Source organism: Chrysochloris asiatica, unplaced genomic scaffold (genome assembly GCF_000296735.1).
Source record: "Chrysochloris asiatica unplaced genomic scaffold, ChrAsi1.0 scaffold00130, whole genome shotgun sequence".
NCBI classification, from domain to species: Eukaryota; Metazoa; Chordata; class Mammalia; order Afrosoricida; family Chrysochloridae; genus Chrysochloris; species Chrysochloris asiatica.
Genome location: NW_006408648.1, coordinates 7,929,128 through 7,992,387, shown reverse-complemented (window position 1 = coordinate 7,992,387; position 63,260 = coordinate 7,929,128). Strand labels below are relative to the sequence as shown.

Sequence of the window (63,260 nt, the reverse complement as noted above, 5' to 3'; positions counted from 1 at the left end):
CAATAAAGCACAGGTAAACATCTTTCTGGTATTCTCTTCTTTCAGCCGAGATCCATCGGACATCAGCAATGATATCCCTCATTCCACATGTTATTCTGACTCTAGCTTGAACCTCTTGAAGTTCTCTGTCAATGTATGCTTGCAGCCGTGTCTGTATTACCTTTAGTAAAACCTTACTAGCATGGGTATCAAAGAGATTGTCCGATGATTTCCACATTCCATTGGCTCACCTCTCTTTGCACTAAGCATTAATGAGCCAAAATACACAGGTACTGGTCATTTTGAATCAGACAATCATATGGTCTACTATGTCAGGAATGACAACTTGAAGAGAAATGACATCACATTCATCATTAAAAAGAACATTTCAAAATCTATCCTGAAGTACAACATCCTCAGAAATAGATTCATATGTATACAAGGAAGACCAGTTAATTCTATTATTATTCAAATTTATGTACCAATTAATGCCAATTAATGAAGAAATTGAAGATTTTAAACAACTTCTGCAGTCTGAAATTGATCAAACATACATTCAAGCTGCATTGATATTTGCTGGTGATTGAAATGCAAAAATTGGAAACAGTATAAATTACATTTTAACATGAAAACAAAAATTCTCACAACTAGACTGTCATAGGTGGAATTTTGTCCCCTCAAAATATGTGCCAGCTTGGCTGGGTCATGATTCTCAGTGGTTTGACAGTTATGTGATGATGTAATGTGGCCATCATGTGATGATTCCCCATGATATGATAAATAGATGAAAGGATTATGAGCAGGCGATAATACCCTTAATCCCTTCACAACTCTGATCCAATATAAGGGAGATTTCTAGAGGTATGTTCTGCAACACCTTTTATTTTACAGGACATCAAAGGAGAGAGCAGTAGTACAGATAGGACCTGTTACCACTAAGAAAGAAGAACCAGGAATGAAGTGTGTCCTTTGGATCTAGAGTCCTGCACTGTGAAGCTCTTAGGTCCAGGGGAAGACTGATGTCAAGATACATGGAGATCTCCAAGGACTCCTGGGTCTACAGATGCTGAAAGGAAATGAAGTCCTTTCTCTAGATCTGACAGAAAGAGAAAGCCTTCTCCTCGATCTGGCACTCTTAATTTGGACTTCAAGCCTCCAAAATTGTGAGAGAATATATTTCTGTTTGTTAAAGCCATTCACTTGTGGTATTTTTGCTATATAGCAGCACTAGATAGCTAAGATATGGACCAATATGCAATGTCATAATAAAAGGAGAAAAGACTGAAATTGACAAGGATTTCGTTTTCATTGAATCTGCAACAACAGCTGTATAAACAGCAGTTAAGAAAGGATGTATTGTAGATGTTACTGATTTGCAATCGTCAAAAAAAAAAAAAAAGGGGAGTGATTAATCTTACAGTCCAGAAACAGAGGACCCTAGGACCATCAAGAGAGGAACACACAAATAGAATGTGGGACCTTATCCAGAGAAGCAGCAGCACCAGAGATGGAGGTAGAGATGGGGGCATGGAGGACTCTAGATTCATCAACTAAGAAGAGAAGGACTAAGAACTGGTGGCCAGGAGCAGACTTGCAGAATGTGCCCTTTGGAGATGTAATTTATTATATATGCCTGAGTGGGGTTTTTTGTTTGTGTGTCTTTTAAAAAAAAAAAGCTAAAGTGGATAAAGAGAAATACTTTTAACTGATGGTATATGGAGGGGATTATAATCAATGTAATGAAACAAGTTATGTGAATTGTTGAATGTGAAACTGATGATGTGCCCTGTAAACTTTCATTCACTCAATCCACAATAAAAACCTTAAATTAAAAAAAAAAAAAAAAAAAAAAGAAAGGATGTATTGGATTGGGCGACTCTGCCTCAAAAGATCTCTTTTAAAGTGTTTAAAAGCAAAGACATCATCTTGAGGACTAACATGTGTCTGGCTCAAGCCATGGTATTTTCAACCTCCTCATAAAAATGGGAAAGCTGGAAAATGAGTAAAGAAGACCAAAGAAGAATTGATGCCTTTGAATTATGGTAATGGTGAAGAATAATGAATATACCATGGACTGCCAGAAGAACATCTGTCTTGGAAGAAGTACAGCCAGAATGCTCCTTAGGAGCAAGGATGGTGAGACTTTGTGTTAACATTCTTTAGAAATGTTATCTAGACGGACCAGTCGCTGGAGAAAGACACCATGCTTAGTACAGTAGAGGGTCAGTGAAAATGAGAAAGACCCTCAATGGCTGCAACAATGGGCTCAAACATAGCAACTATCGTGTGGATGGCGAGAGATTGGGCAGTGTTTCATTCTGTTGTACATAGGGTCACTACGAGTCAGAACTGGCTCAGTGAAACCTAACAACAACTGTACAGAAAAAATGCTTGATGAAGATAAAGTAGAAGATAACTAGTTTACTGGGGAGTGCTCTTTTTTATTTTTTTTTCACTTTTTTTTGTGAAACGTTGTCTATTTTCTTTAACTCCATGCCATCACAACATCAACACTCTTTTAAAGAAAGCCTCCAATTCTCCCTCTCTAATTTGATTAAAATCTGAATATATTTGTACTCTCATGGTAAGGTGTGCCATCTTTCTCACGACCAACTTCACCCATAGTAAATCAGAGGAACAACCATCACTGAGGGATTTGCCTTCCTCACTTTGACTGAACTCAGTCTTCTGAGCTTCCTGATATAAGTTCTAGGATTTCACTGGCTAGTATTGCTAAATAAATAACCAATTGCATCACTCAGGGGCCCAGCAAGAACCAGATGGTACATTCAAGCAAGAATAACTCAGGGGGGACTTATAAAGGGGTGGACAACCTAAAGGCAAACCATAAAGGATAGTGCAATTACACAGGAGTTGATAACAGAGACAATACCCTGGTAGCACCTTGATTAAGCACTTGGTTGTTAACTAAAAGGTCAGTGGTTCGAATCCACCAGCTGCTCTGTGGAAGAAAGTTGTGGCAGCCTGCTTCCATAAAGATTATAGCCTTGCAAACCCTATGGGGTAGTTCCACTCTGCCCGGCAGGATCCTTATGAGCTGGAATCTGCTTGACAAGAGGGTAACAATAGAGCTGTTACCCATTCCTAGGCCCAGAGAGGAGGAAGCAGCAGAATGTATAATTCCTGTAAGAATCAAGAGAGAGGTTTATGTAGAAAGGGCCTCTTTGAGATGAGTGTGACCTTTGGCTGACTTACGCAGCCAGTTTGAGACAAATCCATAGGGAGGAGTCAGGATAGTAAACACCATGACCTCACTTTCCTTCTCATCTGCTAGGGATTTTTCTTGGCCAAGTGCAACTGGAAACCTGAGGGCGAGGTAGCTAATTGAGATTCGTTCCCTAGAGCATGTGGACCAGGGTTCAGATTGGATTGGAGAGTAGGGGAATAAATGGAAGGTTGCTGGCCCACTCAGTAAAACACAAGTGGGCCATCTACGATCAATGATGAACAAAAATGACCAGTTCTATGAGTCAAGGATTATAGTTTATACAATTCCTTGCAACTGAGATCCTTAAAAAAAAGAAAAAATCATTTGATCCCTGATAACTTATTTTGAGTCTCTGGAAAAGCCTTAAAGTTTTGCTTTATGCCTCAATTTTCAAAATTTTAATTACTTTAGAAAACAAAACTCCTCACCACTGGACCAGTAAACAGCATCCATATAAATGGAGAAAAGATTGGAGTTGTCAAAAGATTTCACTTTTCTTGGATCAACCACCAACACTCACGGAAGCAGCAGTCAAGAAACCACACGATTTATTGTATTGGGCAAATCTGCTGCACAAGAGCTCGTTAAAGTGTTTAAGAGCAAAGATGTCAGCTTGAGGATGCAGGTGTGCCTGGCGCAAGCCATGATATTTTCAATAACCTCATATGTATGCACACGTTGGACCATGAATAAGAAAGATTGTAGAAGAATTGATGCATTTGAGTTGTGGTGTTGGAGGAGAATACTGAAAGTACCATGGGTTGCCAAAAGAACAAACAGATCTGTGTTGGAAGAAGTGCAGCCAGAGTGCTCCTTGGAAGCCAGGATGGTCAGACTTCATCTCTCATACTTTGGACATATTATCAGGAGGAACTAGTAGCTAGAGAAGGATATTATGTTTGGTAAACTGGAAGGTTGGAGAAAAAGAGGAAGACCCCCAGAGAGATAGACTGGCACAGTGGCAGCAGCAATGAGCTCAGGCATAGCACCAGTTGTGAGGTTGGCGTAGGACCAGGCAGTGTTTAGTTCTGATGTGCATAGGGTTGCTATGAGTCAGTACTGACTCAATGGCACCAAACAACAACATAATTCCAATCATTTCAGTTTAGTATAAAAGATTTTGCCCGTAAGAATTCCAGCCACTAGTATTTGCCATAGAACTATCAGACCAAACCACTAGTCTTTCTAGAATTACTGAGAGCCAGTTACCCCTGTCAGAAAAGACAGTGGGGGCCTACTGGGGCCTCATCCCCAGGGGATCTCAGCCAGGTTGTAGGAGGAGGGACAGTTCTATAAACATACAGTCCCACAGCTGGGCACTGTGGGAACTGGGAGGGGGAAAACCAGGGCCCCAGGTGGTGGGTAGAGCAAGGGGGCATCTGTTCTAGACGGGAAACTGGGATGGGCAAGGAAGACTTCCTGGATGAGGAAGCACTACACAGAGCCTTGAAGGGTATCAGGAATTCACTAGATTCCAGAAGGTGGAGTTGGTTGCTCCAGGTCTGAAAGTGAGAGAGGACTCAGTATTAGGAAACTGTTGTAACATGAGAGGATCAACTCAGAGGCCCAAGGATGGGATGTCAGAAAGGAGGGCAGGGAAGGCTGATGGGAGAAACCAGAATCAGAACTCTGTTGGTGACAGGAAAAGGAGGACTTAAGCAGGATGGTGATATGGGCAGGTGTGGATTTTGGGGAAAACACTCCAGTTGTGCCAGGGTGGAGGGAGGCAAGAACACAGCAGAGAGACCTAAGGGGTGCGGAGGTCTGTCCCAGTTGGAGGGCAGCTTTAGTTTAGGAACTGCTGGGTGTCTAGGCCGGATCGGCTGTCGAGTTCCTGTAACACCTAAAGGCTAGTGGTAGTGTGGGCAAGCTTCTGAGTCCAGCAAACCCAAGTTCTAGTCCCAGCTCTGCCATTTAGCAGTTGTGTAAAAGAAAAGTCTTTTCGCTCCTTAGGGCCTCCACTTACCCAATTATAAAATGGAGAGAAACACATCATCAGAAGGCTGTGTGAAAAATAGGGATGACGGAATGTGTGTAACAAGTGGCAGGTCTTGTAGCCACTGGTGTGTCTTCCTTGTGTCCCTGTGAGGGGCTGGCTCTTTGTTAGAGTAGGACAGGGGGAACAGTAGCTTTGTATTCAATGACAGCAGGCACGGGGCTGGGAACTTTGTGTGCACTGCTTCATTAAACCTCCACAAAAGCCATGTGAAGTAAATGCTGCTCCTATTCCTATTTTATAGAAACAGAAACTGGAGTAAAGAGGTGAAGTGAAGCAAGCTGTGCTGCACAGGAAATACTGCTATTAAACTCTTTCACAATATTCAGGGGTCCTGGTTACACTGTGGTTAAGCATTTGGCTGCTAACAAAAGGTCAGTGGTTCGAACCCTTCAGCCACCCTGAGGGAGAAAGATGTGACAGTATTAATTCAAAAAAGATTTACAGTCTTGGAAAAAAAAATTTTTCAATTACTTTTACTTACATTAGGCCAATTTCTGATGCTATTTATCTTTGAATCTGAATATTTTCCTGTTTGAATATTCTGTCATGTGGCAATTGGAGTTGTCCTTCACTTCCCACCTATGAGAAAGAGCCACTTGGTGCTCAATCTGAGTGTATCAGTGACCTGACGCAGACAATCATTCTAGGAGTTCTGGTAACTGGCTATGTAGACGTTAGTCTCGGAGTAGACATTAGTATTTCCTCTCTGCTGCAGCTTGGAAGTAGGTAGGTGGGGTCATATCAGGACAAGAGCAGACTTTCCTATAGAAACCAAAGCTCATCACTGGACCAGAAATCCAACTGCCCTTCCTGTCCTTCTCAGCTCTGGACCATACTGAAAGGAGCCTAGTAAACAGCATTTGGATCCTAGTAATGGAATGAACTACTTAGAAAAGCTACAGTCCTCTGAAGTCACTGCCATGGACAGGCGTAGGGCTCTGTCCTAACCTCTACCTTTCAATTAGCCATTCTGCAAGACTGGGTCCTAAGAATAGGTAGACTGGATGGTCAGCTACATGGTGTGACTTGAGGGGCTTCAAAGGGCTTGCCTGAACCCTAACTTATTTCTGATTCTATCTGAAGGTTTCAATAGTTGAGTCATTCCTTTATGCTAAAATTTTGATTCAAAAAGTCCTTGTGTTAAAATATATATGTTCAACATTCTGTTTTGAGAACATCACACCTTATGAGTGTTGGTAGGAAGCAGAGCCTACCTTCTTGTATGAGTATAGGTAGTTCATCAACAGCTGTAGATAGCATTTGCTGTTTCACACTCTCTTGTAGCCAGGGTCAGCTAACCAGGTACCTCTGCTCCAGGCTGTGCTCCATGGGCTAGTGACACAGACAGCAGAATTGGGAGAGCATTCCACAGTGGGTGCTAGCAGGGGCAAGGGCCCTGTCTTTTTTTTTTTTTCCTTTTTAAAATGTTTTATTGTGAATTATGTGATAGTTTACATGTGAGAACATTAGTTTTACATTCATCCTATCGTAGATCCTTTCATTGCCATGGTTACAATCCCCTCCATGAATCATCAACCAATCAAAGGGTATACCATGCAAGCCTGTCCCCTGGTTGTCAGCACACAGTCCCTCTCCCTCTCTGAGTCTAAAGTCCCCAACCGCTCCAACTCTCCACATCATCGACTCTGCCTCTATCTCTGGTGTCACTGCTCCTCTGGGTAGGGTTCCGCTCTCCACCCTTGATGGTCCCAGGGACCTCCACTCCTAGACTGCAAAGTTAATCACTCCCTTCCTTGCTACAAAAAGTCTACCTTTACATTTCCAATCTTCACAATCAGTCCTGATAACAGTTACTCACTACTGTATCACAAGAGACCTATCCCCATTTCCTTTCATCAGCCCCACCCAGACAGATTGGATACTACTCAGTGGAGATTCTACCTTCCTCCACACCCTCTGGATCTAATTTAAGGGCCCTATATTGAGTTGTCAGTGGCAGCAATGCCAACTGTGGCATCCAGTACTAAGTATCTGCAGCCATGTTGGCTGTGGCATGATTTAGTTTACTATCCCAACTTCCTCATAGCCTTCCCTATTCCTGCTGTTCTTCAGCCTTCCCAGAGAAGCTGCAAGCATCCCAGTATCCTTTTACGAAGTCTTCATCCTGCTTAAATCAGACAGTCATCTTCAGTTGCAATCAGCTGAGAAAACTGATTCAAGGGGTGGGTGACACATTAACTCAAGAGAAGTCATAAACACATCAGCCACAGATTGACTCATTTGTCTAATTAGCTAGTTGTCACTTTGGGAAACAGCAGGAGCCCATGGAAAGAATTTTTGTTGGACAGGAAGGAAATCAAGAAAGTCTGGTCTTATGGGGACTGGTTGGTGGACAGGGGCTTTAAGAACACCTGAGGGATATCCAAGGTGCTGGGCTGGCACAGTGATGGCTGGAAAAAGACACGTTGGTGGGAAGGAATGGGGACAAACAAGCGCGGTATCCGATATGGACTGACACTAACGTTGTGGAATGTCAGCCTCACTGAAAGGCCCTGTGTATGCCCTGCTAGAGCGTCCAAGAGAAAACGTCTGTTTTGTCAAAGATCACTGAATTTTCCTTTTATTTGGCCAAACATTTCAGCTGACATGTAATCTACATGATAGCAGTAATCTGTTCGTGAGATTTCTATTCTCCTTTCTTTCCACATCACTGCATGTTGTCCTGTTATGACTTAACAAGCAAGTATAAACAGTACAAGACAGTGTAAACTCTAAACTATCTACAGGGCAGGAGCTGCGTCTTAGTTATCTTCTCCCCAGAGAGGAGGAGCATAGAAATCATTCCTTATTTTTTGAAGTAAGAGAGGGAGAAAGGAAACTAGGAATGAGGTGCACACAGATGCTGAATGTCTGCTAAGAAGTGTGGTCTTTTGTGAGGAGTAGGGATGGTCCACAAGTGAGCAGAATTTGCTCCTGTCTGCAATCCTCCTTACTTTCTCTCAGGACAAGGCCTGTGCCTTGTCACTGAATGATAAACTCAGGGTCCCAGTTCTTGTTCTCTTAACTTTTCCATAAAAGAGTCATGTCTATCTCCCAGAGACTCTGAGTGTGAATTCGGGGTACCTAGAGAGTGCAGCGGCATTCCTAACCAACCCAAACAGGACGCAAGAGCTCTCATCCCATGCAGATTCCCCAGCTTCCCTTGGAAATTCACTTCCTTGGTGAATCCCAGGGGGGCACTGGCTCTCACCATCCATAGAAAGAGATCATTGACCTTTCTCACCAGCTCCATAGATGTCACCCAGAGAATGGCACTGAAAAATAATAGAGGAAACTACCAAAGAACATTTTTTAAAAAAGAAAACCAACAAAACCACAAACTGCATTTGATTAAAAAAATATTTGAGACACGTTGTCTTTTATTTTCAGTGAATGTTCTACTTAATAAATATGTTACCAGGATGATGATGAACGATAATGATGAAGAACAAGGGGGAACAGGTTAATCCATTAACCCCAGTTCATCAGACTTGGCCTCCACATGGGATCTTGACATCTAGCAGCGGAAATGTCCTTACAAGTGTGGGTCAAATTTCTAACTTTGGCAAGCAGCCGGAGCTAGTATATGGAGGACCAGTGGCAACGGCTCTTGATTACCTGAAGCAGAGGCTTCTTAAACGTCAGGAAGATGATGGTACAGGCCACCAGCAGGGTGAGACAACTGGGGAGAATGAGCACGAGGTACAGCAGGCCCATGTCCACTTGCTCCCATTTACACTCCTGAGGCACCTCTCTGGGCAGGTCCATCATGCGGATGACCTTGGAGGACAGGTTGCAAGTGACCATAGCTAAATCAGGGATACACAGCGTCTGCAGGCGCTGCAGGGCCCCCCAGCCCTCCACCCCACAGCAGTCATATGGATTCTGACTGAGGTAGATGGTCCGCAGGCTCCTTGTGAGCTGCTCAGACACAGTCCTCTGGGGAAGGGCTGTGAGGGAGTTTCTTCGGAGGTCCAGGGTCTGCAAGGACAGACTGCCCCCAAACCTAGGGAAACTAGTCAAACAATTTCCTGACAGATCCAAGTCCCTCAGATTCCTAAATGCAGAGAAGTCCAACTCAGTGAAGTTGGAAGTGAGACCCACGTTCCTGAGGGACAGGGCCTGTAACGTGGGGGCAATGTCCCGGAGAGGGGTGATGCTTCCATTCAGAATCCCCCAATTGCTGGACAGGTCTAGGTGAACGAGGGACGTTCCTTGGAATGAGCAGTCTTGCAGGGTCCCTAGCCCACAGCCCTCCAGAGAGAGGCTCCTCAAAGATGCCATATTCCTAAAATCTACACAGCCGGGGGTGCCCACCTGGTCTGAGTGAACTGGTAGGGGGCAAAGTGAGATCTGATTATGGCTCATGTCAATTGTAGTGATTTGACTAGCATTAGCCAGAAGACCAGTGGGGACACCCAGGAGCTGGTTGGAGCTCAGGTTGAATACCCGGAGGCTCTGTAGGCAGCTGGTGAGCCCCGGAGCCCACTGTAGCTCCGACAGCTGGTTCTGGCTCAGGTCCAGTTCAGTGAGTGCTCCTGGGGGCTCGTGCTCCTGGATGTGAAGCGTCATCAGGCAATTCTGATTGAGGTTCAGGTGGGAGAGGGAAGGCATTTTCTTCAGGAAGCCATCTGGCAAGTATTGGAACTGGTTTTGGCTCATATCTAGGAAGCGGAGATCTGAGAGGTCGCTGGAAGCAAACTCTTCCCAGAGGTTGACAGTGGTGATGTTGGTTACGTTGCCATCCACAAGGAGGAACTGGGCCACCATCTCCTGCGGCGATGAGGTGTTGTACAGGTCTTTGTAGAATCCCATGTTGTTGTCCCGTAGCAGAAGTGTGTGCAACTTGCTGCACTGTGGTAGGAGTGGGAAAAACAGCAGCTGATTGTGAGAGAGGTCCAGCATCTCCAGCTCAAAGGCAGCCTCTTCCGCTGACGCCAGAAACCACTCCAGGGCATTATAGCTGACGTTGAGGAACTGTAGCTGCTTGAGGCTGAAGTCCACAATGCAAGGAAGGTTATTATAGGCCAGGTTGAGACGTCTGAGCTTGGTCAAACTATCAAAAGCACCACCCTCAATCTCAAAAATGTAGTTCCTCTGCAAATCCAGCTCCTGGAGGTGGTCCAGGCCCTCAAAGATGGACTCATCGAGTCTCATGATAGTGTTCCTCGCCAGGGACACAGACTCCAACGATGAGAGGTTTTGGAGCATGAGAGCCACCATGTCTTCTGTCAGGGAGTTCTCTGACAAGTCCAGCCTCTGCAAATTCTGTAAGGAGTGGAAAGCAGCTGCCGTCTCCTTATAGTTCTCTGAGAGAGCGTTGTCAGCGAGAGCCAGGCTGCGCAGGTGGGCTTGCTGCTGGAAGGCGCCACGGCTGATGTGTTCCAGGCGGCAACTGTGTAGACTGAGGTTCTCCAGGTGAGGGTAGAGCTGGAGGGAATGGTTCCACAAGGTCCTGAGAGGGTTGGCATTCAGTATGAGTGTCTTGGAATAGGGGGAGAGATCGCTGGGCACTGAAGCAAGGTGCTGCTCTCGGCAGTCGGCAACTCCACCCACCTAGGTCCAAAAACACACCAGTTAGCAGGAAGGAGGCAGAGTTTATACACAGAAACTTAGTTCATTTCTAGGATTATCCCTGCAACTGTTGGAAGTGACTCTAGATTTTTAAAATAGGATAGGAAAACAAAGAAAGAGAATTTTTCTTTGTTCTTTATATTTGCTGTTGCTAAGTGTCATTGAGTTGTTTCTGACTCATAGCAATCCTGTATAGGGTTCCAGAGGAATAGCTGGTGGGTTTGAACCTCTAGTTAGCAGTCTAGTGCTTATGCTACAGTGCCACACTTTCTTTATGTTTTTATTTACCACTTGGAGTCCTGATGTGGTGCTGTGGGTTAATGTGCTAGACTGCAAAGTTAGTTTGAACCACAAGGCTGGTAGTTCAAGCTCACCAGTCGCTCCTTGGAAACCCTATACAGGGTTGCTATGGGTCAAAACCGACTCGACAACACTTACCAACAACAACAATATACCACTTCGAGTCCTGATGTAGTGCTGTGGGATGAAGCATTGGACCACAAGGTCAGTTTGAACCACCAGGTTGGTGGTTCAAACTCACCAGCCGCTCCTTGGAAACCCTATAAAGGGTTGTTATGAGTCAGAACCAACTCGGCACTCAACAACAAATTCACTACTTAAATAAGTAACTAGGAGCTGAGTTCCAGATGTCACATAGTGTCAGAGAAGGATCTGGCACCTGATCATCAGGTGCTGAGAGGTGACAACTGTACTTGTAGTTTTGTCTTACACAATGAGAAGGACTGAAAACCAGGCCTCTACCTGGATTTGAATCCACCTCTGCCACTTATTTCCTATGTGACCTTGAGAAAAATATTACCAACTTCCAAGAATTGTTGTGAGGTTAAACAAGAGAATCATGCAAAGAACTTAACCCAGTACCTGGTACACATCAGCACTTGATAAATAGGCATTCTCACATTGTTACAAGGGGCTCTGATGGTGTAGTGGGGGAAGGATGTAGCAGCCAGCCTCCATGAAGACTACAGCCTTGGAAATCCTATGGGGCCGTTCTGCTCTGCCCAACAGGGTGGCTATGAGTTGGAATCGACTCCACAGCAGTGCATTTAGTTCTGGTTTATAACAATTGGATTGCTATCCCTAGAACACTTGTTTCCTGAACAACAGAGGCATTGCCCTGAAGCCCTCAGGGCAGTCGCATCTTCATTTCACTGGAAGTAAAGGAGTTCTGGTAGCATAGTGGTTACGAATCAGGCTGCTATCCTCAGGGACAGCAGTTTGAAACTACTAGCTGTTCTGTGGGAGAAAGAGGAGGCTTTCTGCTTCCACAAAGATTTACAGCCTCGGAAACCCTGTAAAGGGCCTCCATGATGTGGAACCGACTCCACGGCACATACCAACAACAACAACAACAACAAATTTTATCTGGGAGGTTTCCCTTCATCTGTAGTGATAAATATTATAATTTACAGAGACCTTAGAGGTCAACGTTACCTCAAATTTTACAAAATTGTATAGTAAAGTGAGAGGCAATGAGGAGAAGTTTCAATGGCAGAGCCGGGACCAGAGCCCAGAGCTGCCAATGTCTGACTCAGTGCTCTTCAGGAATGCTGTGCTACTGTGATTGTGCAGGTAAGAAGGCAGGTGGTGGGGGGTGGGTGGGGGAGGTGACCCTGTCCTCACTGCAGAAATCACATGGACCTCAGAAAACTTTAACTCAACTGTGTTCTGTAAGGTTGGCAAACAACAACTGGCTGCTGGATGTCAGTTTGTGTCCAGGAAACAAAATGTGAGCGGTAGGATGGGAGAGCCATGGCATGATTTTCTGCTGGTTGGTCAGTAAGAAAAAGCCAGTGATTGCCTGAAATTGTGGTCCCAATCCCAAGGGCCAAGTGGAGTAGTGGAACAGAGGAAACAGATCCTGTTATAAAGGAAGAAGCACAGGTTTGGAGGATGTCAACAGATTGAATTGATCCCCCCAAATATGTGTTGTATACTAAAAGAAAAAGTGAGAATGGAAAAGAGAGGAAGTTATTGGCTAAAAGGTAAATGTGTTAATTTGAGTGAAGGGGAAGACAATATACAATAAGAGGGAGATCAAGAAAAAATGATGGAGTCAGGGGAAGAGTTAATGCAACAGAGGTAAATACTGTCATGTATTTTGTTGTTGATGTTTAGTATTGCTGAATCGGTTCCAACTCATAATGACCCTGCATAAGGTTTCCAAGGAGTGGCTGGTGAGTTTGAACTACCGACCTTGAGGTTCAAACTGACCTTGAGGTCGAGTGCTTATTATAGAGCTAGATACAATCCTGCAATAACAGTGATCTACTAGAGATGCGGACTTCTGGTGTGATGCTGTAGGATCAGCACTGAACTGTGAACCACAACATCAGCAGTTCAAACCCACCAGCTGCTCCTTGGAAACCCTATAAAAGGTCACTATGAGTCAGAACCAACTAGACAGCACTTAACAACAACAACGCGTAGATAAATGGATAGACACAAAGGCTGAGCAGGTTTGTGTGAGAGAGAGTAGGAATATACCCACAAATATACAGGTTTGACAGAGGATATTTGTGCATGGGTACCTTTGCTGCAAATATAGTCATGAATGTGGTGGGGCATAGAGGGGGAAATATTATGAAAACTTCTTAGACATAACTGAACACCTTCCGGGAATGAGTTGGTGGGCCTGGGAGCTGAAGAACACAGTCTCGGGGGACACCAAGGTCAATTGGTATAACATAGTCAACAAAGACAATGTTCTACATCCTACTTTGATAACTAAGGTCTTAAGAGATCCTGGATGATCATTTAATATGCAAGCATTGGGTTGCTAACCACAAAGTTGGTGATTCAAACCCACCAGGTGCTCTGAGGAAAAAAGAAGAGGTTATCTGCTCCTGTAAAGATTTAGTGTCAGAAACCCCAAGGAAAAGTTCTCTTCTGTCCTATAGTATTACTACGAGTCAGAATGAACTCAGTGACATGGGTTTTGTCTGGAGGAAAAAGTGATGAAAATCAAAGATGCCTGGAAACAATGAGTCCAGTGGACTAATGGACCAAGTGAACATCAGTCTCCATGACCCTCAGACCTGAAGCACTAGATGGGGCCTGGTTACCACTACCTACTACTTTGAAAAGGATCAAATCAGGAGATTCTGAATAGAACAGAAGAAAAATATGGAACAAAATTCAGAATCATAAAAAAAATCAAACAGGCTTACTGGTTATTAAAGAGATTGGCAGAATCCCCAGTATTATAGCCCTTAGTCATTCTCCTGATCTGGAAATGATCAAATGTGGATGACTCATCTCAGCCAAACAACAGACAAGTTTATAAATGGAACAATAAAACTAGTGAGGTATGCACACCTTAGAATAATCAAACATTTGAGCTCAAAAGAGTAAATATATCCAAAGACAAAGTAGTTAAGAAGGTTAAGAAAGAAAGAGGACTAGAAATGGGAAACATAGGGAGAAAGTGGAATAAGTGATGTTATATTGTGGGGGTTACAATCAATGACATGAATCAAATGTGAATGGAAAATTGATCTGCTCTGTTAATCTTCATCCAATTCACAATAAAAAGTTAAAAATGTGTGTATTGTAAATTCTAATCCCTATATTTGTGACCATAATTCCATTTAGAAATAGGATTTTCTTGCTTATGTTAATGAGATCATATCAGTGTAGGTATGTCTTAAACCAGTCACTTTTGAGATTTGAGAGGAGCAGCTTCGGCAAAACAGAGGAGAGGATACACTCCACATGAAGACTGCCAAAGAATTGAGGAATAACAGTTGAAAAGAGACAAGAACCTTCCCCCAGAATTGACAGAGATAGAAAGCCTTCCCCCACAGACAAAACCTGAATTTGTACTTCCAGGTTTTCTCCTCTCGTAAACATTTACAGCTTCGAAGATGCAACACCGGGTCGCTATGAGTTGGAACTGACTCAGTGGCACTTAACAATAACAACAATGGCCTCTTTAACTGTGGGAGAATAACTTTATGTTTGTTAGGGCCACCCACTTGTGGTATTTCTGTTATTGCAGCACTGGATGACTAAGACAAAGGGTGGACAGACTCAAGTCTGAATTTGACTCTGCCACTTTGGACCCTGGGCAAGGAATTAACTTCTGTAGTATTTTGATATTTGTAAATTTATGGAGGTTTGTTTTGTGGCCTAAGATATGGTCTGTTCTGGAGAATGTTCCATGTGCACTGGAAAACAATGTGTATTGTGCTGTTGTTGGGTTGAATGCTCTGTACACATCTATGAGGTCCAGTTGGCCGATTGTGTTGTTTAGTTTCTCTGTGTCTTTGCCAAGTTTCTTTCTGGTTGTTCTATCCATTTTTGAAAGCAGTGTATTAAAATCACCCACTATTATTATAGATTCATCTATTTCTTTCTTCAAATCTATTAGAGTTTACTTTATATATTTTGGAGCTCTTTCATTGGGAGCATAGATGTTTATTACAGTTATGTCATCTTGTTCAATTGTCCCTTTAATCATGAGATAATGTCCATCTTTATCTATTATGCTGGTTTTTGCCTTAAAGTTTATTTTATCAAGGAATTAACTTCTGGAGTCTCAAGTTCTCCACCAGATTATTAAAATAAAACCTTTTGATAATTAAAAACTGGCATAGCATAAAAGTTTAGAAAATTAAGTTCTTCAGTAATCTCAGCCTAATGCCTAGATTTACGTATTTTTCTGAACTTTTAAAGAAGATACTATTTTTTTCTTCGTGCAACAAAAATGAGACCATACTTATAAACTGTTCAGTAATCTATGTTGTTAACAATGTGTTGTTGTTATTGTTATGTGCCATGGAGTCGGTTCTGACTCATAGTGACTCTGTATAGGGTTTCTGAGGCTGTAAATCTTTACGGGAGTAGAAATTCTCATCTTTCTTCCATGGAACAGCTGGTAGTTTCAAACTGCTGACCTTGCGGCTCGCAGCCCGATTCGTAAGCACTACACTACCAGAGTTCCTTTAAAATAAACATATTACATATTGTTTTATTATATATTACTTTATAATATATAATATTCAAATCAGTTCAGTCATATTCATGTAGCTGTTGGTTGTGGGCTGTAGAGTCGATTCTGACTCATCATGACCCAATAGAAAAGCATTGCCCCATGAGGTTTCCAAGGCTGAAATCTTTATGGGAACAGATCACCAAGTCTTTTCTCCCACAGGTGGTAGCTGAGTGCTGAACCACTGTTCCACCAGGGTTCCTAATAGTCTTCTTAGCAGTTGTTCACTGCATGCCTCCTATAGCAGTTAAGAGCAAGAGTTCATGGGACAGGCAGTCTGGGGACCAATCTTGGCTCTGTGTTTTTATGAAATGCGTGACCTTGAACTGATTATCTCAACCACTCAGGTTCTTTATTATTCCATGTGTTAAATGGAAATTATACTTATAATTTTCTTATAGGGTTTTTTTGTTTTTAAGTTTTTATTGTGAATTGAGTGATAGTTTACATGGGAGAACATCAGTTTTATATTCATCCTATCATATTTCATTTCATTGTAATGATTACAGTCCCCTCCATGCATCGTCATTCAACAGTATTAGCTTCTATTACCTCTGTTTGTTTGTCTCATAGGGTTTAAACAATTTTTTTTTTTTTTCAAGAATTCAATGTGATTGTTCATGTAAAACACCTAAAACTTGGCACATTAAATGCTTAATAAATGATAGCGTAGTAAATTACAAACTGAGCTGCTAACCGCAAAGTCAGCAGTTCGAATCTATCAGTTGCTCCTCAGGAGAGAAATGAGACTTTCTGCTCCTGTAAAGATTTAAAGCCTTGGAAACCCTCCATAGGGCTGCTGTAAGTTAGAATCAACCCCATGGCATAGAACCACTACCACTACCACCATAATTATTTAAAACTTAAAAAATACTGCCATCGAGTTGATTCTGACTCATAGTCACCCTATATACAGTTTCCAAGATTGTACGTTTTTATGCGAAGCTTGGTGGCTCTGTAAGATAAACACTAGGCTTCAAACCACAAGGTCAGCAGTTTGAACCCACCAGCCACTTCATGGGAGAAAGATGAGGCTTTCTGTTCCCATAAAGATTTGCAGCCTTAGGAACCCTATACAGGGTCATGATGAGTCGGAACCGACTCGACACTTAACAACAAATGTCTATGAGAGCAGACAACCTTATCTTGTTCCTGCAGAGTGACTGGTGGGTTTGAACCACTTACCTGCAGCCCACTGCTTATCCCATACTGCCACCAGGGCTCCTTAGCTATAATTATTAGCATGATCTAATTAGTCTCCTATTGTGGAGCATTTGAGCTGTTTCTAATCTCCAATGAATGAACTTATCAAGTTCCTTTTACACATTCCTCCCTCCAAAATTTTTACTTGAATTGTATTATAATCATGAATTAATTTGGGGAAAAATTGACACCTTAATAAACTTGAATCTGCCCATTAAGAAAAAAGGTCTATTTCTTTATTTGAGGAGGTATTGGTTTCCCCTCTCCATAGGAACTCTAAGGAAAACTGTGGCCAGGGGCTTATTCAAAGTGTAAGACCCTGCTCCATTACAGACTCCAGTCATGCGCTCATGCCTCCATGAGTCCTGGCAGCCCCACTGAGTTGCTGCAAAGGGACCATGTGGACTTCAGAGTCCAAGAGTACATTGTTGTTGTTGTTGTTGTTGAGTGGCGTTGAGTCAGTTCCGACTCATAGAGACCCTGTATAGGGTTTCCAAGGAGTGGCTGGTGGGCTTGAACTGCCAACCTTGCAGTTAAACTGACCTTGCAAACCAGCACTCATCCTACAGTGCCACACCAGGACTCCAAGAGTACATTACTATGTCCATTTTATTATAACATTGCATGGCCAAGGCAAGGATGGGCACAGAAGGCCCAAGACTTTTTAACTCTCATCCCTCAATTCAAAAGCATAGCAAACCAGTTGTCATCAAGTAACTTCCCCAAGTGTGTCAGAGTAGAACATGGGGTTTCCAATGGCTGATTTTTCAGAAGTAGATTGCCAGGTCTTTCTTCTGAAGCACCTCTGGTGGGCTCAAACCTTTCAGTTGAAGACTGAGAGTTCAAAAAAGCCCTAGCCAGTTTGGCCTCAGATTCCATGCTCATAACCCCCATACCATACTCCTAACACCTCAACTATACAGGAGTATGCTATGTAAACTATATTGGTTAAAGCCCTTTACAAATGGTTAAGAACCACGACAGCTCATTTTTTAAAGATTCATCAGCTCTAAGAACACATTCTTGAATGCATTAGCCCAGACATCCAATTCATCTTCCCTGTGCCTAGTATGCAATAGGGTTCAAGGGATGTTTATTAAATGTATGTTTCTCAAATATCAAAGACTCTTGATATCATTGAATTCTAGATGTTTTTAGAAGTATGGTCAATTGATATGATCCCAGGCTATTTCCACATAGACTGAAAGCCCTAGAGAGGTAACTGTAAAAGCTCAGACACCCGCTTTCTGGATCTCCTGGAGCTGAAGTATGATCAGGGATGTTGTTCTGAGTGTAGCAAGGGCTGCTTGCTCTCAGTTTCGCTAAGCACTAGCTGTTGATTCATACACAAACTCTGAGGCAGGGCTCCTCCCACTGAAATGTGCCTTACCCACAGATTCTGATACTATTGCTGCTGCTGTGTGCCATGGAGTCGGTTCGAACTCACAGAGAATCTCTACAGGGTTTCTGAAGATGTAAATCTTCACGGGAGCAGAAAGACTCATCTTTCTCACGAGGAGTGGCTGGTGAATTTGAACTGCTGATCTTGCGGTTAGCAGCCCAGAGTGTACCCCACTATGCTATCAGGGCTCTTTGTGGAGCACAGTCATCCAGATTTTTAACCAAGTGTTCTTGTTCTAGGCGGCTGAGCTAGTCCTATCTCTGGAGCTTTCTGTTTCCTGCAGGTATGAATAAGGCGAGGCGGGCACTACTCAGCCTTTCCCAGGCATCGTCTTGAACAACCTTTGGTTAACCCAGCTTGTACACAGCATTGTGCCTGGTAGATGTAGAATTATTTAGACTCATTTTCTGCTCTGCTTGATTGACAATCTCTCATCTTTCCAAACTGACCAAACCTTGCCATGACACGAGCAACATACAACTCAAGGTTCCTGAGGAAAACTCACCGACTTGCAGCCCCCGTGAGAAGCTGCTGTGGCCATTCCACTTCTGTTCCTCCATCCCACTGCCAAGAAATGAAAACCCAGGCAGAGCCAAAGGGGCAGTAACTCCATCTCAAGTGCAGCACTGTAGTCAGAGGGCAGAGAAGAAGTAAATAAATAAGGGCATTCCAGCAGGCTGCTTTGTATTCTCCCAGTAAAAACAGCCAGTTCCCAGTTATCTCTGGTCAAGGAGGCCCACAGACACCTAGGGGTGGAAACCCAGAGATTATTCAAATACTTCAGTTGAGCCAATATTTTCAACCTTTCACTCAAACTGCCAGTCTCCTTTTGGTTTTGCCTCTACCATTTGATGGCAAGATGGCAAACAATGACACTCCCAAGAGTCCAGCCACAGAAGAGAGAAGCAATATAGTTGAGTAAGCAGGTCTCAAGTCACCTGGGGTTTCCTGTACTTTGTAATTCTGTTGAAACTTTCCTCCCAATGGCTTGTATCTGCCTGGTGCATAGCATGAGCTCAGTAAATGTTTGTTGAATGGATAGATCCATGAATAAATGAATGGTGGGCTGAGACTGAAATGTTACATGGCTCAGCAGCGTTCTTCTTGCTGACATAAGACAAGGAAAAGAGTAGAGCTCATTGGTTCCTTCATTTGAATATAATTCTTTAAAAAAGAGTTATTTTGCCTGAACAAGGGGAAGAGGAATGAGGGGAAACAGAAAAAACAACCTTCAGATATAATGAGAATGATTGACAAAGTATGGTTATCAGCCCTCTTGCCTGGTGAGTGAACACAGAACAAGAGTGATGGTGGTGGTTATGGTGGTGGTGGTGGCGGTGTGCCATGGAGTCAGTTCTGATTCACAGTGGCCCTGCATAGGGTTTCTGAGTGATAGGGATGCTTAAAGATACTCGTATACTGACAGAACTTTAGAACCAGAAGGAAGTCTAGTTTTCACAGATGCACATTCAAGTACAAAGGCCCAGAGAAGACACATGGCATTTTAAAGTTCCCAGAAACGATTAGTAAAAGCAGTTTTCAGGACCCCCTCCCTGAGCTCTAAGATGAACTACCAGGAAAAGTTGTATAAGTTCCCTCTTTGTTGATGGGAATTGACTATATATACCTTTCTGTTGGAAGAGGAGATTACGGTAACAATCCCTTCAAACTCTGCAATGTTTAGAATCAGAAAGGAGTGACTGGCCCCAGCAGTCTATCCGCCCATCCTCTCTGTAACATGGAAGAACCAACAGAACCTGCTGTGTCCCCTTCTCCTGGGCCAGCGGCACCAGAACTCATTGTAACCTCCTCACCTACTCACCCAGAGCTGCAGCAAACAGACCTCCCTGCCTGACACATCTAGGCCATCTTGGGCCTCTTCCTTTTTCATCTTCTTCATAAAAGTTTACACATTTAGAAGGCTAATCTTAACTTCCTGGACAGATTTGAATACTCAACAGTGAAAATAGACTAATTTAGACTAGAAAAGCTAAGTGAAACCAGGTAGATCAACTTTAACCTTCACTGCAAGGCAGGTCAGCTAACCTTACCACAGAGAGAACCTCAAACGCAGAATTCATCAGCACTAGCTGGACCCTGGGAATCCCCTTCCCAGATCTTCCTTCTGCTTCTGCACCTGTGCAGGAATGGACATGCCCAGGGCACAGATGGCAAAAGCAGAGCCATATGGACTCTTGTGCTCAGAATCCGCCTCCTAACACCCCTCCCCACTATGCACAACCGAAACTGTGGGATCACTGCCCACTTTGAGGGAAGGTTCTCTGATTTAACCAATTACAAGACAGCCAAAAACATTTGAATTTCAGATTAATAACAAGTAACCTTTTAGTATAAACCTGTCCCCAATTTCACTGAGCATCCTTTATTTTATCTAGGAGAGACAGGGAGACTGAAAGTCCCTCTCTCCTTCTCTTATCTCCCCTGTCAGGTTTGGGATGATGTCTACTTCTGTGACCCTTTGAGGACAGCCAGCCCCATATATTCAAATACCACATCTAGAGAAGTCATTTCTTTAAAGAGAATGTAGAATGCTAGGTTGGCTTACTGTTAAGTATGTCCAGGAGTGTAATTTTCATTTCTGGATCACTAAGCGTAGTTTTGCTGATTAAAAACACATCCTCTCTTTGCACCTAAACACAGTCAACCAGCCCAGAAATGTTTTTACAGTGCCCTCTGAGCAACTTCTTTTCCCTGGAGACAGCAAAGTATCATGAGAAGATTATGGGACTTGGAATGAGACAGTTCAGACTTTGAATTCTGGCTCCATTATCTGTTGAAACTTAGATTATTCTTCTATAAAATGGAAATAATAATAACTATTCAGAGCTTTTATGAGGATCAAATGCCATAATACATGTGAAAGTGCTTCATTAAGTTAATAACATAATTATTAGTTATGAGTTATGAGCTGATTGAGTGATCTGTATTCCTGTGTATAATCTCCAAGGTAATTCAACTACTAAGGAAAGCAGATAAAAGAATAGTTTGGTTGGAAGCAAGAATTACTGTTGTTGCCAGGTACCATTGAGTTGGCTCAACCCACAGTGACCCTATGCACTGCTAAGTCCTGTACCATCCTCACAACTATGTTTGAGACCATTGTTGCTGGCTCTATGTCAATACATTTCATTGGGGGTCTTCCTCTTTTTCTCTGACCCTCCATTTTACCAGGGACTGGTCCCTCCTGATAACACATCTAAAGAATGTTAAGACAAAGTCTCATCATCCTCTCTTCTTAGGAGCATTTGGCTGTACTTCTTTCAAGACAGATTTGTTCATTCTTCTGGCAGTCCATAGTATATTCATTATTCTTCGCTATCACGATAATTCAAATGCATCAATTCTTCTACACTCTCCCTAATTCGTTGTCCAACTTGCACATGCAGATGAGGAGATTGAAAATACCATGGCTTGGGTCAGGTGCACTTTAGTCCTCAAACTGACATCTTTGCTCTTGAACACTTCAAAGAGCTCTTTTGCAACAGATTTGCCTAATGCAATATGTCATTTGATTTCTTGACTGCTACTTCCATGAGTGTTGAAGTCTTTGGCAACTTCTTTTCTCTATTTATCATGATATTATTTATTGGTACAATTGTGAGGATTTATTTATTTATTTTTTATTTTTTTTATTACTTTGAGGTACAATTCTTACTGAAGGCTGTACTCTTTGATCTTCATCAGTAAGTATTTCAAGTCCTCTTCACTTCCAGCAAGCAAGGTGTGTCATCTGTATGAAGACTCAGGATGTTAATGAGTCTTCTTTCAATCCTGATACCATGTTCTTCTGCATATAATATAGCTTTTCGGATTATTTGCTCAGCATACAGATTGAATAAATATGGTGAAAGGATACAATCTGGGCACATACTTTTCCTGATTTTAAACCATTCAGTATCCCCTTGTTATGTTCTAATTACTGCCTCTTGGTCTATGTACAGGTTCCTCTTGAGAAGAATTAAGTGTTCTGGAATGCCCACTCTTCCCAATGTTACACATAGTTTGTTATGATCCACACTGTCTAAACCTTTCGCAAATTAATAAAGCACAAGTCAACATCTTTCTGGTATTCTCTGCTTTCAGTCAAGATCCATCTCATGTTAGCAATAATGATTCCAGGTCCTCTTCTGAATTCAGCTTGAATTTCTGACAGTTTCCTGTTGATGTACTGTTGCAACCATTTTTTAATTATCTTCATCAAATTTTTAGTTACATGTGATATTAATGATATTTCTGCTCAATGATTTCTGCATTCTCTTGGGTCATCTCTCTTTGGAATGCGCACAAATATGAATCTCTTTAAATCGGTTGGTCAGGTAGCTATCTTTCAAATTTCTTGGCATAAACGAGTGAATGCTTCCAGTGCTTCACTAGTGTGTTGAACAATTTCAATTTGTAGTCCATCAATTCCTGGAACCTTGTTTTCCTCCAATGCCTCCACTGCAGCTTAAACTTCTCCCTTCAATGCCAGAAATTCTTGATCATATGCTACCTTTTGAATTGACAATTTCTTTTGGATATCATGCCTAAAAGATGAATTATTACCAACTTAATATGTAAAAGGCATACAGGAATTTTGGGTTAAAATTCTACATTAATAAATTCAATGACCACACCAAAGTCTGCTATAGGATATGCTGATTTAGAACAAGGCCAGGAAAGGAGGACTATGTGGGTTGTGGTGTGTTTGTCTTTAGATCCATACTTCAACTTTTCCTGTTCTGCTCTGTACTTAAGAGGTTGACTTCTGAAGGCTCTGTTTTCTAGGTTCCAAATGTCTTCTGCCTTCTACCTGGTTTGTTCAATGGGAGATGCAAATGGTAGATTAGAAGGCAGGAGGAAAGAGTGAGGGTATTTTTCTTTCTGCCATGGATAGAGACTTCCTTGGACTGCTACTGACTTCCTTCAAGGGCTTTTTAGAGAAGAACCAGCTAAGACGTTTGATTATGACTAGAGGTGACTTAAATAGTTAGAAGATAAAAACGAGTACAAATGTGACTCTCAGAAGATTCTATTTTCACATGAGGTAGGATTTATAACCTTACTATTTACAAGTTACTTGTATGACATGTAGAATCTTGTCACCTAATAGCATTTGGGTCAACAGTATCTTGTTCTTTAAAGTTTTTCATTCAACCATGGTCCCTAGGCACTGAAAGTAACACCACCTCCTCATCTTATTCTCCCCTACGTCCCAAGAAAGGTAGCAGCTTCCAGAAGTAGTGCATCTCTGGGTTGACTATATATTCTTTGGTTGAGTATACAGCCTCTTCCATCATGCAGAGCCACTTTTCTGCATTCAATGTCTTGTGTTTTAAATCATCTGGGTGTTTCTGTTTCCTGGTAGGGCTCTCTCTGATGCAATGTTTGGAAAATGGTCTTGGACAGTACTAAACAAAAAGATACAGAATGACTCTGAAAACAAATAAAGACTTTAAAAATAATAACCATTATAATAGAGAAACACTCTCCCTGGAGTGTGTAGACGAAGCATGCTCCCTCAGAGACATAGCACTGTAGACAGCACACAATAAACAGTTTGGAAGTCATATGTCACCAACAAATCCATGAGCCTTTGCTCATGTGCACACGACTATTTCCTCTGCATTCACACTCAACCTCACCTGGGTGAGGAACACAGTGTCTCCAGGTATAAGACTGTACCTAAGCTTGAGGGTGCAAACCGTTTCTCTTTACTTCTATGTCTGTCACCTTCTGAAATACACATATTTTTAAATGTTGCTCATTTTATTACACTCTTGGCAGAGAAATGAAAGTGAGTGGAAAACAATTATGATGGAAGGCAACACATGGTTGTTGTTGTTGTTGTTATGTGCCGTGGAGTCAGAACCGACTCATAGCGACCCTGTACAGGGTTTCCGAGGGTGTAAATCTTTACGGGAGTAGAAAGCCTCATCTTTCTCCCGCGGAGCAGCTGGTAGTTTCGAACTGCTGACCTTGCGGTTCACAGCCCGAGTCGTAACCACTACGCTACCAGAGAAGAGCATTAATAATTTAAATGAGCTAATCTGGAACTTCTCCTCATGATCATTAAAGGCTTGGATGAATGGTTTACTTTTCATGGACTGTGGCCCACTAAGGGAGTCACACAATTAATACAAATGAAGTGAAAATCAACCTGCATTCCAAGCACTGTTCAAATAAGTACTATGTCTCCTGGTCTGCGTGACTCTTGGGAAAAAATCTTGTATAAAACCTGAGATCCTAATATGGGAAGCAGATGGCATAAACAGACTCTCCTTGTATCTGTCTTCCTTAAAACAGATGACAAAAAGTGTCGCTTTCCAGTGTGGAAATTGAAAAGCTCCATGCTCTTGCACATGTTGTTGTTGTTGTGTGCCATAGAGTCTGTTCCAACTCATAGCTACCTACAGGGTTGCTGAGGCTGTAAATCTTTACAGGAGCAGAAAGCCTCATCTTTCTTCCGTGGAGTGACTGGTGGGTTTGAACTGCTGACCTTGTGATTAGCAATCCAGGGCCTATACTACAGTGCCACCAGTGCTCTTAGCCATCTTGTTGTATATAGTGACTATATAACTCCTGCATTCTTTTATCCAGCTAACAATTTCTATAAGGTCTCTCTGTATCTCTTATTAAGTTGCATTTATCAGGATCATGGCTAAAGCCAGAGACTCTGAGCTTCTAGTTGATGAAAAACTTGAAAGAACAAGATACTGTTGACTCAAGTTATTAGGTGACAAGATTCTGTGTCTGTCATACAAGTGACTTGGAAATAGCAAGGTTATAAATCCTACCTCATGTCAAAACAGAATCTTCTGAGAGTCACATTTGTACTTTTTTTTTTTATCTTCTAACTGTTCTGATCATCTTTAGTCATAATCAAGTCTTTGCTGGTTCTTTTCTAAGAAGCCCTTGAAGTATTAGGACCTCACATACTTAATGCTATCCCACCCCACTATGTAACCATTAATCTGGAAGCTGTACTTTCTTATTAGAAGTCTTACATGGAAACATTCTTTATGACCCTGTATCAAAAAGAACTAGTATTCCTTTTGAGGCAGAATGGCAGAATGAGCTTTTGATCTGTTTTTTTCTCCCTTCTGACCTGATTGCAATAAACAAGTGGTGAAAACAGATTCATTTCATAAAAATGAAAAAACAAAAACAAACCAAGAGTCAAGATTGTATTCTGAAACAACAGAACACTAACAGTGACAAAGAAGAATACATCTGAGCAGACAAAGGTCCTCTTTGTTTTAGAAGTAGTGCTTGTTTCCTTGTTCTGCTTCCACCAAAATTAAAATAGGAAGAAAATCCTGTTTCCTTACCCAATTTAAGGTAAAAGATTGGCCAGATGGCCCTAAGGACTGTGTGCAAAAACAAAAGGGATAGGAGCTTTTGCCCCTTTTGGGAAGGGCATGCCTGATTCTGCCAGCAGAGGCTTGACTTGCTAGGGAAATGCTTCCTCATCCACCCGCATGGCCACACTAGTTTAGGGCTCAGGATGTCTGCATGAAGACTGCCTGCCACATGTGGGCCAAGGAAGAGAGTCAGGGCAGGGACAGGAGATTCTGGTTTTTGCAATGAACAGGGAATAAAGGATTAGTGAAACATTTTGACTGGTCTCTGCCTCTTGGAGACTTGTCATTCCTAATTTATTAACACAAGAATCAGTAGAGCTCAGGAAGAGTACCGTAGTATCCCTATTTCTGTGAGACCCTCTGACTCTTGATATTATATGCCATTGAGTCAGTTCCAACTTAGCAACCCTGTCTAAAGTTTTCAAGGAGCTGCTGGTGGTTTTGAATCACTGGCTTATGGTTAGCAGTCCAGTGCTTATCATAGAATGTCATACCAGTATTCCCTCAGACTCTTAAGCACACACATATCATAAACTTGTTAAGTGACAGGTTTCCATGAAAACCCATTCCTTATGGGTAAGTTTCAAAGACCAGGCCATTATATGAAAATTGATGTTACATAAAAATGGAGAATGACTATATCAGATAAAAAATGGAGAACGACTATACCATTACATATTTGCGAAGTGACATTTTTACATAAGTGCCAAACCACTGAGAATCATGGCTCAGCCAAGGGGACACACAGCCTTCACCATCACAGCCAGCATTACTCTCCCCTAGTACCTTTACACTGGTTACTGTCACGTGCTTTGTTACTGTGCAAAATAGAAAGCAGGGGTTTTATTTTTTCTTTTAACTGTAGTTGTAAATGTTGATAAGTAAGGAGTAGGTGTACTACTTTTTTCAAATGCATATGGATTTTTCTGTGTTCATTATTTTGTTTAACACATTTTTAAGGGTTCCTGAATCTTGAGTATTTTTCCATCATTATGTAATATATGGACTATTAAAGCAAAAATACCATCAGGTAAGGGCCAATCTATGAGCATTTTTGACCGTAAAGGGTCTAACACTCCTAATGGAGCCCTGGTGTAGCGCTGTAGGATAAACACTGGACCATAAGTTGGTTTGAACCAAAAGGTCGGCGGATCAAACTCACCAACTGCTCCTTGGAAACCTATATGGGTTTCTATGAGTCAGAACTGACTCTATGGCACTTAACAACAACAACATTCCTAATATTCCACTAGTTGTCTGTCAGTTGGTTGTACTGTGGTGGCTTGTGTGCTGCTGTGACACTGGAAGCTATGCCACTGGGATTGTAAATATCAGCAGGGTCACCCATGATGGACAGGTTTCAGGGGAGTTTCCAGACTAAAACAGACTAGGAAGAAGGAGCGGCAGACCACTTCTGGATGCTTAGCCACTGAAAACCTTATGAATAGCAGCTGAACATGGTCACATATAGTGCCAGAAAATGAGATCCTCAGTTTGGGAGGACTGAAAACACAACTGGAGGAGAGCTGCCTTCTCAAAGGAGAGTTGAGCCTAATGACGTGGGTGGAATTAAGCTTTTGGGACCTTCATTTGCTAATGTGGCATAGCTCAAAATGAAAAGAAACAGCTGTAAACATACATTAATTATCAGAACGTGGAATGTACAAAATATGAATCTAGGAAAATAGGAAGGTACCAAAAATGAAGTGGAACAGATAAAGATCAATATCCTAGGTATTTGTGAGCTGAAATGGACATTTAGAATCAATCATATGGGTGACCGTGCTGGGAATGACAAATTTAAGAGGAATGGTGTCACATTCATGGTTAAAAAAAGAACATTTCAAGATCTATCTTGAAGTAAAATGCTGTCTGTGATAGGATAATATACATATTACTATCATTCAAATTTATGCAACAACCATTAAGCCAGTGATGATGCAATCAAGATGCATTGATAGTTGCTGGTGATTAGAATGAAAAAGTTGGAAATGATGAGGAAGGATCAGTAGTTGCAAAACATTGCTTGGTGATAGAAACAATGCTAGAGATCACATGATAGAATTTTGCAAGCCCAACTACTTATTCGTAGCAAATACATTTTTCAACAACATGAAAGGCGACTAGAGACATGGATTTCATTAGACGGACTACACATTCTGAAGGAAGACGTCAAAGCAGCATTGAAAGCATTGATAGAACAAACAACAACAACAAAAAACAAGGCCCCAGGAATTGATGGAATACAAATTCAAATGTTTCAATAAACTGATGCAGCAGTAGGGGTGCTCACTTACCTTTGTCAAGAAATTTGGAGGACAATTACATGGCCAACTGATGGAAAGAGATCCATATTTATGTTCATTCCTGTTGCAGACCGTGTAAGACTAGTCAGAGGTTCGAGGCCCTCTAGGGCCGAGTGTAACAAATGAGGCCACTGGCAGTTAATGGCAAATTGCTTTCATATTATTATTCAGGTATATATATTAAATTAATACACTGGAGCCTTTGAAAATCCACAGATAAATGTGATATTTTCCTAAAGCCAAGACTAAAGGTTGCAAGGTTAAACCTTTCTCCAAAGGATTAACTAAAAATATCTTAGCTACTTCTCGGTTCTTTGTTCTATAGACAAAGAACCCATCCTCCCTAATCCCTTTTCCAGGTGTAGCCCATTCACCTGGGCGTCTCCTACAGAACTCTCAACTTCCCCCAACTGACCTCAGGGGCTATAGATATGTTAATTGGGCCTGAGACTCCAAATTGCTGGCCGGGGATTCGAACCAGTGAAGTACAATGTAAAGTTACCTGAATGTCTGGAAAATTACTGATGTTAGCTGTATCCTGTTTTAGTCCCTCCCAGCTTGGTGTGAAACTCCTCCCCTAAATAAAACAGAGGCCCGAGCCTCCCCAGGTGTGCATTACTGGTTGGCAGGCATGGAGTAAAGATTGCGGTGCATTACGGGTTGGAAGGCATCCATTAAAGATTGCAGGGCAGTGAGTCGCTGCCTGCAGAGGCCATGATGCCTGTAGTCCCAAGCCTGCCCACCAGTGATGTATCCACCCTGGCTTTGGGGTGCCTCATTGTCTCCCTTCTTCTGTTTCTCTGTGTATTCTTTCGCTATCCCTATCGCCGCTGGATCTCCCCTCATCGTGAACCAAAAACTCGTGACAACTATGTCGGGGCCAGACCCCGGCACATTCCAAAGGAAGGTGACACAACAGAATGTGGAAATCATCAAATAATATTATTAATAGCACATATAAGTAAAATTTTACTGAAGATAATTTAAACATGGTTGCAGCTGTACATCTATAGGGAACCACCAGAAATTTAAGCTGGATTCAGAAGTGGACATGGAACAAAGGATATCATTACTAATGTCAGATGAATCTTGGCTAAAAGCAGAGAATACCAGAAAAACTTGTGCTTTATTGACCATGCAAAGGCATTTGATTATGTGGATGATAACAAGTTATGGATAACGTGAAGAATGGGAATTCCAGAACACTTAATTGTGCTCATGAGGAACCTGTACATAGACTAAGAGGCAGTTGTTTGAACAGATCAAGGGGATACTGAATGATTTAAAATCAGGAAAGGTGTTTGTCAGGGTTGAATCCTTTCACCATATTTATTCAGTTTGTATGCTGAGCAAATAATACAAGAAGCACGATTATTATATGAAGAAGACTGTGGCCATCAGGATTGGAGGAAAACTCATTGGCAACCTGAGATATGCAGATGGCACAATCTTGTTTGCTGGAAGTGAAGAGGACTTAACATATTTATTGATGAAGATTAAAGACTACAGACTTCAGTATGGATTGCACCTCAGTGTAAAGAAACCAAAAATCCTCACAACTGAACTAATAAATAACATCGTTATGAATGGAGAAAAGAACGAAGTTGTCAGAGACTTCCGTTTGCTTGGCTCCACAGTCGAGCTCCTGAAGCAACAGTCAAGAAATCAAATGACGTATTGCATTAGGCAAATCTGTTGCACAAGACCTCTCTAAAGCATTAAAGAGTAAAGAGACCAGTTTGAGGACAGTGGTGCACAAGACTCAAGCTATGATATTTTCAGTAGCCTCATATGCATGTGAAAATTGGACCATGAATAAGGAAGACCACAGAAGAATCAATGCATTTGAGTTATGTGTTGGAGAAGAATATTGAAAGTATCAAGGACTGCCAGAAGGCCAAATCTGTACTAGAGGAAGTACAGTCAGAATGCTCCTTAGAAACCAGATGGCCGTTAGCAAGTATTAAGATGGGTACTATATATAGATTAGCAGGCAACTGAGATTTTTCTCTTCCAAAATAATCAGATAATGGAAAACATTTTAAATAAAAAGGTCTTTTTGAAAAAGTATGTAGTTGTCAGATGTGTGTTGTATTAAAAGCCCAATGCCATAAAGCCAATTCCAACTCCTAGTAATTCTACAGGACAGAGTAGGACTACCCCATAGGGTTTCCAAGGCTGTAATCTTTATAGAAGTACCCTGCCACATCTTTCTCCCATGGAGCAGCTGGTGGGTTTGAACTGTCAACCAATTGGCAGTCAATCACTTTAACCACTGTATCACCAGGGCTCCATATTGTATTGCTGTTGTTATATGCTGTTCAGTCAGTTCCGAGTTGTAGTCACCCTGTATAGGATTTTTGAAGAGAGGTTGGTGGGTTTGAACCACCAACCTTGTGGTTAGCAGTCCAGTGCTTATCCTACAGAACCACAAATATTGATATATTACTCTGGGGAAGGCATTCTCCAGAGAGTATGCACAAATACAGTATAAAAAATGTGCTGATTACAGCCAGGAACATAAAGGGCTGATGGTACTGAACAGAGGGCTTAATGAGAAAGGGAGGCTGCCTTTGTCGAAAACAAAAGAGCAAATCCCACCTGGGATCCTGAAAGAAGAGGAAGGACAGCTGGTCACAGACCACAGAGAACAGATAACAAAGAACAGAAACCCCAGCCTGTGACCACTTCAAACAATTCCTGTACCAAGAAGCATTTGAAAGCCTCAGGTAAGCAGCTTTGATTCTTTGTGTAAAATTAGAGTGACCTCAAACTTTTCCAAATGTTTAAGCATCACAACTCCCATGATGAAAGCCCAAGACATCAGATGGGGTACGTTGAGGAGGACACTTTCCAAAATATTTACCCTGAGTCCACTCATGAGGAAACCGAGCCACACTGTAAGATGTTTTACAGGAAACTGACTTACATTCTTGAAAAAAGTAAAAAGAAAAACAATTAACCTCAAGTGGATTTTTACTCATGGGGGCGGGAGGTGTCCCACATGTACCAGAGTGCAACTGTGATCCCGAGGGTATTCAATGAATGATTTTTTTTTGGAAGCAGATGGCTAGGCTTTCTAAGATGCCTCTGGATGGACTCAAACCTACAACCTTTTGATTAGCAGTCAAGGTCATAAAAAAAAAAAAAGGTGAGACTTGGGAGCTGGGAAAAGGGAGGAGGAGTACTTGGGGATAAGTAAGGTTCTCTCTCTTCACTGAGACCGAGGTGGAAATTTTCCAACCTCCTTTCTCCTCCCTTTTGGCTTTTCATATGGTCACCAGTGTGTGGTGCACTTTGAGCACTCCCAGCTCAGACTTCATTTCCTCAGGTCCACAAATGAGTCAGCTGGCTTTCCTATATGGTCAGGGGTCAGCCCTTTAGAACAAACAGAGGTCAGTGCACTCTGTCCTGTTCCATGGCCACAAGATGCATCTTGGCCACAGGTCTTAAAAACGAAAATCCATCACCACTGGGAACATAACATCTTACTCTTGCATGGGTGGGGGCTGGGACGTCGCCTTCATATATGAACACCCACATAATCTTGGCAGAGAGGCATCAGCTATAAACTTTTCCTTTCAACATCACAGGTTTGTTCTCTCTGAGCACTTCTCAGGACAGAAAGGAGGAGGACTATCTGACACCATCCTTCTGAGTGTCATTGTTGTTTAGTGCTGTCAAGTTGATTCTGGCTCACAATGACCCTGTATAGGGTTTGAACTGCTGATCTTGTGGTTTAAAGTCCAGTGGTGATCATACAGCGCCACACCAGGAGTCCATCCTTCTGGATAAGAGGAAGCCAATGAGTCTTGTGTGGAGGGAAGGACCCTGAATATAAGAGACCTGGACCCAAGTCTGGTCCCTTGGCTCTGGTGGTGGCCATGTCATTGTTGTTAGGTGCCATCAAGTCGGTACCAACTCATAGCGACCTTATGCACAGCAGAACAAACACTGGTTGATCCTAGGCCAACCTGGGTCATGGGTGACAAGATATCTATCTTGTCTACATTACAGGGTATGTCAGGAGTGTATAAGAGAATGTGTGTGAATGTAAAGGATTGTTGTAGCGTTAATTCATAAGAGGCTTAGGGAGGGGACTCCCCACCAATTCTTTTAAGACCTGTAGCTATACACCCCCTAGAGGGCAGAGATTTTCTATAGTGAGACAGTGTATGTGTCAGAATAGAAAAAAGTGTTTAAATAATTTGGAAGAGCTACATCACTGGGGAGGAGAGACCAGTCCCTGGAGAAGGACATAGTGCTTGGAAAAGTAGAGAGTCATCAAAAAAGGAAGACCCCAATGAGATGGATTGGCACAGTGGCAGCAACAAGGGGCTCAAGTGTACTTTCAATAGTATTCTCCAACACCATAACTCAAATGCTTCTCTGGTCTTCCTTATTCATTGTCCAACTTTCATATGCATATGAGGCTATTAAAAATACCATGGCTTGGGTTAGGTTCTCCTTAATCCTCAAACTGATAGCTTTGCTCTTTAACACTTTAAAGTGTTAAAGGTCTTGTGCAGCAGATTTGCTTACTGTACTAAGTAACTGTAATGTTGTTGTTAGCTGCCATCGAGTTGGTACCGATTCATAGTGATCTTATGCACAGCAGAATGAAACACTGTCAGATCCTGGGTAACTGTAATAGCTAATGCTTATTGAGTGCTCATCTTGGGATGTCGTTAAGTGAAGTGCTGTCGAGTCAGTTCTGACTCATAGCCATGCCAGATGAGTGGCTGGTGGATTTGAGACACTGACTTTATGATTAGCAGTCCAGTGCTTATCCTGTAGTGCCACACCAGAACTTCCATTTTGGAGTAAAATAAAATAATTCTTATTGTTTAAAAAACCTAGCAGATGAATGTTGTTATCTTCATTTTATATATGGCAAATCTAGGTACACAAAAGTTAAGTCATCTTTAGGCCATGTAGCTTGTGTGTTAGATCTGGAATTCAAACCCAGGTTTGTGAGTCCAGAATCAATTCAACTTTAATTCTATAAGGTCCACTCACCCCCAGATACTCATTGCTGTTGTTGTTAAGTGCAGCCGAGTTGGTTCCGACCAACCCTGTATAGAGTTCCCAAAGAACAGCTGGCAAGACACTTATTACCCCTGTCTAAGTCCTTGATTTCCACACAGTTTCCTTTGTGGGAAAGGCCCTTTCTCTGGTCTTCTCCACTTGCCAAACTCCTAGTAACTTAACTTTTCCTTAACATTTTATTGTAAGTAAAACCTATGAAAACTGGAACCTATGTAAAGAAGAAACCTGCCAGAGAAGGAAAATGCAAAGATTTTTTTCCATGAAAATGAACAACAGAAAAGTGGTAAGACTGCACCATGTTATAGATGGAAAACTCACCCACTTAACCTGGCTTCAATGGCTGGATGATCAGAGTTCAACTAAAAGAAGAAAGAAGAGGAAAAACAGAGTAATCTGATACAATTTGATGAACTTGGCCTACACCTATGGATGCAGTAGCTCAAAAGAAAGAACAAATCTTTACAGTGAGGATCATTCCCACCCCCTCCATCCACAGAGTAGACAGGGATGGGCAACTTGGACATTGGCTACTCAAAGTGGGAGGGCTACAAAGGCAAGAAGTGACTGGCTTACAAGCTTTCAAGAGGGAACCTAGATCCAGAGGGTGTGGAGGAGGGTAGAATCTCCACTGAGTAGTATCCAATCTGTCTAGGCAGGGCTGATGAAAGGAAATGCAGATAGGTCTCTTGTGATACAATAGTGAATAATTGTTATCAGGACTGCTTGTGAGGGTTGGAAATGTAAAGGTAGACATTTTGTAGCAAGGAGGGGAGTGATTGACTTTGGAGTTTAGGAACAGAAGTCCCTGGGACCATCAAGGGAGAAGAGCGGAGAGCGGGACCCTACTCAGAGAAGCAGTGACACCAGAGATGGAGGCAGAGACGATGATGTGGTGAGATGGAGCAGCTGGGGACTTTAGACCCAGAGAGGGAGAGGGGCTGTGTGCTGACGACCAGGGGACAGGCTTGCAGGGTATACCCTTTAGTTGGTTGATGATGCATGGAGGGGATTGTAACAATGGCAATGAAATAATATATGATAGGATGAATGTAAAACTAATGTTCTCCCATGTAAATGATCACATAATTCACAATAAACCATTAAAAAAAAAAAAGGAGAACTCGAAAGACCCAGAAAAACAAAGCAGTACTGTTGAGTCCTGGTTCCCACAGGTTTCTCTGTAAATAGTTTTGAGCAGCAAAATTTAAAGCATTTAACAGTGATCACTGATACACTCACCACTTAGATTCCACTCCTTTATCACACATCTATCCATCTTATTTTTTGATGCGTTTCAAAATAAATTACATCAGGGTTATGCTTGCTTCATAACATGAATTGGGAATTTTTCCATCCTTTTCTATACTCTGGAATAGTTTGAATAGAATTGGCATAGTCTCTCTCTCTCTTTTTTTTTTAATGCTTTATTGTGAATTATGTGATAGTTTACATGGGAGGACATCAGCTTCACATCAATCCTGTCGTATATCATTTCCTTGCCATGGTTACAATCCCTTCCATGCATCATCCATCAACCAAAGGGTATACATCTCAAGCCTGCCCCCCAGTTGTCCACATACCGCCCCTCTCCCTCTCCGGGTCCAAAGTCCCCAGCCGCTCCATCTCCTCACATCATCGTCTCTGCCTCCATCCCTGGCGTCACTGTTTTTCTGGGTAGGGTTCCGTTCTCTGCTCTTCTCCCTTGATAGTCCCAGGGACCTCTACTCCTAGACTGCAAGGTTAATCACTCCCCTCCCTTTGCCCCCAAACATCTACCTTTACATTTCCAGCCCTTACAATCAGCTTGATAATTATTTACTATTGTATCGCAAGAGACCTATCCACATCTCCTTTCATCAGCCCTGACTAGGCAGAATGGTTACTACTCAGTGGAGATTTTACCTTGCTCCACGCCCTCTGGATCTAGGTTCCTTCTTGAAAGCTTGTAAGCCAGTCACTTCTTGCCTCTGTTGCCGTCCCCCCTCCCCCCAATTTTGGGTAGCCAATGTCCAAGTTGCCCATACCTGTCCTCTCTGTGTGCAGAGGAGGTGGGAATGATTGATCCTCACTGTGAAGATTTGTTGACCCTTTTGAGCTATTGCTTCCATAAGTGTGTGTCAAGTTCATCAAATTGTATCAGATTATTCTTTCTTCTTCTGTGTGAGCTCTGATCATTCAGCCATTGAGGCCAGGTCAAGTGAGTGTGGGTATACTTATGCATTTGGCATAGTCTCTTCTCTGAATGTTTGGTAGAATTCACCAATAAAACTGTCTGGGCCTGGACTTTTTTTTTTTTGCTGGTGGGGATGGGGATGTGGGGGAGGGGAGGCTTAATGACCTGATCAATTTCTTCTTTTCTTACAGATTTGTTCAAATGTTGTACTTCAGTCTATGTTAGTTTAGGTTAGGTAAGTAGGTAGTGTGTTTTTATAAGTTTGTCCACTTCTTCTAGGTTTTCAAATTTGTTGAAATACAGTTTTTCATTTGTTGTTAAGTGCCATTGAGTCAGTTCCAATGCATTGCAATACTGTATAGGGTTTCTGAGGAGCAGTTGGTGGATTTGAACCACTGACCTTGAGGTTAGCAGTCTAGTGCTTATCCTACAATGACACACGTATTCTTTTTATTATCCTTTTTATTTCTGTTGGTTCTGTTGTGCCCCCATTTCACTCTTTCTTTATCTTATTTGCATCTTCTCTTTCTTTTCCTTTGTGGTTTATCAATTTTCTTGATTCTTTTAAACAACCAGTTTCTTATCTTGTTGATTCTTTCAAAGATAATTATGTCGTTGTTGTTGTTATTTGCCATGGAGTCAGTTCTGACTCATAGCGACCCTGTACAGGGTTTCCGAGGCTGTAAATCTTTACGGGAACAGAAAGCCTCATCTTTCTCCCGCGGAACAGCTGGTAGTTTTGAACTGCTGACCCTGAGGTTCACAGCCCAATTCATAACCACTACGCTACCAGAGCTCCTTAAAGATAATTATAGACCATCGCTCTCCATTGACAGTAATGTTGACTATTGGTTTTGAATATATGCCCTTAATTATGTTGAGGAATTTCCCTTCAACTCCTATTTTGTTGAGTTTTTGTTTTTGTTTTTAATTAGGAATGGGTGTTGCATTTTGTCAAATGCTGTTTCTGCATCAGTTGATATGATTATGTGTTTCTTTCTCTTTGTTTTTATTTATTTATTTTGATTGCTTTTTCTAATGTTGAACCATCCTTGTATATATGGTATGAATCCCACTTGGTTGTGATGTATTATTTTTTTAATATATTGTTGGATTCTATTGGTTAGGATTTTGTTGAGAATTTTTGCATTGATGTTTAAAGATAATTATAGACCATCGATAAACATCAATGCAAAAATTCTCAACAAAATTCCAAAGACTAAGCAAGAAAATTATTGGAACTAATTGGAAGGTGCCGCAAAGTGGTAGGGTACAAGATAAAGGCACAAAACCAGTCAGGTTCCTTTACACTAATACAGAGAGCTTGAAAATGGGAACCAGGAGAACAATACCATTTACAATGTTGTTGTTGTTATTGTTAAGTGCTGTGGAGTCAGTTCCAAGGCGGTAAATCTTTACGGGAGCAGAGAGCCTCATCTTTCTCCCACGGAACAGCTGGTAATTACGAACTGCTGACCTTGTGGTTCCCAACCCGATTCGTAACCACTAAATATGAAGCACTTAGGAATAAATCTAACCAGAAAAACAAAAGATCCATATAAGAGAACTATAAAACACTACCAGAAACCAAAAGATACTACATAAATGGAAGAATATACCATGATCATGGATAGGAAGGCTTAACATTGTAAAAATGTCAATACCCAAAGAAATCTACAGATATAGTGCAATCCAAATCCAGATTCCAATATTATTCTTTAAAGAAATAGAAAAATAATCATCAAATTTATATGGAAAGAAAAGAGATTCAAGATAAGTAAAGAACTACTAAAGAAGAACAAAGTAGGAGTCCTTTCACTTCCCAATCTCAAAACATACTACATAGTCATGATATTCAAAACAACCCGAGACTGGCACAATGAAAGACACCTAGATCTATGAATTGAAAACCCAGAAGTCAGTCTAAACACATATGGACAACTGATCTCGACAAAGGACCAAAACACATTAAATGGAGGAAGAGACAGTCTCTTCAACAAATGGTGCTAACAAAACTGGCTATCCATTTGCAGAATAATAAAACAAGATCCATATCTCACATTATATAAAAAACAAACTCAAGCTGGATCAAGGACCTAAATGTAAAACCCAGAACTATAGAGATCATCAGTGAAAAGATCATCAGTGAAAAAACAGAGGCTAACTTAGTGGTCTTAATACGGGGCATGAATACACTATCTAACATAATAACCAAAAACATGAAAACAGAAGAAGACAAACCAGATGACTGGGATCTCCTAATAATTAGGCACTTATATTTATCAAAAGATTTCATCAAAAGAGTAAAAAGGGAACCCATGGACTGGGATAAAAATGTGGTAATAACATATCAGACAATGGACTAATCTCTAAAATGGATAGACATTTCAAAAAGACATATAGTCCAATTTAAAAATGGGCAGAGGACATGAACAGACACTTCATCAAAGACATTCAGGGAGCCCAAAAAGCATATGAAGCAATGTTCACAATCATTAGCCATTGTTGTTGTTAAGTGCTGTTGAGTCAGTTCCAACTCACAGCAACCCTGTATAGGGTTTCCAAGGAGAAGCTGCTGGGTTTGAACCACCAACCTTGTGGTTAGCAGTCCAGTGCTTATCTTACAGTGCCACATGCAAATCAGAACAATAAGATGTCATCCCACCCCAATATTAATAACACAGTTAAGAAAACAAAACAAAACAGAAAACAATAAATGCTGGCAGGGGTGTAGAGAGACTGGAACCTTCCTACACTGCAGATGGGCCTACCATTGTGTAAATAGAGTCCTGGTGTTGAGTTGTGGGTTAATGTGCTAGATTGCACAATTGGTTTGAACTACAAGGTCTGTGGTTCAAGCTCACCCACTACTCCTTGGAAATCCTACACAAGGTTGCTGTGGGTTGGAAACGACTCGATGGCACATGACAACAACAATAACAGCTGTGTAAATGGTATGGTGCTTCCTCAAAAAATTGGAAATAATTGTATGACCCAGTAGCCCCTCTACCTGGCATATATCCTCAAGAAATGAGAGCTGAGACATGAATAGATAGGTATGCACACACCCATGCCCTTCATGCTTAGGGTCCTCTGCCGCTCTGCCCTTTGGTGACATAGCTTCTGCCAGATCAACCTGGATATATTCAATATGCTGAGTGAAATAAGTCAGGCACACACAAAAAGTAAATATTGTGTAAGATCACTATTGTAAAAAATCTAAAAAAAGGTTTTCACATGGAAAGAAACATTTTTTTAATGGCTGTTTGGAGGGCAGACATTTGTTAACTTACGTGAAGGGAAAAACAATTATAAGGAAAAAAAAGTTTTTTCAAAGCTAAGTTGCAATGCAAAATTAAAACCCAAACAGAAAAATATGTTAGACATGAGCCTCAACTAAGTCATTTGCTCATTTAAAAATAAGTGTTAAAAAGCAAAGATGTTACCTTGAGGACTAAGATGTGCTGACCCAAGCCATAGTATTTTCAGTTGTTTCATATGCATGCGAAAGTTGGTCACTGAATAAGGAAGATTGTAAAAGAATTGATGCATTGAATGATGGTGTTGTCTAAAAATATTAAATACACCAATCTATCTTGGAAGTACAGCCAGAATGCTCCTTGGAAACTTTGTCTCATATACTTTGGACATGTTTTCAGGGAGCGGTTCCTGGAGAAACCTCATGCTTGGTAAAGTATGGAATGGATTGATAAAGTAACTGTACCAATGGACTAAATGTGGCAGTGATTGTAAGAATGGCACAGGACTGGGCAGTGTTCCATTGTATACAGGGTCGCTAGGAGTTGGAACCGACTTGAGAGCACCTTACAATAACTTAGCATTACTCCTCATATGACTCTGCTGCTCGGTTTGTCCCACTGGGCATGTTGGGCCATTCCCAGGGTGTTTCTGCAATCATAAACAATACTACAATGAAAATAAATAAATTGTAGTCATCGGTACACTTTGTTTTTGTTAAGTGCCATTGAGTCTATTCCAACCCATACAACCCTGTACAGGGTTTCCAAGGAGCTGGTAAGCTTGGACTTCCAACTTTGCTGTTCAAAAGACTTTGCAGTCCAGCGCCACACCAGAACTCCTCAGTACACTTTACTGTCCCCTAAATACTTCACTCTACATATCAATTAATTTAATTTAAAAAAACTCAAAAAACCATTCTGACTTTTCAAATTTGGCATTTAATTGACAAGCATTCTCAGATGGCAAAGTCAGCCATTGTATTTGGGAATAAAAGTTCCTGTCACGAAAAATTTTAAAAAGTTGAAAACCACTACTTGAAAGTTCTCTGGCAGAACAAGGCGAAAATTAATTCATTTAAAAGCGTAACTAGCTGATATCTCCTTTAGTGCCGAGCTCTTTAGTGAGTATTTATACATACAATGATGAAAAGATAAGAAAGTATTCATGATATAGTTTCAAGATGATTGGAGAGATATGTGTGTCATTTTTAAAACCTCATAAATTACACTTGGAAGATGGCTACCAAGTCTAAGGCTAATTTTCAGTTTTTTCTCTAAAATGGATTTGGATTCACAAAGGAACGAGGAGTAATGTAATTAACAGCACTTGAAGATTACAAAGGCTTCATAAAGACATTGGACCTCATTTACTATTTGCAGTAGTTCGATACAGTTGTTGTTGTTGTTGTTAAGTGCCATCGAGTCGGTTCCGACCCATAGCGACCCTGTACAGGGTTTCCGAGGGTGTAAATCTTTACGGGAGTAGAAAGCCTCATCTTTCTCCCGCGGAGCGGCTGGTAGTTTCGAACCGCTGACCTTAAGGCTCGCAGCCCGATTCGTAACCACTACGCTACCAGAGCTCCTTAGTTACAGTAGGCACTGTTATCTCCATTGACAGATGACAAACTCAATACCTAAAGAAGCCAAAGTGAATGTTCAAGTCCATAGTTTGTACATGGTAAAACTAAAACCAGAACTGAGGTCTGGTCCTTGTAGGAGGTGCTGGATGTGTGTCTGTCTGGGAGGAGTATGTGTTTAGTTGAATGTTCTCTGAGGTGTGTGGGTTATATGTTTCCTGGAAAACAGTTATCCCATGAACCCCTGGCCCAGCTGCCCTTCTCTTAGAACTCTCAGAATGGCCAGCACGATCCAACAACAAAAGAATTAACACCTGACCCTGCAGGGGCCCTAATGTCCATTCTGATTGGTCAGTGCCTAGGCCATGTGGGTGCTTAATATTTGAAGTATGTCGTGAGGTCAAGGTTACTGTGGGGATGAGGTAAACTGTTGACACCATGGGGTAGACTGATAACGAAAATGAGGCCTTTCAGAGGTTCTGACTAAGGTGCTAGAGAGCCTAGTAAAACTGGGAATTTAAAAGGAAATAATAAGTCAGTATTATTAGCTGAAGTGAAAGCTTCAGTTTAGGAACCTGAGGAAGGGCCCAAGAACTTTGAACAAGAGAAAGGCCGTCATGGAAGTCCCAGGAGGAGATTTCAAGGTGCCAGTCTGGGCAGTAGCTGGGAGAGCATGAATGCACCTGAGGCTGAAGTAGGTAGCCCAGGGTCAGGCAGGTCACTTACCAGTGACCCCACAGTCTGAGGGAGAGACCTCAGCCTTGTTGGGACTTCTGAGGGGAGACTGGAAAAGCTAGGAAGACCTGAGAACTCAGGGCTGGATCATGAGGGGAGTGAGTGACAATAAGGAGAACTGGGAGACATTGTCAGTCTAACATCTAAAATGAAGTGATATGAAGTTACTGAGAGAACACAGAGTGTATCCCTAGATAAGCCCCTGCCAAACACTGGGATACTGGCCTGCCTTGGACACTTAGATCTGAACTGAGAAGAGCCAGGGATAGAAAACATTCCTTCGCCTTTTCTTCTCTCTCTCTCTGGAGGTGGCAGCAGAGAGCTGTTCAGCACACGGCACAGGACTGACCTAGGTGGCTTTCTCCCTTGGAGCTGACAATGCAGAATCACAAAGTCTACACAGGGCTGAAGTGGACACATTTAGTTTATTACTGGTACCCAGCCCTGCTCATTGTGTCTACCTCACTGGTGAGAAGCATGGCAGAGTTCTACTTTCTCCTTTATTCTACTATTTAGCCTGAAACCATTCATGCCTTAAAGTGAGAACACATGTGGTTTGGTTTCAGCACCTAGTCCCCCTGACTCTGTATGCTCCGGAGATGGGTTGGTTTTGCCTACCCACATTCATTTCTCCTTCTGGCAACAGCTCCAACTTCCCTTTTGGGAAATCACTCTCTTCCTTTTGTTAGCCCATCCTCTTTTGGGTCTGACCCTAGATTCTAGCTTCAGGAGGGAACGAGGCCTAACTCATCAGAGCTTCTATTCCTTTAACCTTGGTGATTGGCTCATAATGGGCACATCACAAAAGCAGGCACACAAGAATCTATCAAAGGATGGTTACTAGAACTATTTATTGGGAAAGAGTCTTTCTCTTTCAGCTTTAGAATTCACACCTGTGAGATTTAAGCTTGGCACTGCAGGCATCCATAGTTGTTATCAATTCCAGAGTTTTCTCTTGCTACATAGAAGAAAACAAAGCTGAGGGATGGAGGCTGATAGATTCCTGGAAATATTGTTTGAGCCTAGATCCAGACATGCCTGAAACCACTGCCTGTAGACTTTTCAGTTATTTGAATCAACAAATCCCACTTCTTTTGTTGTAGTCCATTTGAGTTGGTTTTTGTCACTTGCAACTAGAAAAATCTGATATACTTTACCCCTGAGCTCAGGTTTATTGTTGTTTGTGAAACTTTATGAATCTAATCATTAATGTCCTTTCCCCCCACCTCTTTGCCTCTCTGAACTTTAAGAGCTCATCAGCCAACTTTGTCCAAGGTCCCTTACACAGTGAGCACAGTTTGATAACAAAGTTGAGAGCAATGGTTGGGGGGTGGGGAGAGGAGGGAGGAGATGAGTACAATAAAGAAGTTCTACAAGGGCAAAACAACTCTGAGTTATTTGTCACTGTTATGAAAAGACACAGTGGGCATGTTGTTGTTAAGTGCTGTGGAGTTTCTGAGGATATAAATCTTTGTGGGAGCAGAAAGCCTCATCTTTCTTCCACAGAGCAGCTGGTGGGCTCAAACCTCTGACCTTGTGGTTTGCAGTCCTGTGGTTATTCTACAGAGTCACCATGTTCCCTAGTGAGCAATGTTAAGTGCGGTCAAGTTGGTTCCAACTCATAGTGACCCTGTACAGAGTTTCCAAGGAGTGGCCTGGTGGGTTTAAAGGACCAAATTTGCAGTAACAGTCCAGTACTTATCTTACAACACCATATATTTTACAGACAAATATGTCCTAAACTAGTATATTTTCAGTCACAGCTGAAAGCCCATCTTTCCCTAAAAAATGTGATTTTAATATGAATGAGAGCATGGCATGAGACATATAGAGTTGTCCATGTTGTTGTTGTTGTTAAGTGCCATCGAGTCAGTTCTGACTCATAGCAACCCTATATAGGGTTCCCGAGGAACTACTGGTAAGCTTGAACTGCTGATCTTACAATTCAAATTGATTTTGCAGTCCAGTCCAGCACATTAACCCACAGTGCCACACCAGGAATCCAGAGCCGTCCATAGAAGAGTCTAACTTATATACTACGTGGTGTGGATGCACACTGCAGTCAGAAGGCAGATTATAATCATTAGTGTCACTCTTCTGAAAAAGTCAAGAAGACCAGAGACAGATGGATGCAGTCCTAACACAGGCTCCCAAACAATGTTGGAAATCTGCTATCTGTGTAGGAGGCTTCTGCTTTGGGATAATAGATTTAAGGATTATTGGGAGTTGAGTTTCTATTGGTTTTCATGAAATTCTCATGAGAGCACCCATTGGATAAAATCAGTCCTTTTGTGAAACAGATTTTTTTTTAAAAACCTAAAGTTAGGAGTCAAAGTGTCTTTTTTGATCCACGATTCCATAATCCACTCTAGTAACTCTCAGGGTCATATGTACAAACATATTAGATACCTGAGAAAAATAAAGATCTCACAGGTATAAAACCCAGAAAAACTCAGGGTCAGTTTGTACGACAGTGCCAGAAGGGGATACAGGAAATCACAGAGGGTCAGCTTGGTAAATGCTAAATGTTTCTGCAGTCCAGACTCATAACGGGCTGTACCCATCAAGGAAGAAATCTCCATGTATTTTCCTCATTTTGCTCTGGAGGCACATCACCTGGGGCCTGCCCTGACCAGGGTTCCACTCATAGGATCCTACCTCAGTTCCCTCAGTCCCAGTCCCAGTCGGGCATATGTTCACCTTAACTCAACAGCAAAGGGGAGCTGGCACCCCATCCCGTGAGCTCCTAGATGCATTGGGTATGCTGAAACTTCCAGAATCCAGCCCGCAGGGAGATGCCAAGAAAGCTGCAGGAGACCTCTGGACAAGGCTACAGTAGGGCTTAGGTTCTAGGGCCCCTTTGCCTATACTAGCTGCAGAAACCCTAGTGAATCTCCAAGGACAAATGCTTTGAGCGGGGAGGGCTTTGCCTGTCTGCTTCAGGGCTGTGACCCCATGCATTGAACATGCTTTGCAGATGAAGACATTCATAAATGTATGTGCTAGTGATACATCGCCCGTCTTCATCTTTGCTATGGAGATTCTCAATCCACGTTGCAGAGCAGGGAAAGAGACTTAAGCACTAATACACTGTGTATACACAGGGTGGTTTTACTGCATTCAATATCTACCCTGAAGAGGGAGGCATTATTATCAATTTCACAGATGTAGAAACCGAGACTCAGAAAGGTGTACTGACCTGCTCACACTCTAACGGCAGAGCCAGAAATCAAACCTTCTGAAGCCCTCATTTGTTGCCACTTTGTTGTTACGTGACCTTGAGTCTGTTCCAACTAGTAACAACCCTGTATAGGGTTTGAACCACCAACCTTGTAGTAAGCAATCCAGTGCTATCCAATGGCACCACACTACAACTCCTACACGGCTCTTCGCGCCCCGGTCAAAAAACAAAAACACCATGCCAAAACCCACTGCCGTTGAGTGGATTCCGACTCAACGACAGGATAGAACTGCTCTCTAGAGTTTCTGAGACTGTAAACATCATTTACGGAAGGAGATTGCTTCATCTTTCTCCTGTGGAGCGGCTGGAGGGTTCCAAACTGCTGACCTTTCGGTTAGCAGCCCAACGCTTAATCCACAGTGCCACCAGGGCACCAGTCCATGACACCGGGCCACCTGTTTCAGGTTTAAGTTCTCATCTACACCAGAGAGAGCCCTGCGGGATCACCACATGGAGCAGAAAAGCCGCGGAACTTGGATGGAGCAAGCCACAAGTTCCCGTCAGGCTGAGCTGTGGGCCACGGGCGCTGACCTCCTACCGCCCCACCTCGGCCAGAGCTCGCCCACCTCGAGAAGGCGGCTGCTCCGCGGGGAAATACTTACGGCTCCCGCAGGCCCAGGAGGCTCGGCGGGGCGCATCCTCTCCAGGGGCGCGGCTCTGCAGGGGCCCGGGCCTCCTCGACAGCAGCCAACGCTCGAAGCTGGCCTGCCTCCTCTCTAGGGCATCAGATTATTTTAGCACTTGCGGAAGGAACAGACGGAAACTGAAGTCACATGGAAAGCGGACTGCTCAGCGACTCAGCACTGGGGCTTACACAGAGCAAGCATCTTAGGGGGAACTGCAGCCTCCGGGGGTACGGGGGATGGGAGAGGCCCGGGTGGGGGAGCTGTCACCCTGGTGGACTTCTTGCAGGGCTTGACCCAATGGAGGTGGGATGTTTACACAGGTTGTCCACACTTTCTCAGAGATTTTGAAGGATAGCTAGCTGAGGGAAGCTTGTCTATGATCTCTGGGGACTCAGAAACTCTTCTACAAGGTTCTGCCCGAAAACTGAGGCAAACTGGCAGGACATACGTTTTCTAATTATGAAGAGACAGAGTCCACTCTTTGGAAGGGTCATCCACTCAGCTAGTCTGTATTAATAATCTCCTTTCATGTGCTTAGCACTGTGCTAAGAGGGAAAAAAAATGAAGTAGAAATGGAAAATGCTTTTCAATGGACTGTTAAAGGGTGCCATGTGCTTCTTGATCATAGACTTGTGTGAATGGATTTTCTCTTTATTGCTGTTAAAACAAAATAACAAATACACCACATATATACATACATATTTATGAAGCGGCTTCAAAAAGTTCACGGAAAAATGAAATAGAAATATAATGGAATTTTTTCCATGAACTTTTGGAAGCCCCCTCATGTGTGTATGTATGTGTGTGTAACACATTTGCCAATTCAACATTTTTTGCAAGTACAGTTCAGCAACACCAATTACAATAATCATGTTGTGCAACCATCACTAGTACCATTTGCCAAGTTTCCCGTCATCAAAAATCAGCTACTCAGTGCTTGTTAAACAAAGACACCCTCTCACGTCCTGTCCCTGGTAACCACTGACAAACTTTGCTCTACATACAGTTGTTTATGCTAAACCTTTCAGAAAGTGAGATGATACTATATTTGTCTTTTTGTGATTGATTTACTTAATTCAGCATAATGTTTTCAAGATTTATTCTTCTTGTGGTATGTATCAGAATTTAGCGTAGTGGTTACGAATCGGGCTGCGAACCATAAGGTCAGCAGTTCGAAACTACCAGCGGTTCCGCGGGAGAAAGATGAAGCGTTCTGCTCCCGTAAAGATTAAGAGCCTCGGAAACCCTGTGCAGGGTCGCTATGAGTCGGAACCGATTCCACGGCACATAACAACAACAACAACATATGGCTGAGTACTATTCCATTGTATGTATATACCATAGTTTGTTTATCCATTCATCAATTGGTGGAAATTTGATTTTTTCCCCATGTTTTGGCTATTTTGAATAGTGCTGTAGTGAACATGGGCATACATACGTAGATGGATTTTTTAAAACCTAATGTGTACACTAGCTGCTCTGCAGGAGAAAGATGAGACTTTCTGCTCCCATGAAGATTGACAGCCTTGGAAACCATATACAGGGTCTCTCTGAGTCGGGACCAACTCTACGGTATCTAACAACATATACAAAGTTCACTGCTAGCTTTTGCCAAGAATTCAAAAGAAAATAAAAAAGAGTTAATAATATCCATCTTCTAAGAAATTCCAAAAGTAACATCATGATAAATGGAGAAAAGATTGAAATTGTCAAAGACTTCATTTTGCTTGGACCCACTATCAACACTCATGGCAGCAGCAATCAAGAAATCAAATGACGTATTGCACTAGGCAAATCCTGAAAGTGTTCAAGAGCAAAGATTTCAGTTTGAGGACTAAGAAGCGCCTGACCCAAGCCATGATATTTTCAATAGCCTCGTATACATAGAAGAATTGATGCATTTGGATTAATGCTGCTAGAAAACAATATTGAAAGTACCATGGACTGGTAGAAGAACAAATAATTCTATGTTAGAACAAGTACAGCTAAATGCTCCTTGGAAGTCAGGATAGTGAGACTTTATTTCTCATACTTCGGACATGTTATCAGGAGGGACCAGTCCCTGGAGAAGGACATCATGCTTGGTAAAGTGGTTTCTAAGTGCTCTCAAGTCCTACTCATAGTGACCCTGTGTAGGGTTTCTAAGGAGCAGCTGGTGGATTTGAACTGCTGAACATGTGGTTCACAGTCCAGTGCTTATCCTACAGTGCCACACCAGTGGAGAGTCAGAAACAAAGAGGAAGACCCTCTCACCCGCTAAGAGATGGATTGGCACAGTGGCAGCAGCAATGGGCTCAAAGTAACAATTGCGAGGTTGGTGCAGGACTGGGCAGCGTTTTGTTCTATTGTGCATAAGTCCGCTATGAGTTGGAGCCGACTCAACGACACCTAACTACAACAACAAGAAGAAATTCCAGGCACTGTGCTAAATACTTCATATGCACTATCTCATACCTCCTATTCTCAAATCGCTTACCATCTAGTGGAGTATGCACATGCCCAATGAGCAGTATTATAAAATAATACACTGAGTAAATACCAGTAGGATCAGAGAAGGAGTCTCCAGTTCTGTTCCCTCATTTCCTACTAGATTTGGAGAGTTCAAGTGTTCTGGCCAGAAGCAGGTTTGGGTCATATCTCTGGTAGTTGGGTTGATTTGTGGTTTCTATTGTATTATTTTCCTTGGCATGTATAGTCTAAGATAGCAAGAACAAGTCTTACCTACTCCAAATATCCAGCAAATTGTCTAGGGTCCCTAAAATATTAATTCATAATGATAACAATGACAAAACAATAGACAAAGGTCAAATTCTCACAAATGAAAATTTTATTTGCAGGCCTTTTTCTTCTCTTGTATGCATATTGTGTACATTTGAATTATGATGTTGTTGAAAATTATCAACTACACCATAGACTGCTAGAAGAACAACCCTTTCTTGAAAGAAGCACAGTCAGTATGCTCCTCAGAAGTGAGAATGGCAAGGTTTAGTCTCACGTGACACTGTGGAATAAAGTACTGGATCACAAGGTCATTTTCAATCCCAAGCTTGGTGGTTTACACTAACCAGCTGCTCCTTAGAGTAGGTCACTACGAATCAGAACTGACTCGATAGCACTTAACAAGAGTAACAACTTTGGACATGTGTCAGGAGGAGAAGGGCATCGTGCTTGGTAATGTAGAGGGGCAGAGAAAAAGAAAAAGACCCTTGATGAGATGAACTGACTAAGTGGTTACAACAACGGGGTCAAATATAGCAACGATCGTGAGGGTGGCACAGCATCGGGCAGTGCTGTGTTCTGTTGTAGGCAGGGTTGTTGTGAGTTATAACTGACTCAACAGCACCTAACAACAACAACATGCCTTTCATATCTGCCAATATGTTCATAAATCCCAATATTTGATCTCTAGCTCTGATCTTCTTTCCCAAGATAGAAGATCCGTATTCATATTTTTAACTGTCTACTCTGTCAACTCTTAGATGTCCAAGAGTCACTGCAATACTGTATATCCCAAACTGAATTCATATCCTCACCGCAGCTTGTTTCTCCATCTCTCCCATCTGGTCAGCTGCTGCTCATTCTAACTCAGAATGAGGTCTAGACCTCAGTAACCTCATCACAGACCATTTCAATAGTCTCCTTAAACTTGGCTCACTGGCTCTCATTTTTCTCCTCTCCAGTGTAGAGGAGTCCTCATGTGGGGCTGTAGCATAAGTACTGGAGTGCTAACCACAAAGTCAGCAGTTCAAACCCACTATCCACCCCTAGTAAACCTTATACAGGGTCGCCCTGAGTCAGAATCAACTCAACAGCACTTAACAACAACAATGTAGAATCCACACAGTGGCCATGGGCATTGTTCAAAATTCATATCTCACTCCCTGCTTAACACTTGTCCAAGGCTTACAACGCCCCACCTCCCCACCCAATCTGGATCAGGAGCTTAAAACTGGATTCAGCAGAGTTCAGGGGTTCCTCAGAGATGCTTCAGAAATGGCGAGGTGGGACTCCAGGCACCTTCATCTCTTCAAACTGAGTGAGTTCACTTTTATATGTTTCATATATTGGGGTTTTCTACAGAATTTCTTTTGAGAAAGGGAGTTGCTGTCTTTCAAAAACAAAAAATCTTGGAAAGCCAATGGTTGTGATTGTATAGAGACAAACCAGTGTAACAGCAGATGACCCCAGCTGTTCACCCTCTAGTGTCACAGCAAGCTGGCTCAGCAGGAAGAATTTGCAGCTAAAAACAAAATCTTTTTAATGTCAGCAAAGACTGACCTCACTTCTCAGGGTTCTCCAACTTGTTTGGGTGTTTGGGTCCTCTCTCTACTTTATTGTAAATATTCCAGGCAGAGAGAATTAAGGCACTTCCTCTTAGCACACTCATGGTACATCCAGCCACACCTGGCCAAGCACACCTCTCCATGGAGGGTGAGAGTCTGGGGTCTTGGTGCTTGCTACTTTGAGCCTACCCCATATGTTAGGGTGTTTGTATCCATTCCTTGTTCAACAATAATTGGGGTGTTTGTATCCATTCCTTGTTCAACAATAATAAAGCAAACGTCAGCATCAAGCATCATACCAGGGTCCTTGAGGAGAAAGCAAGGAAATGGTCAAAAAATTAAAAAAAAGCAGATGGACAAAAAACCAGCCTGACCCTGAGGACCCTTCATGGCCTGCTCCTGCCTCTCCTCACCGTTACCTCCCACACTTCACCACATGGTCCACTAGTGGGTTTCCTTCAGTCTTATCTGTTCATTATTTCCCCAACCACAGAATGAATGCTCCCTACTTCTCATATGACAAGACCCCCTTGCTTGGAATGGCCTTATCTCTGCCTACCCAAGTCCTCCCATATCAAAGACCAGGCTTATGTGCTCCCACTCCTCTGTGGTACCTCTACCACTGCCATCGTCACCTCTTCTGTGAGACCAGTCTCACCTCAACTGTGAGACCAGTTGTCTGGAACATCTATTGGCCTCTGGGCATCGCTTGTGCTGTGATTTAACTTTTAGGGTGTCTGTCCTACCACAGTATGCATTTCTTATGGGCAGAGGTCATGTGGTATTCTAAAACTTCTAGTGCCCAATGCATATAAAGAGGCTCAGTAAATATTTGTTCAAGGAAGGAAGAAAAGTGAAAAGAAGGTCTGCGTGTCTATAGCTCCAGGTATTGGAGTCCTGGGGTGGCACTATGAGTTAATGTGCCAGATTGCAAAGTCATTTGAATCACAAGGTCAGGGGCTCAAGCTCACCAGTTGCTCCTTGGAAACCCTATACAGGGTCGCTATGGGTTGGAATCGACTTGACAGACACTTAACAACAATAACAACATTGCCTTCTGGGGACTTTTGTCTCTCATAAACTCTGCTTCATTATAGTTTGTCGCTGGTGGGGCTTCTTAGTTTCCCCCAAAAGATCAAGGTAATTTTTAACTTCTGTCCTCTCCTTCCACTGCTTTTCCAGATACCGTGCAGGACTAGTGGGGAATCCACAGAGTCTCCTAGGACTGGGAGAACTATGCATGAGGTTCAGTGTGAGAAACAAGCATCAACGTCTCTCCTCTTGATAGGTTTGTGAGAAGAGAACAATTCATTACATTCAGCAGTGGGTGGTAGGGTCTATATCTAGAACTGGTAGCTCACCCCACGTCCAAGCTCTTGGTCCTCTGACTCTTGCTGTCCTCTCCAGTGTTTTATGCTCTGCCTTGGCCTTTCAGCTCCTGATTGTGGAAAGGGCAGTCTTTCCATTCTAAACCTTCACCTTGGTGGCTGGGCCTGGCCAAGCATTGAGCTAGTGCCTCCCCCGCTTCTCCTGGCCCCAGCACATGACCAGGGAGGGGATTTCCTTTGGGGCCTTAACTGGGAATTGTTCTCTTGCCCCACGTCAGATGGCTGCTAGAGGAGAGTTGTCTGTAGTTTCATTTCCCTCATTTGGAATAGAGTTTTTAAGAACCAAAATTCAAAAATGGAAAGAGGAGAGTTCACTGCCCACATTGGTACCACCCAGCTCCTCATGATGCCAGTCCAGGAAAAGCTCAGGGTTCATTGTGAAGGCTGAGGACAAAGGGAGTCCTTCTTGGCATTTTGACTCCCTTGTCTAACCTGCTGGGTGAGGTCCATGTGGTGCTCTCAAATCCAGAGGTCAGCCCCTCTGGCTCTGTGTTGCTCATGCAGGTAGGGACTCACACAGTTCACAAAGCTCTCCAGGGACAGTGAGCCCATGACTTCATTCAACCACTGATTCTAGTGACTGATTTCTGTGAGGACACTGCCTCTTCCTGTGGTGAAACACTGAGGCATCACATATGATCAAAGATAACAAGCTGCATTAGTACCAGGGCTCGACGAACCATGAGAGACACAGCATACCATGGTCCAGATCAGGGCAGAATGGATCAAGTTCATGGAGAAACAGGAAGGAGGTACTGAAAGAGTGATGGAAGGGAGAGCCCAACTGGTAGGAAACAATCAGGAAGACTTTCCAGACGAAGTAGTATCTGAACTGGACCTCACAAGATTGGACTGGGGATGGGATAGGGATTAAAGGCTAAATAAGAAAGATAGATGAATCAGGATAAGGCCTCGTCAGGGAGGAGAAACTGTGAGAGAGAAGATGGCATCTCTAGGTGTCTCTACAGGACTTTGTTCGTGGCTTGGTGCGTCCCATGGGATACCATAGTTCATCTGTTTATAGTCCTGTCTTTTCCATGGGATGGTGGGTCCTGGTGGCAAGGACAATGGTTTGTTCACATTTGAATGTCTCCCCAGAACAGCAGCACCTAGTCAAGCACCCAGTAGGTGCTCAGCAAAGGTTTCTTAAATGACTGAAGACTAAAGTATCATTTGCTGTAGAGTAGTTGAAGATAAAACTCTGGAAAAGTCATTTGTTGGTCATTGAAAAGATCTTTTCATAATTTTTAAAAGCCAGTTACCATCAAATCATGGTAACCCCATTTGTGTCAGTAGAAATGTGCTCCACAGGGTTTTCAGTGGCTGATTTTTCAGAAGTAGATCTCCAGGTCTTTTTTCTGAGGCACCTCTAGATGGACTCGAACCTCCAACCTTCTGATAAGCAGGCAGATGTGGTAACCATTTGCACTATTAACGCAATTCTCAGAGTCCTTACCTAATATCAAGGCCCTGCATGGACCAGTCCCCTCTGATTTTATATCTTCCACTTTTTCTCTCTCAAACCACAAAGTTTACCTTGCAGTTCACATGAATAATTTCTTTGAAAAGGACCAGCATAAGACTGGTTCCTATGAGGTCAAGACTAAAGATATCCCAAACCTCTGACTTCTCCAACATGTTATGCCACTCCATAATCTTTAGTATCAGTCACCACTCCTCTCCTCCATCATGGCCCAGGACTCTGAAATATCACAGAACTCAGAACTGTCAAAGGAGATGACTCACGCACAGTGGAGACTGGCAAGTCCCCAATCCATAATTCAGAGGTCAGTCTAGAAGATTCTCCTCACCCACATAGTCTCAGGAGCTGAGGAATCCAAATTGTTAGGTGGGATGACAGGCTGTTGATGCCTGGGGCTGTGGGAGCTGGTGAATCAGGCCAGTTGATTGGCTGGAGGTCAGATGTGATGAGCAGATGCAAGACCCAGAGCCAGAGATCAACCTTGGCCAAAGCATTCCCATATATTGGACTCAGACCATGCTTCCAAGAAAAATTAAGGATAGTGACTTGAGTCACACCTTGTAGTAAGGTGGGGGCATCCTTAATCTTTGTTGTTGCTACGTGCCATTGAGTTGGTTACAGTTCTTAGCAACCCAGTATAGGGTTTCCAAGGAATGTCTGGTGGGTTAGAAATGGTAGATCTCTCAGTTAGTGTTCCAGTGCCCATCCTACAGCATCATACCAGGACTTCAAGCATAGAGACTAGGATTGACATCACAATATCAAGAAATATGACTAGAGAAAACAGTCAATAATTAGCTGCCCTGCACAGTTTCTTACTCAAGTTAAGCAGGTTTCTGTCTCAGGGTTTTGTCATTTGCTCTCTTCAAGACCTGAAATTATAGCCCTATCCCCCCACCCTCCAAATTAGCCACAGCTAGCTCTCTCATTGACTTCCTCCAGGTATTTGCTCAAACGTCATCTCAAAGAGGACTTCCCTTGCCACACCATCCAAAATAATCTCTTGCCTCCAATCTCCATCACTTTCTTTTCCCTTACTTTGATTTTTCTTTGTTATACTTTTTCTTCATGGCACTGCTTGGCGTTTTATTATGTATTTACCATTTTGCCTGCCCAACTAGATGGTAAGGAGCCCTGCTGGTGCAATGTTTAAGTGCTTAGCTGCTAACCAAAGGATTGGTGGTTCAGACTCACTCAACAGCTCTGCAGGAGAAAGACAGTTCATCTGTTCACAGTAAGATCGCAACTTAGAAACCCTGTGGGGTAGTTCTACTCTGTTTTTTTGGGTCACTATGAGTCACAAATCAACTTGAGGGTACTCCTGCTATGGTGCCGTAAAATGAGCACTGGACTGCGAGGCAATTCAAACCCACTTAACAACAACTACAACAACTAGGGCAAGAACTGTCTATTCACTGTTAACTCCCTGGGCATAAAACAGAGTCTGGTACATAATGGTTGCACGTAACTTATGTAGACTATGTGAATGAGTCCTGGTGTGGTGCTGTAGGATAAGCACTGGACCACATTAAACTGCAAGGTCAGTGGTTCAAACTCACCATCTACTCCTTGGAAACCCTGCACAGGGTCGCTATGAGTCAGAACCAACTTGATGGCACTTAACAACAATGAATGAATGAATCATTTTAAGAAAAAGCAGTTTCATTAGAGTAGTGGGTCAGGAACCAGGATGCCACATGTTAGTTGATTGGTTAATTAGTACCCAAAATAGAGATCGGAAGTGACAATTACTCTTTCTAGAAATAAAGGTGATGAAGAGAGGAATCAATATGTGAATAGCTGTTGTAAACTATGAAGTGCCTTATAAAAATATCTGGGGTCCTGGTATAGTAATGGCTGTAGGATAATCACTGGACTGCTAACCACAAAGGTTAGTGTTTCCAGCCCATCAACCACTCCTTGGAAATCCTGTATATGGTCGCTATGAGTTGGAACTACCTCAACAGCACTCAGTAACAACAGCATAAATACATCTGTTGTCATTGACAGACCAGATCAGGTAAAGAGAGGAGATCAAGTACCAATGAAAAGGGGGTTAGTGTTATTAATGTGGGAAAAGATCTGTCTGTAGTGATGGAATCAAGGCACTGTGATAGGGAGTTAAACAGATGGGCATGAAAGACTGGTGTAGATCACCAGGAAGAAAGGACCTCCTTACAAAACAGCAGGCAATACTTGGTCACAATTGTCGGCAGCCCAGCTGGTAGAGAAGAAAGCGGACCAGGAACCGTAGATAACTTCTGCCTTATCCCTCATTTCCACCATTCTTCTAGTGAAGTCTTAACAGCCTCAATTTAGAGGAGAGAAAAGTAGGCTTCATATTCATCAAGTGATTTGTCCAAAATGCCACATAAGTAGAAAATATCAGTGCCAACTTCCTTTTAGTAACAGTTACTGCTTTGTCTTTGGTTTTTAAATTTCATGATTCTAAAATTGCATGGTCATTATTAAAAAGCTGGAAAATCAAGAAAGGCTAAGAAGAAGAAAGAAAAAAAATCAACCACTGTCTCACTACCCAGAGATAATCTGTTAGCATTAGGGTGTTGTGCCTTACAAGCTTCTTCTATGTCTTCTGTTTTTCTTTTTGCAAAGTTGAGATCAGAATCTTGATTTTTTTTAAATTAAATTTGCATAATTACATAATGTAAGTTATGAATTCCAATTGTGTGCTCCCAAAAGATATGTTGAAGTCCTACCCTTAGGTGTGTGACCTTGTTTGGAACAATTGGATTTTTCTTGCTGATGCTATCTGTGAGGTTAACAAGTTTGCACTAGAGTAGGGTGGGACCTAATCCCTTCTGAGAGGTGTGTCTTATAAAACTGAGTTCTTGCTGTTGTTAAGGAGCTCTGGTAGCGTAGTGGTTACGAATCGGGCTGTAAACTGCAAGGTCAGCAGTTCAAAACTACCAGCTGCTCCACGGGAGAAAGATGAGGCTTTCTACTCCCGTAAAGATTTACACCCTCGGAAACCCTGTACAGGGTCGTTATGAGTCGGTTCTGACTCCACGGCACATAACAACAACAACAACTTGCTGTTGTTATGTGTTGCGATGTCAGTTCCGACTCATAGTGACCCTATATAGGGTTTCCAAGGCTGTAAATCTTTACAGGAGCAGAAAGCCTCATCTTTCTCCCGCAGGACAGCTGGTAGTTTTGAACTACTGACTGTGAGATTAGCAGCCCAATTCATAACCACTACACTACCAGAGCTCCTTATAAAACTGAGGGAACAGACATAATACAGGGTCACACATGACGAATGACAGTCTGTGAAGGTCCTTTTACCAGTCAAAGAATAATGCCTGGGACTTCAGAAGCTGAAAGAGATCAAGGAAGATTCTTCTACCTCGAACTGATAGAAAGAGTGCACAGCCTTGTTGATACCCCAAATTTGAACTCTAGCCTCCAGAAATGAGACAATAAATTTCTATTCTTTAAAGCCACCCGTTTTGTGGCATTTTGTTAGGACAGCCTTAGGAAATGAAGACAATATATAGCAATATATTGGATTGTTTTCTCATGTCTTTACTTTTTCGCAAACTTGGTTTTGATTAGTTCCAAAAGTATTATGTCACTTGGATGTCTGTGATTTTTTATCTGGCCCACTTTGGTGTAGCATTATAATGATTGTTGTTAGGCACTGGTGAGTCGGTTCTGACTCATGGCAACCTTGTATAGGGTTTCTGAGGAGCGACTGGTGAGTTTGAACCACCAACCTTGTTGTTCAAACTGACTTTGTGATCCAGTGCCATACCAGGACTACGGCATCATAATACAGGTCCAAAATTTCTCTTCTTAAAATTTAGGGGCTAGAAATGTTTCAAAAATCGCCGTTTTCTTTGATCTATAAAAGTAACACTTTGTCATATATGACATAATATCTGTAGATGCTCAACCAGGGTCTAGAACCATATGCTAAAATCAATACATTAAAATGTCCATAGCAAAACATGAATTGTTACATAAAGCGGGCTAAAGATAAAGTAAATAAAATAGCCTTTTGTCAGTTCAGGTTATGTGTTGAAACCAAATGAGTTTGAGCCAAACTCACCCCAAAACCTCTGGATTTCAGAGTTGTGGGCTCATATCAACACTTGAAGACTGATTTGCTTCATGTCTTGACTGAGTTTCCTAACAGCTACAGCGTTCTAGAATGCCAGCCTAGTGAGAGGAATAATCACAAGGTAAGTGAAGCAAAAAAGAAACAAGTGATGGGATTCACAGACCAGAGAAAGCTGTAGACCTAGAGCAGGTCCTTAGAAGGGGAGGAATGCACTGAAAAAGAAGAAAGCTTGGTGACTGAGACCAGAGAGGCAGTGTCTGGCCTGAGACCCTGACAGTAGGGTAAAGTGCAGATGACCATAAAACAGACATCAAAAGCCCCCAAATTCATTTTATAGCTGCCTACCCACAGAGACTACATGTCAAGGATAAGGACACCAGAGGGGCCCCTGCTGAGCCTCCTGTGACCCAGAGAGGAAGGAAGGGCGGAAGACTCAGAGCAGTGTGCAGTGGAAGGAGAAAGAACACGCCCTTGTTGATTTACTGGAGGCGGAGGGCAATGGGCCTTGATCTCCTTCCTGTGTCAAGTGTGGTTTGCTGTCAAGTGGTAGCAGGTTGAGCCACAGTCAAGGAGCTGGTGGGGGAGGGACCTCCGGAGAGCGAGAGGCCCTACAGTGGGTGCCTTGAATCTGGAAGATGATTTGCTAGAGCCAGGGTGCAAAATGAATGGTGGGGACTGGAACTTCTAGGTGGTGCAAGGCATGCTGGGAAGTGTGGGTTTTAACTGGCAGTTGGGCAGTTTAGCCACAAGCTGGGGGCAGGGTAGGGATAGGGGAGAAGGGGAGGCTAGTTAACCAAGAGGAGTAACTTTTTTTTTTTTTTCTTTTTCAAACCAGCAAACCAAAGGAAGAATAGCCTATTAAAACCAATTATTATTGTCAGGCCAGCACTGAACTGAAAGGGCTCACTACTCTAAAGGAGATTCTCCCTCCTTATTGCATTTCACCATGGTCACCAAAATAAACCACACCAACCACGCACTTCCCATACACACCTTGCAGATTCTCTCCTGCAGGACCTATTGCACAAGTGCCTCTGCCTTCCAGCCTTGGAATCTCCCCATCTCTGCCAGAGCACCACCATGGTCTTCTTGGAGAGTTCACTAAAGACTTATCTCCCCAAAACCTTCCCAATTAATCCCATTTTATTCAGTCTATCACTCTATTCAACCAAGAGGCAGCCATTTGAACAGAACAAGAGGATACTGAATGGTTTAAAATTTAAAAAATGTGTGTGCCAAGGTTGTATCATTTCACCATACTTGCTCAGTCTTTGCTAAGCAAATAATCTGAGAAGCTGGATTAAGTGAAGAACATACCATTAGGATTGGAAGACGACTCATCAACAACCTGTGAGGTGCAAATAACAAAACCTTGCTTATTGGGACCAACATGGACTTGAAATACTTTTAAAGATCAAAGACTACAACCTTCAGTATGTATTGCACCACAATACAAAGAAAACAAAAATCCTCACAACTGGATCAATAAAGAAAAAAGATTGAAGCTATCAAAGCTTTCATTTTGCTTGGGTTCACAATCAACACTCAAGGAAGCAGCAGAAAAGAAATCAAATGATGTAATGTATTAGGCAAATCTGCTGTAAAAGATCTTTTTAAAAGTATTGAGGAGCAAAAATATCAGTTTGAGGACTTTGGCTATATTGTGAGAGGGACCAGTCCCTGGAGAAGGACATCATACTTGGTAAAGTAGAAGGTTAGCAAAAAAGAGGGAGAACTTGGATGAGATGGATTGACACAATGGCAGAAACAATGGGCTCAAATTGACAACAATTGTGAGGAGGGTGCAGGACAAGGCAGTGTTTTGTTCTGTGATACATAGGGTTGCTATGAGTCGGAACTGACTACATGACACTTAACAACAACAGCAATACAGCAACTAACAACAACAATTCAACCTACTAGCTCTACTTAAGGAGCTCTAGTAGTGTAGTGGTTACGAATCGGGCTGCGTGCGAACCGCAAGGTCAGCAGTTCAAAACTCCCAGCTGTTCTGCGGGAGAAAGATGAGGCGTTCTGCTCCCATAAAGATTTACAGCCTCGGAAACCCTGTACAGGGTCGCTCTGAGTTGGAACCGACTCCACGGCACATGACCACCACCAACCACATCTCTACTTAGGTAAAACGACACTTAATTCTTCCAGAAATCAGATTCCTAGAAATTACAACTTCCCAAAACATAACAGAAAATTGACTCAAAACCCAGGCACCTCATTCATGGGAGAAACTGAGTTACCATCAGCCTCTACCTAGAGTAATATGAAATATTTAGAGGGGTGAAAATTAAGAATGATAGCAGTGAGAATAAGAAAAAAGATATACATAAACATGACTATACAAGGACACATTCTTATAACTGTTTTCTAGTTCTTCCTGGTAGCATCATTTTACCTTTTAATAGGGTGTATGTAGACTGCTCTGCATAGGACTGTAATCCATGAGAATCCCTCTCTATCACAGTGAACTTCAGTCATTGATGATCATAAGAAGGCTTTAAGTCATTAAGAACAGATTAAATTATGTAAAGAATTTTTACAATTCAATAATAAAAAGATAAATAATGCAATCCTGATTCAAGTTCCAACAACATTGTTTAGTAAGATAGAAAAACTAATCACTAACTTTATCTGTAAAGGAAAGAGACTCCAGATAAGTAAAATGCTATTGAAGAAGAACAACTAGGAGGCTTCCCACTCAGAACCTTCTATACAGCTAAAGTAGTCAAAACAACCTAGTACTGGTGCAGTGACAGAATATAAAGCAACAAAACAGAACTAAGAACCTAGCACAGCTGATCTTTAACAAAGGGCCCAAGTCCATTAAATAGGGGAAGAGACAGTCTCTTCAGTAAATGATACTGGCCAAACAATGTACATTTGCGGAAAAATGAAACTAGATTTATACATTACACCATACACAAAAACCAACTCAAAATGGATCAAAGACCTAATAAACCTAAAATTAAAAAGTTAATAGAAAAAAACATAGGGACAAACTTAGGGCTGTAATGCATGGCAATTACTATAAAAAAATAATTGAGACTGAACAAACACTAGAACATTAACTAGACAACTAAGACCTCCTAAATATTAAATACTTATGCTCACTAAAGGACTTTAACAAAAGAATAAAAGGAGAACCCACAGACGGGAAAAATTTTTTTGGCCACAACATATCTGACAAAAGTCTAAAGCGAAAATTTCTAGAAAAAGTCAACAACAAAAAGACAATCCAGTTATAAAATAGGCAGAGGACATAGACACCAATGAAGACACTCAGATGATGAACAAATACATGAAAAGATGCTTTCAATTATTAGCCATTGTTGTTGTTGTTAAGTGCTGTGAGTCACTTATGACCCATAGCTACCCAGTATAGGGTTTCTGAGGAGTATCTGGTGAGTTTGAACCCCTGACCTTGCAGTTCAAACTGCTTTGCAGTTTGGCACATTAACCCACAATGCCACACCAGGAACCCTATTTGCCATTTGTTGTTGTTGTTGTTGTTAGGTGCCATTGAGTTGATACCAACTCATAGCAACCCTATGTACATCAGAACGAAACACTGCCCAGTCCTGTGCCAACCTCACCGTTGTTGCCATGCTTGAGCCCATTGATGCTGCCACTTTGACAATCCATCTCACTGGGGGTCTTCCTCTTTTTCTCTGACCCTCCAACCTTACCAAACATGCTATCCTTCTCCAGCGACTGGTCCCTCCTGACAATATGTCCAAAGTATGAGAAACCAAGTTTGGCCATACTGGCCTCCAAGGAGCACTGTGTCTGCACTTCTTCCAACACAGATTTGTTTGTTCTTTTGGCAGCCCAGGGCACTTTCAATAGTCTCCTCCAACACCATAACTCAAAAGCATTAGAAAAATGCAAATCAACCTACAATGAAATACCTCACCCTGGCAATAATGGCAATAATTTTAAAAAGCAGAAAATAACAAATGTTGGCAAGGCTGTGGGGAGATTGGAACTCTTATATGCTATTGGTGGGACTGAGAAATGGCATAATCACTATGAGAAAACATAGTATGGAGCTTCCTTAAAAAGCTAGAAATAGAAATTCCATATGATCCACAATTCTACTTCTAGGTATGTATCCTAGAGAAATAAGAGCTGCAATACAAATAGACATATGCGTATGCATGTTCACTACAACACTATTCATAATAGCAAAGATATGCAAAGAACCTAAATGAATAAACAAACTGTGGTACATGCATATGATGGTAAGGTTATTGTCAACTTGGCTAGACCATGATGATCAGTGTTTGGGCAGTTAAATAATGATGTAGTTATCTTCCATTTTGTGATATAATATAATCACCTCTGTGATGTGATTTGGTGTGACCAGCCAATCAGTTGTAAGGAGAGTTTCCTTAGGAGTGTGGTCTGTGTCCAAATATATCCCGACACTCTGGCTAAGTTCTCAGGTTTTTGCTCATTCTGGATCTTGTATGTAATTCATTATCATCTGATCTCCAGTTCTTATAACTTAAGTCAGCAGCTTGCTGTCTTACTTGCTGACCTTGGATTCATCAGTCCCTGAAGTTATGTGATTCAGGAGAAACTTCCAGCCTGACATGTGACCCATGGACTTGAGATTTGCTAGCCTTTACAAATGCATAAACTATTTCCTTGAGATAAATCTCTCTCTCTCAATATACATACTTACATATAATAAGGGGCTTCAGAGGCTTCATGGAAATTTTTCATTATCTTCTATTTCCAATTTCCATGAACTTTTTGAAGTACCCTCGTGTGTGTGAATACATAGTCTTACTTCTCTAGAGAATTCAGCTTAAGACATTAGAATGTTATACAATGATAAAGGATAGTGATGAATCCAGAAAACATCTTATAATGCAGATGAATCTGGAGGACATCATGCTGAATGAAAATAGTCACCAAAGTACAAATGTTGTATGATACCACTGTTATAAATTGTCAAGAATATGTTTATACACAGAAAGAAATATTCTTTTCTTTTTTATAGTTTGACCTCTCTCTCTGGTAGCATAGTGGTTATGAATTGGGCTGCTAATCTCACGGTCAGCAGTTCGAAACTACCAGCTGTTCCATGGAAGAATGATGAGGATTTCTGCTCCCATAAACATTTACAGCCTCAGAAACCCTATACATGATTGCTGTGAGTTGGAACCGACTCCATGGCACATAACTACAACACACACACACACACACACACACACACACACACACACATATATATATAAACTTTTTATTGTTAATTGAGTGGTTTACAGGCAAGATCATCAGTTTTACATTCAACAAATCATACCCATTGTTTTATCTCAATGATTGCAATCCCTTCCATGCAGCAACAGTTATCCTGCTTTCTCCCTGTGATTCCTATTTCCATTCCACCCACCTTCCCATCCCTTCTCAACTTTGTCCTCAGGTAAACGTGGCCCTTTTGATGTTGAATGATTGGCCATTCCATAGTGAGCATAACTTAGTAGTATAGTTGTCCCCACCCCCACCCCCGCATCTACCTATCTACAACTTGGCTGAAAATTGGGCCATGAGGGTGAGTGCCTTTTTAGACCTAAAGGGTGGTCTAGGGCCATAGTCTCAGGTTTTTCCAGTCTCTTTCTGACCAATAAGCACAGCCTTTTTTGTTTGTTTGTTTTAATAATTTTGAGTTTTGTTCCACATTTTCTCCCACTCTACCGAGGACATTCTAATATAGTCTCTCAGAGCAGTTGGTAGTGGTAGCCAGGCACTATCTAGTTCTGGTCGCAGAGTCATGAGACTGATGTTAACATATTTCACTAGTCCACTGGATTAATTTGCACCGATCCAAGCATCTTCAATTTGCACCACTCTTCTTTCTTCTGCACATGGACCAGTAGCTGCACCTTAGATGGCCATTCATGAGCTTTTAGTAGAACACTGTCTTTGTGGACTATGGAAAGAAACATTCTCTGATGGTTACCGGGAATGGGACAGAAAGAAAGGGAGAATCACTAATTAGATAGTTGTTGTGTTGTTGTTGGTAAGTGCCATTGAGTGTATTTGACGCATAGCTACCCTGTATAAGGTGTTAATTATGATGAAGAGAAAGGAAATACACAACATGAGGGAAGTCAGAATGACACGGCCAAGGTAAAGGATACGCAAGAATAAGGGGCAACTACTGTAAATATTGGAGTCCTAGTGTGGCGCTGTGAAAAACCAAATGGCCACCACTCATCTGTCTGTCGTGCTGTGGTGGCTTGAGTTGCTGTGATTCTGAGGGCTATGCCACCGGTATTTTAAATAACCAGCAGGGTAACCCATGGTGGACAGGTTCCAGATGAGCTTCCAGACAAAGACAGACTAGGAAGAAAGAATGATGAACTACTTCCGAATCTCTAGTCACTGAAAACCTTATGAATAGCAGAGAAACACTGTCAGATACAGGGCCAGAAAATGAGCCCTTCATGTTGGAAGGCACTCAAAAAGCGACTGGGGAAGAGATGCCTCCTCAAAGTAGAGTTGACCATGATGACGTGAATAGAGTTAAGCTCATGGGAGAAAAGCCCACAGAACCTTCATTTGCTGATGGGGCACAACTCACAATGAAGAGAAACAGGTGTAAACATCCATTGAAAATTGGAACATGGAATGTATTAAGGATGAATCTGGGAAAATTGGAAGTTATCAAAAATGAAATGAAAAGCATAAGCATCGATATCTTAGGCATTAGTGAGCTGAAATGGACTGGTATTGGCCATTTTGAATCTGACAACCACATGGTTCACTATGCAGAGAATGACAAATTGAAAAGGAATGGTGTTGCATTCATTGTCAAAAAGAACATATCCAGATCGGTCATGAGGTACAATGCTGTCTATGATAGGATAATATACATGCACCTACAGGGAAGCCCAGTTAATAACACTATTATTCAAATTTATGCACCAACCACTAAAGCCAGTGAGGATGAAATAGAAGAATTCTACCAACTTTTTCAATCTGAAATTGATCAAACATGCACTCAAGATGTATTGATCATTACTGGTGATTGGAATGCAAAGGTTGGGAGTAAGAGGAAAGACCAGTAGTTGGAAAATATGGCCTTGGTGATAGAAATGAAGTTAGAGAACAAATGATAGAATTCTTCAAAACCAATGGATTTGTTTATTTCAAATACCTTCTTTAGACAGCATAACAGACGACTATACACATGGACCTCGCCAGATGGAACACACAGAAATCAAATTGACTATATCTGTAGAAGGAGAAGATGGAAAAGCTCCAT

General features: G+C 42.1%; 1 protein-coding gene across 1 annotated transcript; it reads right to left on the bottom strand.

Moving 5' to 3' along the window:
• Window positions 1–8,786: 8,786 nt before the first annotated feature.
• NRROS (negative regulator of reactive oxygen species) lies at window positions 8,787–19,013 on the bottom strand. Its single transcript, XM_006869395.1, has 2 exons — window positions 18,906–19,013; window positions 8,787–10,763 (listed from the first exon to the last, which is right to left on the bottom strand). Exons 1-2 carry the CDS (start codon window positions 19,011–19,013, stop codon window positions 8,787–8,789), a joined length of 2,085 nt encoding a protein of 694 aa, XP_006869457.1.
• Between the last annotated feature and the right edge of the window lie 44,247 nt (window positions 19,014–63,260).

What these genes read in the sequence shown, in the direction of transcription:
- NRROS (XM_006869395.1), bottom strand. Translation starts at nt 19,013, where the DNA reads ATGGAGTTACTGCCCCTTTGGCTCTGCCTGGGTTTTCATTTCTTGGCA. An exon ending in CTCACGGGGGCTGCAAGTCG is followed by an intron (nt 10,764 to 18,905) that starts GTGAGTTTTCCT and finishes TTTTGGACCTAG; the next exon opens with GTGGGTGGAGTTGCCGACTG.